Below are 71,699 nucleotides of genomic sequence, written 5' to 3'. Positions count from 1 at the left end.
CTGAGTACAAATATTAAGCTCTTTGGGTACCCATTTTTCACAGTTATTCTCTGAGTCACACAGATGCCGTCAGTGACACAAAAGCAGGGAGAACAAACAGCAAGGAAGCCTCTGCCTGCCCACAATGACAATTTAGAGTGGAAATTCAAGACAAAGAGCCCTGGAAATAACACTTGTATCAGCTGGCACATGGACTCTCTCTCTCACAGCAGCAACACTTCAGCTACCTGCCCCCAAATACCACATTTGGTTCAACAAGTGCTGTTCCAGTGAAAGGACTTGCACTGGCACCTCCCAAGAGTTGTCCTATTCACCCTCTGAAATGACAAAGTGCCACTGGAAACTCTCCCAGTGCACTCCAGACTCTCCCCAGTCACTGGGGAGGGAGAAGCCAAGTTCCTTCCCACACGGCAGAGCAGAGGCTGGATGCCCAGACACCCTCCCAGGGGTGGCACCAAGGCAGGCACCAAGCCCAGGGGAGCAGAGCTCTGTGCCTGCAGCTGCATTCAAGGGGAGGTAGGAATGTGTGAGCTGAAAGCAGAGCAAGAGAGATCAGAGAGAGGGGGGAAAAGTGTGAGCACAAACCCGAGGAAGCAAGATGCCAGGAAATATGTTCACCCTCACACAGAGCTAATTAGCACAGCGAGGCTCTGCTTGCCACTGCTTACTCACACCAAGACCAAATAGGGGGTTTTGGGTGGCTGTCACCTTTCCTGGTACAAAGATGTTGTCTGTGAACTGATATAAGGGCACCTACCATCAACCACGGCAGCTTTCCATGGAAGCAGAGAGAAAATAATTATTTTCTGAGCAACCACCACTCTACTTACCCAAAAATGGCAGCTAAAACCCCATTTTGTAACATTAAGGAGATAAAAGAGGAAAAAGAGAGGATAAGAAAACCAGCCTGAGAACAGGCAACAAATCAGGCAACCATCAGGATACTGCTGGCTCCTGGCACAAGCGATGATTAATTCCAACCTGGATATAAAATAAGCCTGCACTAGTCCTCTGCTGTCTGTTATTGTCCCAGGATTATGGTAATTAAGCAATTTGTATTACCTGATACTGATAAGAAAAATAAAGCCCCGTTTATGACACCGTATCCCCTGGATTTTACACAGTAGTTACTGAGGCATTCTTGTTACCTGGTGAACATAATATTCGAGATCATAAAGCGCCACGACTTTCTCATCCAGCGTGGAGGCAGAGCTGTTGAATTTGCTGATTAATTTAACCATAATTTCATAATCTGTTTCTATCTTCATGTTCAGCTTTTCAAACTCCTCCTTCAGCTGCTCTATGGGCTGGAACTTCTTCCTCACCTCTTCCTCTCAGGCCTTGGAAACAAAAGGAGGAAAAACCAGATGTGAAGATAGGAGATGAAGAGAGACAAGACAGACACAGAAAGGAATGCCAGCCCCAAATTCACAAAGGGAACCTGGCTGTCTGTGCCAATGGATTTATTGCTGTACATCAGAGGTGCAGGGGCAGGGTCCTTCTGAGAAGCCCAGGAACCCAGTTAGCTGTGATATACCCACAATATGAGTGAACAGTAGGGCTTTGTGCAGCACTTCTACATCTCTACAGCATTTGTGCACTATTTCTACATCCCATTTTCATCCAGCTCAACATCAAGCCCACAGGCAGCAGTACTGCTGTTCTCTGCTTGCTTGCAAGTGGATCTTCTCAAAACCTGGCTGCAAAAAGCCCTGAGGCATCTCCCTGATCTTACAGCTGAACCTCTCTGGAACTGGACATGGGGCTGGAGAGCTCCAGAGGTCCCATCCAGCCCAAAGTGCCCAGGGAATCCAAGGAGTTCTCAGACACAGACAAAGATGGTTTCGCCATTCCAAGCACTGAGCAAATTCCAGGAAGGGTCTATCTCCTAGGGAGAGGTGTGAGGACAGAAGCTGTCAGAAAGGGAGGCAGAAGGAGCAGTGATAAGCTGGGGGCAGCTGACATGCTGTGCCATGGCGCTTGGCCAGCACACAGCCTGTCCTGAGCTCATCTCCCTCGCAGTAACAGCACCCCAAGGGCTGACCTGAACAGAGAGCTGACACAAAACATGTGGTGAGGAGGAAAGGCTCTGTCAGAGATCTCAGAGAGCCCCAGAGGTGCAGGAACATCAGCACTGGTGGCACTGGGGACAGAGCCTGCTGCTGCAGGGGACAGAAGCAGCAGAGAAGCCATGCTGGAGCTGGGCTGCCCAAGGACAGGAGAAAGGCAGAAAGCCCCTTTTGGAAGGCATTTGTCACAAATGCCAAGATATGTTTGTATGCGGAGTGAGCCTCAGCTGGAGGGTTTGCACTGTCCTGCTCCCCATGAGGGATCAGAGAGGGCTGGAGGAAAACCAAGTGAGCAATGGAGGTGAAAGCTGTGTCAATGGAATGATAAATTACCAGAGGTACCACACCCAACCCATCCCTCCCCGAGCTGCCTCTGCCGGAGCACAGAGAGGCTCGGTGTAACTCAATTTCCTCTGACACTGAGCCTTCAGGGATGGATTTGCTCTCTGCAAGAGTGACTGCAAATGGAATACTTTAGGTCCATTAGATGTAGCTGCTTTTAGCCCAGTTGCTGGGACAAAAGCTACTCTAACAGGGGGTTTTAAAATATGGCTTATTTTCACCTAATAGAGTATCACTAATTTTTGCATTTCAATGATCCTCATTTCCAGCAGCCCTTTTCAGCAACCCTGCAATCAATCAGCAATGCTGCTATGGAAATAATCTCCAGCAAATGAAATCATGCCGTGCTGCCACATAAGGGAAGAAAAAGCCTTTCTGTGACATCAGAATTTTAGAGCCTTGACCCCTCTTTTAGTTTTTGTTTGAGTGAGCCAAGACCAAGGCAGCAGGAGGAGTGAGGGTTAAAGAAATACTGCTGAGGGGGAGAAGGGAAAGAGGCTCTGATGCACCTGATGAGTCACACCTCTTCCCACCTATTTCCTTCGGGTTGTGGGTTGTTTTGTAACTAAATGGACAACTTGGAGCTTGTGTAAGGAAACGTCAGCCCCTGCTTCACCATGGCCACTTGGGTTTTGCTATCCAGAGCACAAGGCTGGAAACCCAAAGCAAGGAGAGTAAAGGGAAATACCCTCTGTAAATACTGTCAGCTGCAATCCAGTTCTCTTTGGGGTCTGCAGACATTTTTGTGAATTGAGCTGCAGTGAAACAGATAAATTACATTGTTCAGAGCAGCTGTGGCTGCCCCTGGATCCCTGGAAGTGTCGAAGGCCAGCTTGAATGGGGCTTGGAGCAACCTGAGATAGTGGAAGGTGTCCCTGCCCATGGCAGGGGTGGGACTGGATCAGCTTTAAGGTCCTATCCAACCCAAACCACTCACAGAATCTTCAAGTCGTACAGAAAAGTCAGGGAACAATATCACTAACAGGTTAATAAAGGTATTTCAGGTCCATATTCACCACAAAATTAGTTTGCACAGTGTTTTCCAAGCAATCATTTTAACCATTGTGTTTCAGCAGAGTGTAACAGGGTGTTTTCAGATCCCTGAAATGTACATTGCTTTAGAAATGGGAAACTCACCTTCCTTTCTGCCTTCTCACTTTCCTTCATTTTAGCCAAGGCCTTTTTAAGCTCCTCAGATGTGAATGAATTTGCATCGAGATCAACCTTGCCCAGCCTTGCAGAAGAAACCAAACAAACAAGAACATGTAATGAGTGAAAAACGGCCGCAATTCTATTTTCACTGTGACATTCTAGCAATGGCTAAGGGCAGGAGGAAAGGAATGAGAAAACCTACAATACTCAAGAAAAGATTAGTCTGAGTGCTGGATTCTGTGTCAGGCTCACAGACACCTCCCCTTGACAATATAGGGCTCTGCTGACCCAAATTCTAAGATCCCACCACAATAAAAACAGCTGATGAATTGATACCTCAGAATTTCGTGTTGCAATTGAGGAACCACCCCAGCGCGACTACATAACTGCAGAGGGCCTACAACCTTCAACTTGCAGATTTCAGCTTATGAACATTGTACAGAGAGTCACAGGAGAGCTCAGAATCTTTCCAGTGAGGGAAGGGACTACAAAGAAGTGAGTGAGGACTCTTGGTCAGGAACTGTAGTGATGGGACAAGGAGGAATGGGATCAAACTGCAAGAGGTGGAAGAGATTTTAGGATGGGAAGAAGTTCTTTACTCTCAGGGGGCTTGTCCTTGACACAGGGACCAGTGCAGAGAGGCTCTGGATGCCCCATCCCCTGCAACATCCAAGGCCAGGTGGGACAGGGGCCGCAGCAATCTGCTCTGCTGGGAGCTTGCCCAGCTTGCAACCAGATCATCTTTGGGGTCCCTTCCAAGCCAAACCATTCAAGGATTTGATCATTCTGCCATCCCCATCTCCCACGGAACAGCAGCCCTGAAACTTCAGTGACATCACAGCTCCCAGAGGGTTCCAGGTGGAATGTCCAGGACCTGGAAACGAGCACAGCAGACACTTCACCGGCTGCCAAGGGTCAGTTGCCGCTCTCTCTGTGCTCTGAACCTCAGTGCTCAGCTGCTGCTGCTGCCTGGGCTTTTCCTTCTGCCGGCTCTGGAGCGCCAATCCCAGCAGGACGTGCTCTGCTGTGCCCATGGAGGTACAGTGCCATGCCAGGAAGGGGGCACCCGGCTTGGGCAGGCTGCAGCCATGTGGGAATCGATGCTGTGGGACAGGAAGCCCACTGGGAGATTGTGCTGCCCCTTACAGAATGACAGAGACAATGTGGAGGTGATGGAGGTGGACCAGGGAATGGATGAGGAAGAAATGATGGAGGTGGACTCCTCCTCTACTTCAATGTCCTCCCCAGTTCAGGACATGGAAGTAGACAAGGAGGAGACCATCGAGGAGATGGAGGTGGATGAGGAGGATAACACCGAGGACATGGAAGTAGATTACAAGGATGAGGAGGAGCCCATGGTCCTTGGATGAAGATGGAGCCCCACAGGTCAGACAGGCAGATGCTTCCCACGCCCTGCCCACACACACACTGGGTCCCCTGACGCCAGGCTGGGGCTGGGCTGGATGGCCCCGCTCAGGGACACGGTGCCCGCAGGGGGCCTGGATTGTGCTGCCACAAGCACCAGCCCCGGCCTGGCCTGCGCTTGCCTGGGGCCACGCCAGCCCTGCCAGCCCCGGCCCAGCCCCTGGGGCCCAGCTCCCAGCCCTGCTGGGCCCAGTGCTGCCAGCTGAGTCCAGCTCTGCTGCTTCCTTTCTTCCAGGACTCATGCACATGATGGCACAAACCGATGCCTTTGTAAATACGTTTGAAAGTTTTGAAGTTCCATGTAAATATGTTGACTACGTTAGAAGTTCTCTGTAAATACGTTTGGAAGATTGTTAGCCCATGGGATCCCATGTAAATATCTTCTGAACATTGTTCGCGTTATTGTTCTAACAGTTGTATAACGAAACATGTAGTGTAAATCCTAGATTTGCCGAACTTTGGCAAATAAATACTGTAATATTTTAAAACCTGACTTCTCTAGGCCATTCCTTTGGGCACAGGCAGCCTTTGCACAATTGTGGGTTCCACTTGTTCCACGTTCCCAGGGCTGGAGGTCCCTGGGGGTGCTGGCACGGCCACCCCAGGGCTGGGGGTCCCTGTGCACAGGAGCTCCCACTGACACCACTTCTGGCACTGGGCACTGCTGCTCTTCCTGGCCTGGGGCACAGCGCTGTCCCCAAGAGCTCAGCTCTCTCTCACCAGCTCTCACCCAGGGGCCTCTCACAGCACTGGCCCCTGCAGCCATGCCACCAAAGCAGGCAGCAAACCTTCAGCCACCCTTCCTGCTGCAGCCACAGGGACTCCTGGGCCCAGAGCCGCCAGCAGGCCACAGCCATGCAAAATCCACCTGCACACTCTCAAGGCCACCACAGCCTTGGCAACTGGGCCACCAGCATCTGGGCTACTGCAGGGGCTGATCTTTAAGCCTTGCAGCCTCCAAAGACCCTGGGCTCTGCTTCCCAGTCTGCTCTGCACTGCCCTGAGCCCGCATTGTTCCAGAGACAAAAGCCAAGCCAGGCCATCCTCACCCTGCCCGCATTTCTGCTGCTGCCAGCAGCCACTGGCCCCTGGGCCCCACTTGGGTGACAGCTGCAGGGACAGGTCAGCCTGTGCTGGGCAGGGGGCACGGGGCTTTGGGCCCTGGGGCTGCTGCTGCTGCTGCTGGGGGCCATGGGCCCAACAGGGCCCCGAGCTCAGCCCCTGCCCGGGCAGCTGCCCCCAAAGCCCCACACTCCCCGAGCATCCCCATCACAGCTGCCAGGGGGAAATCCTACAGGCTTCAGGAAAGAAATTCTCCATAGTGACTATATCAAGGGGTCCAATGGGAAAGTCAGCATCAGCTGATGTTTACAGCACCTTGTCAAAGGTGGCTGCAGGGCAGGTGAGATCTCCAGGGCCTCTGGCAGTGCCTGCTCTGCACCTGAGCCTGTGGGGCTGCTCCCAGTGGGACACAGCACCGGGCTCAGGCCAGCCCTCAGCCCCTCACAGCTGATCCTAAGGAGCAGGCTCAGAAAGCAGCTTCAGACCACTTCCTGTAGATATTTCAAAGGACTACATGTCATTCAAGGAAGTCACCTTGCACATTTAGTATTGGTGTCGTGGCATGAGAAGCCATGAATGTGCCTCTGAATGTGCACTCAGGGCACTTCCACTGCCATCCCAAAGGGATCACAAAGGACCGGCCTCTGCTTTCAGCACTGCTGAGCTACTCACTAACAATGATATCTCCGGAGCACGCAGGGTTTCGCAGGCCCACAGGCCTCTTACTGGAACTATAATACCTCATGACAAAAATGACAAATTAAAGTGAGGCAGCCCTCTAAATGCAATGTTTTATCAGGGCTTGCTGAATGCAGCGCTGGCACCCTGCAGCAGCATGAGGGATGAGGGCTGGCTCAGCTGGTGAAGCCCAGGGGACATTTTGAAACACCTGCATCCAGAGCCACCAGAGCAGTGAGTTGGGGGATGGCCGCCTGCTGTGCAAGATCCTTGGGAGATATTTTAGTCCTCTGGGTGGGCCACCCTTTACATCAGGGCTTGCTCTGGGTAACAAATTGTCCAAAGTTGAGAGGGACATATATGTTGCAGTTAGGGAGGTTCTCCTTTCATGGGGGAAGACTTTTATTAATGGAACTTGGAAGTCATTTATTCATTGGATTTTAAAGGAGTTCCCAGATGTTTCTGTTCATTCAATTTGTCATGTAGCATTTTGGGACTCAGTTAGGAAAGACTCTTTCTTTTGCAAACTCAGGGATGGATAGAGTCGCAAAATTTTACCTAATTTTTCACATGATTTATACAGTTTTCTCAAGGTTCAAAGTCCTAATACTCAAATCAATTTTGAGTTCTGCCCCGGCATTCCTGAACCCACTGATACCAAGATAAGGATGAGAGACAGGAACTGCTGTAAAGCACAGTCAAGCCACCTGCTGTCTGACATCTTCCCTCCTTCTCTACCCCCTACCCAGGTCACACAGGCCTGGATTCTATCCTAACCCATTCTCCAGTACCTCTCCTCCCTGGATCCCTTCAGATAGCCACAAAATGGAGTCCCTCCTCCGGAGGGGGTTGTCACATGTCAAACTCCCTCCACCCCAGCTCTCTCATCGGGTCTTCCCCTGTTTGGTCCTCCCCTGCATCAGGAACCACCTCTGCATTGGGATCCAGCGCTTCCTTGCCTACTCCCGCTGCCCTACCCCCTCCAACTCAGCCCCTTGTGGATCCCACACTCTCAGAGCCGGAAGTGTGAGGGGCGGTAACTGGAAGGCCGCCATCTTGGCTACCAAAGGCCCACAACACCGGGCCAGGCCAGGCCAGTCACCCCAAGGCCCCACTCCTCTGCCAAAGACCAAATTCCATTTTCTGGAGAGGAGAGGGAAGGTTCATCCGACCTTCAGCATGAGCCTGAGGATTCTTGGCAGAGCATGCAGAAGCTGGTATCTGAAGAGGGGGACTGGGAATTGGTAGCTGAAATACAAGCAGCACCGGTGCAGTACCAGAATGGGGCTATTCCCTGATGGGAAGCTGTCACACACAGGGAGATGAAAGACCTTTGTAAAGCAGCGAAAGACCATGGGAGGGGCTCACCGTATTTTAAAAATTTGTTAAATGCCACCTTCACTGCACATGTTATGGTGCCACACGATCTGCTGCATTTTATGCACATCCTACTTTCTCCCACTGAAATTATTCTGTGGGAAGGAATGGGGAAAAAACTAATAGAACAATTATTAAAGACTATTCTAGGGAAGACAGGTGGGCACACCTAACACTAGTCCATCTAGCAAGTGAGGAAGATTTCACTAAACATCATTCAATAGACCTTCCCAGAGCTCTGTTAGAAGAGATAAAAGTGCTGCAAAGACAGCTCTCATGCAGACACCCAATGGAAAAACACCTACTCTAGATTTCACAGACATTCTCCAGGGACTGGGAAATCCTTTCTAAAATTTATTGGGCACCTTACACAAGCAATAGAGAAACAAGGTGAACATCCAAAAGACAGGAAGGTACTCCTTGCTAAACTTGCTGAAACAAATGCTAACAAAAACCTGAAAAGACATTTTACCTTCTCTACCCCTCACCCCAAAGCCTACCATTGCACAAATGGTCGAGGCATGCACACTTAGGGCATCCTTACACTGTGATTCCAGCCTAGCTAAGGCTACCAGTCAGGATGTAGTAGAGGTGCTAGTAGCCTCCCAAGTTATTCCCTGACATACACATGAAAAAGGATTTGGCTTTAAGTGTAGAGAGATGGGGCATTTTCAACAGTATTTTAAAAATAAAGCCTATTACCAGGGACCTTCTAGCTGTCACAGCCACTGTCCTCACTGCCCCTCTCATCCACACACTTTCCAACACCAGCAAAACTGGTGGCCTGCAGGAAACCCCACACAGACGCAGAAAGGCCCCGCACGATGACACCAAATGCAAGGCCATTCCGCCCCACTCTCCCCAACATCGTAGAGAACCACCACAGCGACCTTCTCAGATGCATCAGGACAGCTCGATCGCTGCCGAAAACTCGACAGAACAAAGCTCTGCCCTGGAGCCCAAAGGCAGCTGATAGGGGCCTTTTCAATTCCAATCCACGATATTTATGTTCACCATTTTCCCACAGGCAAAGACAGGCCTGAAGGACGGCCCAAAGACATTTTGATTTAAACCAACACCGAGGAAGGGATGGGGACACTCACTCTACTACCTGAGGTACTCGCCTTGACATCTTTGCAGGAGATAACGGTCCAGGTTCTATGCTTAGACTCTTCCCTTTTCATTCAAAAAAAACCATTTATAGCCAGAGCCTACCTCCTACGGGACATGATCACCACACCAGCTGATCCAGTGTTGTTGTGGGCACAGACAACAGGCAGAAACAGACCCATTCTAAAGTGTGCTTTGTCATGTAAAGGGAGAAAGAGATGTCTTTCAGGAGTATTAGCTACAAGAACTGATGTCACCATAATTTCCTGCTCTGATAGGCAAAAAGAATGGCCCCTGGTTCCAGCTGCTGGGGTAATTATTAGCTCCCAGGGGAGCCACTACCAGCTTCTGGAGTCACAGTAACATCTGCATGGAAGGTCCTGAGGGCACAGTTGCTACAGTAAGATCATTCGTCGCCCGGGCACCAATAACAATTTGAGGAAAAGACCTCTTGTCCCAAAGGGGGACAAGGCTAGAGATCCTATCAACATCTCAGGATTTCTAGATGGGGCCACCGAGCAGCATGCCACCCTTCAGTTAACCTGGAAGACCAACGACCCCATATGGGTGGATCAGTGGGCCCTCCCAGGCAGAAAGTTAAAGGCCCTGCAGTCCCTCGTGCAGGAGCAGCTGTCTGTGGGCCACATTGTACCATCTACTAGTCCCTGCAATGTGCCTGTCATTATCATATGAAAGCCTGGCAAAGACAAGAGGTGGCTCCTGCAGGACCTCAGGAAAATCAACAAGGGCATCGAGGACATGGGTGCCCTCCAGTCCAGCCTGCCCTCAGCCTCCATGATACCTCGAGATTGCCGGTGGTGTGGCATGCCGTAGTTGTGGGTAGCAATTTTTGGAGTCTTCCTATTTTTTTCGATATCGTCTTTGCCATTTAGGCTGTGATTGATGGAGCCTGAGCATAGGAAGAGCATTGCTTTGAAGATTGCGTGGGTTGAGATGTGAAGGAAGGCTAGGGAGGTTTAGTCCAATTGTACCTATGATTACACTGTTATTGGCAGATGGTTGATATAGATCTTAATGACTACATTTTTGACACCCCCATGCAGCCCAAAGACACCCTCCTGGTTTGCCTTTTCCATCACTAAATCGACAAGCACCTTTACAGAGGTACCAGTGGACTGTATTCCCTCAACAAATGAAGAGTAGCTCTAATATTTGTCAATGGCTTGAAGTCCAAATTCTCTTGCCCTAATGCTAATCGCTTTTCATTCTATGGACCATATAATGAACATCCTAATGCTATCATTACTCACTACATGGACGACACAGTCGTTTGTGCAGAAGCTCAAATCATTTTGGATGTTGCCGTACAAGATGTCATCACTGCGATACAGGAGAAGGTTTTAAGATTGCAGCCGATAAAGTTCAAAGGACAGCCCCCTGAAAGTGTCTTGGCCTAAAAACTGCAGAGAGAACCATCACACCACAAACACTGCAAATCAAGGACAACCCAAAGACTCTGCAAGAACTGTACCAGCTCTGTGGAACCATCAGTTGGGTACATTCACTGCTGGGAATCACCACAGAAGATCTCATGCCACTGTTCCTGCTCCTTAAAGGCAGTGAAGGACTTGATTCCCACCATCACTGACACCGGAGGCCTAAGCAACTGTACAAAAGGGATCCTGGGTGATTCAAACTAAACAGGCACACAGATACCACCTTAATTTTCCTTTCTCCCTGGCAATCCTTGGTGTAAGTCCAAAATTCCATGCATTATTCTTTCAGTGGGACTCAACTATCTCAGATGCCCTGATAATAATGGATTGTGTTCTCAGATGACACCAACCTACTAAAATGATAACAACCCAACAGGAAGTTATTCCACAACTTATCAGGAAAGCTAGAAAGTGTCTGTGCTCCCTTGCAGGAACAGACCTTGTGAATATATACTTCTCACTCAAGAGCACCTCAACTGACTACTTCAAACATCTGAACCACTGCAATATGCCTTAGATAGATTTTGGAAAGGCAAGGATCAGCCACCAATTCTACCATCAAAACATTCCTGTGCTGCTCAGGATTTTCAAAATTTCCTGAGACCCGGCAAGATCCCTTGTAGCCACCTGCCCCAATTGTCAGGACCATGGCCTTGCTTCAGGCAGAGCTGGAGGCAATCCAAGAGGACTAGAGAGTCTCCACATCTGGCAATCAGACATCACACACTAAGCTCCTTTGGACAGACTAAAATACACCCACGTCTCAATCGACGCCTTTACCAGTGTGTTTTTTGGCTCTGCCCATGCTGGAGAAAAATCAGAAGATGCTATAAAACATTACTTTTTCATTTTTTCCACCTTAGCAATTCCACAGGAAATTAAAACTGATAATGCACTTGCTTATACCTTGCACTGATTCCAACAAGTTTCTGACCACTGCTGTATAAAACATGTCACAGGCATACCACACTCTGCCACAGGACAGTCCATAGCCGAGAGGGCCAACTGATCAATCAAAAGGATCCTTGATCAACTGAGAGGGGTAATCCAGATATTATCTTCCATTGAGAGACTGGCGAAGGCCTTTTACGTACTCAACTTTTTGAACAACCCATTTATGGAGCCAACTCCCCCAGTCATCAGGCATTTTACTAATTCAGCTGCAGCCCAATTAAAAGAAAAGCCACCTGTGTTGCTCAAAGACCCTGAATCTAAACAATTTATCGGCACCTTCCCATTGATTACTTGGGAAAGAGAAGATGCCCTTGTCTCTACAGAAACACTCCTAAGATGGATCCCAGCAAAATACATTAAAACTGTTTCTGGGAACCGCGAGGCAAACACCAGAGCCGCCATCAGAAGAACAGAATGAAAGGCTAAGAGAGAGAGTAGCAGCCTGGAAAAGAAGAAGGAGAAGGACAGAAGAAGATCTCCTAAGCAGCGCTTACCACACACACCAAGACCAAGATGGCTCAGACATCATTAACCAGGATATATGACTTAACATTTGTAAAAATTATATTTTAGCATTGATATATGGTGTCGGAGGAAGGAGACCAGGACACCAGTTGATTCATCGTGGCCCACTTTATTGAACAAATATCAAACACTTATACAGCAAATAATAAGCTTATGAATATTCTGTAAGCCAAGCAATCTATTGGTTAAACTATAGCATTAACTCATCCACATTCTTTTGAGACTACGTTCTCTATCTCTCCTGCCTCACTGTCCATTTCTTTATCATGTTTTGAGAGAATCAAGGACACATTATCTCACACCTGCAAGATTTGGAACTAACTATGGTCTTGTACTTTTCCATTCTCTATCCTGCTACAGAAACAAAAAAGGCCTCTGCCTGTCTCTGCCCTAGTTAGGACATCTTTCCCAAATTAATTCGGCTGTGTCCCCTCTCCTCAAGCTACTCTTTGACAAAACTCTCCGCAATATGGTTCTTCTAATAAGCTGTGTTCACACCCTTGGCTTACAGAAGAGAAAGTTTAGTGGGACCACAACTTAAGTTCCACCTTCTAATCTCTTCATCTGTTTACTTTTAGTACACCCAAGCCTTCAGATACTACATCAGCTAAAGGCAGAGGATGCTGCCATTGGTTGCTGCTGCAGCAGGAATCTGATGCTCCTCACTGAGTCACATGCCTTCAGCTGGGTGCTTCCATTAACAAGCCACAATTTCATGGCCATGTAGAAGCCTGTCAGGCATTTGAAGGCATGTGTTTTTTCTACCTGCTGTCACATAGGGAGTCAGATTACCAGGGCATCCAGCTGCTGAAAGATCAAGGAAACAAGATCCAGACAGAAGGCAACATCGACTGGTTCACTGGACTTTCCAAACACAGGGGTTTGCGAGGCTGGCTTTCATCTCTAGTTAAGACTGTTGTGTGGGCTTTGTTTTTTGTATTCATTGTGTTGGTTATTTTATCCTTTTTTGCTTAATGCCTGCAAAACTCAATAGCAGAAGCCGTTTTTATAGATAACAAAAAGGGGGAGATGTGAGGGCCCGGGGGCCTACCACTGGAACTGTAATACATCAGGGCGAAGTGACCAAGGTAAAAGAGAGACACCGCTCTGCAATGGTCTCGCCCATGGGCATTTTCAGACTCATGGCGTTTTATAGGTATCACCCAGTTCAACTGCTGTATTTTCCTTATATGTATTCCCCCTGGAATGTCCTCGCCTCTCCTGTACTGTTTTAGTCCTGGCTCTTTCCATTGCTCCCCGGCTTTTCCCCCCAGTTTTCCCTCTGTGTTCCAAGCCCCATTTTGTCTCCATTCCTGGACGCTTTTCAGTGCAATCCACTGAAGTGTTTGCAGTTCCACACAAAGATCCCTCACTCGCCTCGTTCACCAGCAGTTTAAGCAAGCATGCTCCCAGCTCTGCGTGTGCAGGTCACACAGAGAGGCTGGCTGTGGGCAGGCCGCAACAGGGAACCTGAGTGCACCAGGGAACCCGGTCTCTAATAAAACGCACAAATCACGCAACCCACCAAACAAAAGACATGCATGTCTCTACATTTTCCTTATCCTCTCAGTCCTCATGCCATATTCCCCATTTTTTCTGACTGGGAATTTGGCTTCTCTCTCTTGTCTGCAGGTCCAGACACATGTATGACCCTGCAGGAACAGCCTGACCCACAGGGAAGTGGAGGAGTCCACTTTGTCAGGAACTTTAGTGACAGGACAAGAAAAAATGGGATCAAACTGAGAGAGATGGAAGACATTTGGTAATGGGAAAAAGTTCTTTAGTCTGAGGGTGCTTGTCCCTGACACAGGGACCAGTGCAGAGAGGCTGTGGATGCCCCATCCCCAGCAACATCCAAGGCCAGGTGGGACAGGCGCCACAGCAACCTGCTGTGCTGGGAGCTTGCTCAGCTTGGAACCTGATCAACGTTAGGGTCCCTTCCAAGCCAAAGCATTCAAGGATTTGATCATTCTGTCATCCCCATCTCCCATGGAACAGCAGCCCTGAAACTTCAGTGACATCACAGCTCCCAGAGAGTTCCAGGTGGAATGTCCAGGACCTGGAAACGAGCAGAGCAGACACTTCACCGGCTGCCAAGGGTCAGTTGCCACTCGCTCTGCGCTCTGACCCTCAGCGCTGAGCTGCTTCTGCTGCCTGGGCTTTTCCTGCTGCCGGCTCTGGCGCGCCAATCCCAACAGGATGTGCTCTGCTGTGCCCATGGAGGTACAGTGCCATGCCAGGAAGGGGGCACCCGGCTTGGGCAGGCTGCAGCCATGTGGGAATCGATGCTGTGGGACAGGAAGCCCACTGGGAGATTGTGCTGCCCTTTGCAGACTGACAGAGACATTGTGGAGGCGATGGAAGATGACCAGGGGCTATATGATGAAGAAATGATGGAGGTGGACTCCTCCTCTACTTCCATGTCCTCCCCAGTTGAGGACATGGAAGAAGAGGTGGAGGAGATCATCGAGAAGATGGAGGTGGATGAGGAGGATAACATCGAGGACATGGAAGTAGATTACAAGGATGAGGAGGAGCCCATGGTCCGTGGATGAAGATGGAGCCCCACAGGTCAGACAGGCAGATGCTTCCCACGCCCTGCCCACACACACACTGGGTCCCCCTGACGCCAGGCTGGGCTGGGCTGGATGGCCCCGCTCAGGGACACGGTGCCCACAGGGGGCCTGGATTGTGCTGCCACAAGCACCGGCCCCGGCCTGGCCTGCGCTTGTCTGGGGCCACGCCAGCCCTGCCAGCCCCGGCCCAGACCCTGGGGCCCAGCTCCCAGCCGTGCTGGGCCCAGTGCTGCCAGCTGAGTCCAGCTCTGCTGCTTCCTTTCTTCCAGGACTCATGCACATGATGGCACAGACCAATGCCTTTGTAAATACGTTTGAAAGTTTTGAAGTTTCCTCTAAATATGTTGACTATGTTAGAATTTTCCTGTAAATACGTTTCGAAGATTGTTACCCCATCAGATCCCATGTAAATACGTTTTGTACATTGCTGTTGATGTTATTATAACGATTGTTGTAACAAAACATGTTGTGTAAATCCTAGATTTGCCGATCTTCGGCAACTAAATACTGTAATATTTTAAAACCTGACGCCTCTTGGCCATTCTTTTAGGGCACAGGCAGCCTTTGCACACTTGTGGGTTCCACTTGTTCCGCATTCCCGGTGCTGGGGGTCCCTGTGCACAAGAGCTCCCACTGACACCACTCCTGGCACTGGGCAGTGCTGCTCTTCCTGCCCTGGGGCACAGCGCTGTCCCCAAGAGCTCAGCTCTCTCTCACCAGCTCTCACCCAGGGGGCTCTCACAGCACTGGCCCCTGCAGCCATGCCACCAAATCAGGCAGCAAACCTTCAGCCACCCTTCCTGCTGCAGCCACAGGGACTCCTGGGCCCAGAGCCGCCAGCAGGCCACAGCCTTGCAAAATCCACCTGCACATTCTCAAGGCCACCACAGCCTTGGCAACTGGGCCACCAGCATCTGGGCTGCTGCAGGGGCTGATCTTTAAGCCTTGCAGCCTCCAAAGGCCCTGGGCTCTGCTTCCCAGCCTGCTCTGCACTGCCCTGAGCTCGCATTGTTGCAGAGACAAAAGCCAAGCCAGGGCATCCTCACCCTGCCTTCATTCCTTCTACTGGCAGTGGCCACTGGTCTCTGGGCCCCACTCGGGTGACAGCTGCAGGGACAGGGGCAGCCTGTGCTGGGCAGGGGGCACAGGGCTTGGGCCCTGGGGCTGCTGCTGCTGCTGCTGCTGCTGCTGGGGGCCATGGGCCCAACAGGGCCCCGAGCTCAGCCCCTGCCCGGGCAGCTGCCCCCAAAGCCCCACACTCCCCGAGCATCCCCATCACAGCTGCCAGGGGGAAATCCCACGGGCTTCAGGAAAGAAATTCCCCATGGTGACTAAACCAAGGGATCCAATTGGAATGTCAGCACCAGCTGGTGTTTACAGCACCTTGACAAAGGTGGCTGCAGGGCAGGTGAGATCTCCAGGGCCTCTGGCAGTGCCTGCTCTGCACGTGAGCCTGTGGGGCTGCTCCCAGTGGGACACAGCACCGGGCTCAGGCCTGCCCTCAGCCCCTCACAGCTGATCCCAAGGAGCAGGCTCACAAAGCATTTCCAGACCACTTCCTGTAGATATCTCAATGGACTACATGTCATTCAAGGAAGTCACCTTGTACATTTAGTTTTGGTGTCGTGGCATGAGAAGCCATGAAGGTGCATCTGAATGTGCACTCAGGGCACTTCCACTGCCATCCAAAAGGGAACACAAAGGACAGGCTTCTGCTTTCAGCACTTCTGAGTTCCTGACCCGGCAAAGAAATCTCAGGAAGATGCAGGAACAGTGTTCACCAGAGAATCTGCACTCTAATAAAAGGCATGAATCATGCTGCCCACTCAAACCAATGCCTTGCATTTTTATACATTTTCCATCATCTCACATCTCTCGTGTCACTTTCCCCATTTTCTCTGACTGGGAACTTGGCTTCCCTGTCCTGTCTGCAGGTTAGGCCACACGTGTGACCCTGCAGGAACAGCCTGACCCACAAGGAAGTGGGAGAGGAGCCTTGGTCAGGAACTGTAGTGACAGGGCAAGCAAAAATGGGATCAAACTGCAAGAGGTAGAGGAGATTTGATGATGGGAAGAAGTTCTTTACTCTCAGGGTGCTTGTCCCTGACACAGGGACCAGTGCAGAGAGGCTGTGGATGCCCCATCCCCTGCAACATCCAAGGCCAGGTGGGACGGGGGCCACAGCAACCTGGTGTGCTGGGAGCCTGCTCAGCTTGGAACCAGATCATCTTTAGGGTCCCTTCCAAGCCAAACCATTCAAGGATTTGATCATTCTGCCATCCCCATCTCCCACTGAGCAGGGGCCCTGAAACTTCAGTGACATCACAGCTCCCAGAGGGTTCCAGGTGGAATGTCCAGGACCTGGAAACGAGCACAGCAGACACTTCACCGGCTGCCAAGGGTCAGTTGCCACTCGCTCTGCGCTCTGACCCTCAGCGCTGAGCTGCTGCTGCTGCTGCCTGGGCTTTTCCTTCTGCCTGCTCTGGAGCGCCAATCCCAGCAGGATGTACTCTGCTGTGCACATGGAGGTACAGTGCCATGCCAGGCAGGGGGCACCCGGCTTGGGCAGGCTGCAGCCATGTGGGAATGGATGGTTTGGGACAGGACTGGGAGATTGTGCTGCCCCTTGCAGACTGACAGAGACATTGTGGAGGCGATGGAAGTGGACCTGGGGCTGGATGAGGAAGAAATTATGGAGGTGGACTCCCCCTCTACTTCCATGTCCTACCCTGTTGAGGACATGGAAGTAGAGGTGGAGGACAACACTGAAGAGATGGAAGTGGATGACGAGGATAACACCGAGGAGATGGAAGTTAACGAGGAGGATGAGGAGGAGCCCATGGTCCGTGGATGAAGATGGAGCCCCGCAGGTCAGACAGGCAGATGCTTCCCACACCCTGCCCACACACACACTGGGTCCCCTGACGCCAGGCTGGGGCTGGGCTGGATGGCCCCGCTCAGGGACACGGTGCCCGCAGGGGGCCTGGATTGTGCTGCCACAAGCACCAGCCCCACCCTGCCCTGCGCTTGCCTGGGGCCACGCCAGCCCTGCCAGCCCTGGCCCAGCCCCTGGGGCCCAGCTCCAAGCCCTGCTGGGCCCAGTGCTGGAGGCTGAGTCCAGCTCTGCTGCTTCCTTTCTTTCAGGACTCATGCACATCATGGCACAGATCTGATGCCTTTGTAAATACGTTTGAAGTTTAGAAATTCCTTGTAAATATGTTTTCTATGTTGGAAGTTTTTTGTAAATACGTTGTGAAGATTGTTAGCCCATCGGATCCCATGTAAATATGTTCTGAACATTGTTGTAGTTGTTGTTATATCGATTGTTATAATGACACATATTCGCTAAATCATAGATTTGCCGATCTTTGGCAAATAAATAGTTTCTTTTTAAAACCTGACTCCTCTCTGCCATTCCTTTGGGCACAGTCAGCCTTTGCACACTTGTGGGTTCCACGTGTTCCATGTTCCAAGGGCTGGAGGTCCCTGGGGGTGCTGGCACGGCTGCCCCAGGGCTGGGGGTCCCTGTGCACAGGGGCTCCCACTGACACCGCTCCTGGCACTGGGCACTGCTGCTCTTCCTGGCCTGGGGCACAGCGCTGTTCCCAAGAGCTCAGCTCTCTGTCACCAGCTCTCACCCAGGGGGCTCTCACAGCACTGGCCCCTGCAGCCATGCCACCAAATCAGGCAGCAAACCTTCAGCCACCCTTCCTGCTGCAGCCACAGGGACTCCTGGCCTCACAGCCGCCAGCAGGCCACAGCCATGCAAAATCCACCTGCACACTCTCAAGGCCACCACAGCCTTGGCAACTGGGCCAGCCATATCTGGGCAGCTGCAGGGGCTGATCTTTAATCCTTGTAGCCTCCAAAGACCCTGGGCTCTGCTTCCCAGCCTGCTCTGCACTGCCCTGAGCCCGCATTGTTGCAGAGACAAAAGCCAAGCCAGGGCATCCTCACCCTGCCCGCATTCCTGCTGCTGCCAGTGGCCACTGGTCCCTGGGCCCCACTCGGGTGACAGCTGCAGGGACAGGTCAGCCTCTGCTGGGCAGGGGGCACGGGGCTTTTGGCCCTGGTGCTGCTGCTGCTGCTGCTGCTGGAGGCCATGGGCCCAACAGGGCCCCGAGCTCAGCCCCTGCCTGGGCAGCTGCCCCCAAAACCCCACACTCCCCAAGAATCCCCATCAAAGCTGCCAGGGGCAAATCCCATGGTATTCTCCATAGGAACTAAACCAAGTAATTCTCCATGGGGAAAGTCAGCTGTAGTTTACAGCACCTTGACAAAGGTGGCTGCAGGGCAGGTGAGATCTCCAGGGCCTCTGGCAGTGCCTGCTCTGCACGTGAGCCTGTGGGGCTGCTCCCAGTGGGACACAGCACCGGGCTCAGGCCTGCCCTAAGCCCCTCACAGCTGATCCCAAGGAGCAGGCTCACAAAGCATTTCCAGACCACTTCCTGTAGATATTTCAGAGGACTAAATGTCATTCAAGGAAGGCACCATATGCATTTAGTTTTGGTGTCGTGGCATGAGAAGCCATGAATGTGCCTCTGAACGTGCACTCAGGGCACCTCCACTGCCATCTCAAAGGGATGACAAATGACAGGACTCAGCCTTCAGCACTGCTGAGCTCCTCTATGAAGTCAGCAATGAAGTCTCAGGAAGTAGTAGTTTTTTGGAGGTCCAGGGGCCTGCCACTGGAACTCTAATACCTCATTAGTACTTTGACGAACTCAAGTAAGTTGCGGCACACCTCTAAAGCAATGGTCTTGTCCATTGGCTTTTGTGGGGTCATGGTGATTCAGGTAATTTTCATGATATCATGAAGTTTTTTCTTTCCTTATATGTACTCCCGTAGGTGTTCTCCCCTTTCTTATCCTTTATTGGTCCTAAGTTACTGCATACAAGGTCCTTTTTTCCTACATATAAAACCTTGTGTGCCCAGCCTCATTTTGTCTCCGTCCCTGGACCCTCTCCAGCGCAAACCACACTGTTTGGAGTTCCACACAAATGCTCCTCTCTTGCCTCATCCATCATCCATTCAAGCAAGCCTGCTCCCAGCTATGGGAGTGCATGTCTCTCACAGAGGCTGGCTGTGGACACGCCACAACAAGGCGTGCCCAAACAGGGACCTTCTTTGAGAATTTCTGGGAGCAATTACAGTGACGATTCGATTGTTCCATCATCACCAGACAGAAGACACCTTGGGTCAGCGTCAGCCTCTGCCCTGGAGTGAGACCTGAGTTTTATCAGGGCTTGCTGAAGGCAGCGTTGGCACCCTCCAGCAGCAAGAGGGCCGACTCAATAGACAAAGACCGTGGGATATTTTGAAACACCTGCATACAGAGCCATCAGAGCAGGGGGCTGGGGGACAGCCACCAGCAGTGCAGGAACTTTGGGTGATATTTTAGTCCTGTTGGTGGGCCACATTTTACATCAGGGGCAGCTCTGGGTAACAAATTATCCAAAGATGAGAAGGACATATATCTTTGAGTCAGGGAGGTTCTCCTTTCAGAGTGCAAGACTTTTACTAAGGGAAGTTGGAAGTCGTTTGTTCATTGGCTGTTTACGGAGCTCCCAGATATTTCTGTTGATTCAGTTTGTCATGTAGCATTTTGGGACTGAGTTAGGGAAAGATTCTATCTTTTGCAAACTCAGGGAGTGAAAAGAGTTGCAACATTTTACCCAATTTTTCACATGTTTTATGGAGTTTTCTCAAGGGTTCAAAGTTCTAATATTCAACCCTGACTTTCTGTTCTGCCCTTGGCATTCCTGAACCCACTGACACCATTGGGATGAGAGACAGAAACTGCTGTAAAGCACAGACGAGCCACCTGCTGACATCTCCCCTTATTCTCTACCCCCTGCCCAGGTCTGTACTGATCACACAGGTTTGGATTTTACCCTAACCCATTCTCCAGTACCTCTCCTCACTGGATACCCCTCAGGTAGCTCACAAAATGGAGTCCCTCCTCCGGAGGGGGTCGTCAATGTCAAACTCCCTCCAACCCTCATCTCTCTAGTCAGGTCCTGCCCCTGTGCTGGATCCCACCCCTGCGTCAGGTACCACCCCTGCATTGGGATCCAGCGCTTCCTTGCCTACTCCCGCTGCCCTACCCCCTCCAACTCAGCCCCTTGCAGATCCCACACTCTCAGAGCTGGAAGTGTGAGGGGCGGTAACTGGAAGGCCGCCATCTTGGCTACCAAAGGCCCACAACACCGGGCCTGGCCAGGCCAGTCACCCCAAGGCCCTGCTCCTCTGCCAAAGACCAAGTTCCCTCTTCTGGAGAGGAGAGGGAAGGTTCATCCGACCTTCAGCATGAGCCTGAGGATTCTTGGATGAGGATGTGGAAGCTGGTGGCGGAAGAGGGGGACTGGGAATTGGTAGCTAATATACAAGAAGCACCGGTGCAGTACCAGAGGGGGGCTAAGCCCCAATTGGAAGCTCTCATACATGGAAGATGAAAGACCTTTTATAAAGTATTGAAAGAACATGGGAGTGGCTTGCTGGATATTAATCATTTGTTAAATACCATCTATCCAATACATGTGTTGGTGCCGCACAATTAGCGCCATTTTATGTGCATCCTACATTCTCCCACTGAAATTATTCTGTGGTAAGGAATGGGGAAAAAAACTACTACAACAACTGTAAAAGACTATGCTAGAGAAGACAGGCGGGCCCACCTAACACTAGTCCATCTAGCCAGGGAGGAAGATTTCACTAAACCTCCTTCAATAGGCCTTCCCTGAGCTCTGTTAGAAGAGACCTGCAGGGACCTGGGAAATCCCTTCTAAAATTTATTGACCACCTTACACAAGCAATAGAGAAGAAAGTTGAACATCCAAAAGCCAGGAAGGTACTGCTTACTAAACTTGCTGAAACAAATGCTAACAACACCTGTAAAGACATTTAACCTTCTCTACCCCTCAACAGAAAGCCTACCATTGCACAAATGGTCGTGGCATGTACCAGTAGGGCATCCTTATACTGTGATGCCAGCGTAGATAATGCTTCATGTCACGGTGTAGTAGAGGTGCTAGTAGCCTCCCAGGTTATTCCCTGACACACACAACAAAGAGGACCTTGCATTAAATGTGGGGAGATGAGGCATTCTCAATAGAATTGTAAAAATAATGGCTATTACCGGGGATCTTCTAGCTGTCACAGCCACTTTCCTAACTGCCCCCTCGTCCACATGCTTTCCAACATCACCAAAACCGGTGGCATGAAAGAAACCCCACACAGACACAGAAAGGCCCCGCGTGATGACACCAAATGGGAGGCCTTTCCACCCTACTCTCCACAACATTGTGGAGAACCAGCACAGCGACCTTCTCAGAGGCATCAGGACAGCTCGATAGCTGCAGAAAACTCGAGAGAAGACAGCTGTGCCCTGGAACCTAAAGGCAGCTAGTAAGCGCCTTTTCAATTCCAATCCACGATATTTATGTTCACCATATTCCCACAGGCATATACGGGCCTGAAGAATGGCCCAGAGACATTTTGATTTTAACCAACACCAGGAAAGGGACGGAGACACTCACTCTACTGCTTGAGGTAGTCACTTTGACGTCTTTGCAGGAGATAACTGTCCAGGCTCTATGCTTATTCACTCCCCTTTTCATTCCAAAAGGAACAGTTATAGCCAGAGCCTACCTCCTTCTGCCCATGATCACCACACCAGCTGATCCGATGCTGTTGAGGGCACAGATTACAGGTTGAAACAGACCTGTTCGAAAGTGTGCTTGGTCATGTAAAGGGAGAAAGACATGTCTCTTTGGAGAATTAGATACAGGAGATGACATCACCATAATTTCCCTCTCTGACTGGCTAAAAGAATGGCCCCTGGTTCCAGCTGCTGGGGTAATTATTAGCTACCAGGGGAGCCACTACCAGCTTCTGGAGTCACAGTAACATCTGCATGGAAGGTCCTGAGGGCACAGTTGCTACAGTAAGATCATTCGTCACCCAGGCACCAATAACAATTTGAGGAAAAGACCTCTTGTCCCAAAGGGGGACAGGGCTAGAGATCCCATCAACACCTCAGGATTTCTAGACAGGGCCACAGAGCAGCACGCCACCCTTCAGTTAACCTGGAAGACCAACGACCCCATATGGGTGGATCAGTGGCCCCTCCCAGGCAGAAAGTTAAAGGCCTGCAATCCACCGTGGAGGAGCAGCTGTCTGTGAGCCACATTGTTCCATCTACTAGCCCCTGCAATGTGCCTGTCACTATCATATGAAAGCCTGGCAAAGACAAGAGGTGGCTCCTGCAGGACCTCAGGAAAATCAATGAGGTCATTGATCACATGGATCCCCTCCAGTCCAGCCTGCCCTCAGCGTCCACGATACCTCGAGTTTGGCAGACGGTTGTTATACATCTAAATGACTGCTTTTTTGACACCCCCATGCACCCCAATGAAAGCCCCTTGTTTGCTTTTTCCGTCCCCAAATCAACAAGCACCTTTAGTGAGGTACCAGTGGACTGCATTGCCTCAAGGAATGGAGAAGAGCCCAACTACTTGTCAATGCCTTGCAGCCCAAATTCTCTTGCCCAGCTGGAAAAGACATCCAAATGCTATCATTTTTCATTACATGAACGACACAATAGTTTGTGCAGAAGCTCAAATCATTTTGGATGTTGCCGTACAAGATGTCATCACTGTGGCACAGGAGAAAGGTTTTAAGATTGCAGCAGATAAAGTCCAAAAGACAGCCCCCTGGAAGTAGCTCAGCCTAAAAAGCACAGAGAGAACCATCACACCCCAAACACTGCAAATCAAGGACAACCCAAAGACTCTGCAAGAACTCCAAACACTCTGTGGAAGCATCAGTTGGGTACATTCACTGCTGGGAATCACCACAGAAGATCTCATGCCACTGTTCCTGCTGCTCCTTAAAGGCAGTGAAGGACTCTTTTCCCTGCAATCACTGACACTGGAGGCCGAAGGAGCTGTACAAAAGGTATCCTGGGTGATTCAAACTAAACAGGCACAGAGATACCACACTGATTTTCCTTTCTCCCTGGCAATCCTCGGTGTAAGTCCAATATTCCATGCATTATTTTTTCAGTGGGACTCAGCTATCTCAGATCCCCTGATAATAATTGAATGTGTTTTCAGATCACACTGACCTATTAAAACAATAACAACTCAACAGAAAGTTATTGCACCACTAATCAGGAAAGCTAGAGAGCATCTGTGCTCCCTTGCAGGAACAGACTTAGTGAATACATACTTACTTCTCACTCAGGAGCACCTCAATTGCCTGCTTCAAACGTCTGAACCACTGCAATATGTCTTGGATAGTTTTTATACAGGCAAAGATCACCCACCAATCCTACCACCAAAACATTCCTGCGCTGCTCAGGATGTATAAAATTACCTGAGACCCAGCAAGATCCCTTGTAGCCACCTGCCCAAATTGTCAGGAACATGGCCTTGCTTCTGTCAGAGCTGGAGTCAATCCAAGAGGACTAGAGAGTCTCCACATCTGGCAATCAGACATCACACACTAACCCTCTTTCGGCAGACTAAAGTACATCCATGTCACAATCGATGCCTTTTCCAGTGTGATTTTTGCCTCCGTCCATGGTGGTGAAAAGTCCGAAGTGTGTGCAGCTACATGTCCTGCAGTACAATCAGAAATCAATAGCAAGATGCAGAAACCCTCAACCACTCAGTAAAATATGAAGAAAAATTGTAATATTGATTTTAAAAGCACCTCTGTAAAGACAGTTGAGAAGAAGCCAGAGAAACCAAAGTAAAATGCCTGAATTGAAACCTTTTTTTTTCCTCAGAAAGACATTAATAATGGATTTTCAATGCAAGAAGAAAAACTGAAACCCACACCAGATTCTCCTGGTAATAAAAGCTTTCTGCAAAGCCCAGCTATTAATGTAACAGGGACATCCATCAATCAAGCACACAGAAAGTACTTTGAGAACTAAAAAAAGAGCATGCAAACATCTGCATTTGGCAACTTAAATTTTGCCCTTAAGCATAAGGAACATAATAAATTATCAGGAGGTTGGGCTTGAACTTGTTTTCCTCCATCCTGGACCTAAATACTGAGGATAAGAATGAAGGTACACAAACATGCTGCTGCTGAGATTTGTCATGACAAAAAGTGGGTGAAAGGAGCACGATTTCATTTGCTTTTTCATTTGAAAACACTGGTGCAAGAGGACACCAAGCAGGGGTGTAGCATCTCCCTGTGTGCAGTTCAGGGAGCTTCTGTGAACCCTTTTCCACCTCCAGCATCCTCAGCACATCCAAGACTGCTGGGGTGGTCCCAGAGTGGAGTGACAAATGTGCCAGTGTGCTCCAAGGTGCCCATGGCCCCCTCCTCGCCCAGCTCCTTCCCTGCTCCCCGTGGAGCTGTGGTGATTTTGGCAGCTCCTCAGTCCCTCAGTGTTCTCTTCAACCATCACATCACACTTGGGGTCCATCCACGCAGCCAAGCATTGCCTGGGGTGTCCCAGCAACTCCAGAAAAGCTGGATTGGCACCAGGGGAACGGCTGCAGAAATCAGCTGGGGTGTCCCCACGCCTCCAGTGCCTCCCCCCTTGTAAAACACAGCAGGTCAGAGCAAGTGCGGGAGATAACGAACACAATTTACGGATTCCAGCACAGGAGGCTGCAGGCATGGCTGCAACTAAGTCTTAATAAACTCTGAAGAGTGACACCATAAAATGGCATTATGGAAGGCTGTATTTATTGTCTCCCCATGCTTCCATCTCCAAGGTGCCACGTTACACTTAATAACAGTTTTCTCCCCAGCTGCCAGTGTTGCAAACCCTGACAAGCTAATGGTCGGGCCAGCCCTCCCCAGACACACACATCTCACCCAGTACACAGCTTCCATGGCAGGAAAGGGAAAAAGGATAAAACCAGTGCTGCCCAGCTGCTGCCCAGCCTGTCCCCTCCATGCTGGCTCTGCAGGGCTCCCTGCCATGCAGCAGGACAGGAGTTTTGCCCCTGGAAGTGATGCAGAGGAGAAGCAGCTGCTGAAGGGTACTACCTGCATGCCCAGTGTCCTGCTGGGACAGGACAATCCCTGCCCTGCCCCGCTGGGAATACCAAGGCCCTGCCAGCAGAGCAGCCCCACCTGAAACTGCTGCCTGCTGTCACAGCAAGCTCTGGGCAAGGCACCAGCACAGCCCTGGGGGGAACCATGGGGAACCAGGGATCCTCATGGAGAACCAGAGATCCTCAAGGAGAACCACGGAGAAGAAGAGATCCTTATGGAGGACCATGGGGAACCAGAGATCCTCAAGGAGGACCATGGAGAACCAGAGGTCCTCATAGAGAACCATGGGGAACCAGAGGTCCTCATAGAGAACCATGGGGAACCAGAGGGCCTCATAGAGAGCCAGAGGTCCTCATGGAAGACCAGGGAGAACCAGAGGACCCCTGGTTCCTCATGCCAGAAGGACAGGAAACCTCACCATTCAGCATTCCCAGCTCCACTTCCACTGCAGTGTGCACTTCCATGGTTCCATATTTAGCTTTTGGACCATGAATACAATTTTTCTGGAGCATAATCTCCACTGAGCTTCTTGTTCTCCCTGCTGGTGTAGTGTTCAAAGCCTGCAAGAAAATCACTTTGAGCTTCAGACAGAGCCTTGGGTGCGGAAGGAGACTTGACAAGTATAAAGATGCTGCTGTTCCATCCCTGCCTGCATTGCCTGCACTGCAGAAGGCACCAAAAAATCATGTGAACCATCTTTAGTTCTCTTCAGATTACAAAAAGGTAACAAAAATGCCCAAACTCACATATATCAGTTTATCAAGTACAGCAAACAGTACAAACAGGAGTGCATGTGTGTTTGGCCTGAGAACACTCGCAGCGGATGGAGATGAGTGTGAACATCTCCTCACCCAGTGTCTCCCCCTCTGGCCTCCGTGTCCCTCCCCTCTTGCCAGCTGACAGCGACCAGCTCTCCTCAACAGCCTGGCTCTGCTCCTCCTCCAGGACAAGTCCTTTGCCCTTCAGAAAGCAAACCAAAGGTTTAGAGAGCATCTGGAGAGATCAGTGTGTGGAAGGATGATGAAACAGGAGTCAAGTGAAAGCCCCTTGTCTTCCCTTCCAGCAAAGGCTCTGCCCTCATGGACCCCCTTCCCTGCAGCCTCTGGCTCCTGGCTCCAGCCCTCTGGACCCACAGCTCCCCAGCAGCTCAGACATTTCCTGCTGCCTCTTTTCAGAGGAGCCCTTTCTGTGCTTGCTCCGCTCAGACTGCAGCTGATGTTAGTGGGGGAGCAGTCAGCACCACCACCAGGGCTTGCAGCTCTCTGTGAAGCCCCCGTGAGATTTTCTGTCTTCAAAAAGGCACTGCCAGAGAGTCCCTGATAGCTGAGCCTGGAAACACCTCTGGGATCAACCCCTGCTCAAGCAGTGTCCCCTCCAGCCCTAGGCCTGTGCTCAGGTGGGTCTGGGATGTCCCAGGACTCCATCACCTCTCTTGTGGAGTTGGCCTGCTCCAGTCACCCTGCAGTAACCAGATTTTTCTGTGTTTAAGCAGTGTTTTCTGTATGTTTTGCCGTGGAGGTGTCTTGGAATGGCAGCACAGCCAGTGGGACAGCAGCCACTCCTCCAGCATTCCCTCAGACAGCCCATAAATACCTGCACTCCACCTGCAAAACCCATCACCATGTGCAACCCCCTTACAGCTCCAGCTAGTCCAGATACAGCCAGGGGTAACAATTTTTTGTGTATTATCTGGTGCAGAACAGACAGATAACTGTAATTAATAGCACCCTGGTTAGGTGAAATGATAGTGTAATTAATGAGGATCAGGTGGGCTTTGTTTCAGATAAGGAAAGTAGCAGATTCTATCAAAATGTAAATGCAGCTCAAAATCCTGCCTCGGTGATCACTTAGAGGTGCTTTTAGAAACACCATCAGCCTGAGATGCAAAGGTTTTGCTTGGACTGAATGACACATCCTAAAAAAAAACCCTGGTCCAAGGCTAACATATAAATTGTTGATTAAATCTATTTATTCACACCCTGCAGTGATGGGGGAGACTTGCAGCTCCCTGTTCCTCTTCTGGCTTTGCAGGGTCACTGGCACATTTCTGTTATTGCTGCTTGCAAGGACTCTGCAACCCCGGGAGCTCTCCAGCAGCAGAACAGCAGCAATTCCAAGTGACAGGCTGCACACATTAATTCTGTATTCACATAACATCCTGTTGCAAGTGAATGACCCAAGCAAAACTTCCTGCAGTCTGAAGGATCAGGCAGAAAAATCAGGAGAGAGGAGCCTGAGTCTTTTGAATCAGAAATGTTGTCCCTCATTAGAATTTCCAACACCACCACCCTTACTGTTTCCAAAATGTAAACACATAATAAAAAATTAAACATTAATCTGGCGTGGAAGAGTTCTTCCAATCAATGGGAATTAGTTCTACAAAACATCAGGACAGACACAAGGAGATTACATTTCCTTCCCCAGCTTTTGCTGGTACAGCAGGGCTGGAAAAACAGAGCCATATTTATTTTTAACTAGGAAGCTTCCTCAGGATGCCAAAGGAAGCAGCTTCAGTAAAGCAGAGCCATTTGTCTCAGTGTGCATTCAAGTAAGAACAAATGCAAAACCAGCTTCTAGACCTCAAGGAGCATCAAATAGCTTTTTAATTTATGTCCCAAATTCCCTGCAGATTCTGAAATGAGCAGAAGGCAGGGTTCTGAGAAAATACCTCGCTCAGTCAAGACAGCTGGATGGATATTCTGAGTTTTCCTTACAGGAGAAGGTGCTTTTGCACCAGAATGGAGCAGGCACAGCACGTGGCTCTGGAAGGATCTGTGGAAAAAGCAAACCGGTTGCTTGCATGACCCTATAAATAAATGTATGGAAAACGGAATAACTTGGGAAAGAAAAAGGAGAAAAAAAAAGAAAGTGGAGCCCCATCTGAGCAAGAGGACAATTTGCAGGCAAGAGCTGTGAAGGAGCAAGTGAAATATTCCTCACAGGAGCCATCTGACTGTGCTGACTGCCTGGAAACCCTCTGACCTTGTCCTTGCCCACCCAGAATCAGTTCTGTGGAAGTTTCAGTAAGTCAGGCCTTAACCCACAGGGGAAACTGCAGGGAGGAAGGGTCTGAGCAAGACCATGGAAAATGCTCCCTAATTATGGAAAAAGATAAAGCTGCAAAACTATAGTTAATGGATGTACATGATCCAGACTGAACGACAAGGACAAACCAGGGATCAGCCCCTAGAGTCAAGTTCTTTAGTAATAACTGCCACACACATCCCAGGGCCCAAATCCAGCATCTCCTGGAGCATATGGCCACAAGTATCCTGGGAAAAGGGCTCAGAAATGGTCATCCTGGCCACTGGCTCAGGCACTTGTGCTCCAGCAAACCTTCAGTCAGGGCAGGGTCTGGGTACAGCGCCAGCAATGCCAAAGGGACAGATGTGGAAGGAGTTGGAAAGATGGTGCATCCCCTCAGGGCTGGAGCTGCCTCCTTCACCACCAGCAAATGACAGCAAACAGAGAAGAATGGGCTGAAAACACGATGTCTGCAAGATATCTATAGGTCAGTGTTTAATTTATGAAATTATGAAATAAAGTTGACAAATTTAGGAAAAAAAAAATCTCTGCAGAAATGCCTGACCCCCAGAGCTGCCAGCCTCTCCCAGAGTGTGGGTCAGTCACATCCTGCAGCAAACACTTCAGTGCCTGCAGTGCCTGTCCCACACAAGATCACACATTTGAAGCCTGAGGGAGTTGCTGTGATTATGTTTGATCAAACCTTCAGAACTGGTTCAGTGACCCTGGGACCCAAGTCCCATGTTTTGAAAGCATATTCCCCCAGAAATTTTCCCATTTCCAAAGGAAAATGTTGGACCTGTGGGCCTGCTGTGGTTTGCTGGCTTTGGAAGGAGGAGGGATGCTAGTCAAACTGGAAATTCAAGATAACCAAGGCTGGAGGTACTGCCAACACATTTCAGAGGAAGGAAAACGTTTTTCTTCCAAAGCACTGTTACAAGCTTGAAATAAATGTGCAGACTGTTAGATAAAGACAGAGATAAAAATAGGCCTGTTATTAAATACCTCTTCTTTAATGAGGTTCATCCTTCTAAACAGCCACTCGAAGGTTATTGGAACTATTGCAGAAAATCCAGCCTGCTTGCACATAAAAACCAGAGCAAGATATTCTTCATCACCCAGCACACATTTAAGCACCTCTCAGCAGCTCACAGGCTCACAGCATCCCCAGCTTGGCAGGGAGGAGATTAAAGCAAGGAATGAGAGATGTCTTCCCTGGGAAACAGTCTCTCTTCTTTCAAAGCACTTTTCTCCCACCAAACAATGTACATTAAACCACGGGAATGGCTCCCACTGCTGATGTCTGCTGCTATTACACCACCAGCAGCTTGAGCATCATTAAAGTGAAGTTTGAAATTATTCTGAAAGCTGCAGCTTAACCTCTCCCTGTTGCACTAAAACCACTGCTTGACTCTCAGCACCTCATTCCCTGGTTTATGGCCACTCCTGACCACCTGGAATACCCTGCACGGCTCAAAACTCCACAAACCACTAGCAGGAGTCATGGCTTGGCTCATGAAAATGCAGCACTGCACCCTTGTTTTGGCAGTGCCCACAGCCTAGTCCATGGCTGCGTGTTAGAGAAACTCAGATTTTATTCTGGCTGCTCAGAAGCACAGTTAGTTTTTGGCAGAAGGAGCATCACTGCAAAAGTCTTTTGTAACCAGTTTGAAACCAGTAACATCATGGCCAGTAAGGGACAGGACTGACCTGACACACCAAAAACCCACCCCAAGCCCACTCTGCTCCTAAACCTGAGCAAGCATTGCAGGGCTCTTTCTCACACATCAGTACTGCCAGGACACTGCCACTTCTGGAAATGACAGAAGAGAAGTTTTACCTGCATTTGGGGGGCAAAAGATGGCTCCCAGATCATGGAATTGGGGGTACCAATTCTGTACAGAAATGCTGAAACCAAGCTGCAGGACAGGACACACTCATTCTGTCTCCCTGACCAGAGCTGTCATCCTTCAAACACATCCTCCTGCTAGAGCAGGGGGCTGGGAACCCCTGTCTGATCACTGTCCTGGCATCTCCTGAGCCCCAATCCTGTCCTTTCACCAACAGCTGGCGGGAAACACCACTGTCCCTCTTACTCAGACCAGGACCAGGGCACGGAGGGTGTGCTTGGTGAGTCCCATCTGCCTGGCACTGCCACACATGCCAGGCAGGAGCAGCACCTGGAGCTTAGCCCTGGCACTTCTGCCAAGGACCTGGAATTAGGCACAAGTGTTAGGGACACTGTGCCTCCTGTGATGTGAAGATGAGGGGCAAAGGGAAGCTCACAATGGTAGAAAGCTGAGAGAGGAGCCCATGAAGATAGCTGACACTAAAAAGGATAGCCATGAGATACATTTAGGAGATGAAAAGCCTCAGCTCTGCAGAGGGATCTGGCTAGGCTGAAGCCATCCATGGGCCCAGGACAATGGGATGAGGTTCACCAAGGCCAAGAGCCACGTCCTGCCCTGGGCTCACAACCACCCCAAATTCCTGGCTGTGCCCTGCCCCTGATCCCCACAGCCTGTCCTGTTTCCTTCATCCCTGCATTGCCAGGGACTCTCCGGCACAAGGGAGCTCTGCTCTGGGGATGGAGGGAGGTGCAGGTGCCACCACTGGAGTGGGAACCAGAAATCACCAGGTTTGTGTCATTTGGGGGTCTGGAACTCAGAGGCACAGAAAGTTTCTCTTCATGGCCAACGGTCCATGGTTGAACAGGATACAATTCAATAACAATCACGCTCTTCCCTGAGCTATGTGCAATGTCCCAGCAGTGTCTGACATGTCCACCATCCACAATGATTTCCATAATAAAATTAATTTTAGAAAAATATGGTTCTGTGATAGATATAAACACAGTGAAGTTCTTGTCTCGGGGTGCCCATCCTGGACTGGGGGCCAAACAGCCTGAACAATTCCTGATTTGCAAAGCTTTCAGTGGTGGATGGAGAATGGGGTCAGGCTGCTTTTGGTGTTGAGGAAATGCTGAAACCAGCCTGACTCATTTCATCTCCTCATGCCCTGGCTGATCTCCCCTCTTTCCCCTTCCACCCATTGGCTTTTGTCTCCCACCAGGCCCCCCGGTGAAGAGTCTGGCCCTGTGTTCTCCATCCCCTCCTTGCTGGCACTGCCAGGCTGGGATGAGGAGCCCCTCAGCCTTCCCTGCTCCAGACTGGACCAGCCCAGCTCCCTCAGCCTCTGCTCACAGCCCAAGGGCTCCAGCCCCACCTTGGAGGTCCTTCCCAGACCCTGCTCCAGCTGCCAGACATCTTTCCTGCCTTGGGGAACCCAAATCCGGCCACAGTGACCTGGAAAATCCATGTCCTTGATGTCCTGGTCACACAGCCCAGCCCCTTGTCCCTGTGTCAGGTTTTGGGGTTGATCTTGTGGAACATCCTTGGGGGAGGCTGCAGCTCCAGGTGGGCTGGGGGGATCCCGGGGGACAGGGACCCAACTGGGCATGAACAGCATTGGACTTGTTGGGAGAAACTGTGAGGGGGAACTGGGGCAGAGTGACCAACCCAGTGATGTGACATAGCCCACATGTGATGTCAGACAGCCCCGCTCTGACATCACAGCCTTCTCTGTGATGTCACAGCCCGTTCTCTACTGTCACACAGCTGGTCTCTGATGTCACAGCGAACTCTCTGATGTCATAGTGTGCTCTGTGATGTCAGTCCTCTGCCCTGTGATATCACTGCTTGTTCTGTGATGTCACAGAGACAGTCAGTGGTGCCAGAGTTGCTCAATGACCACACATAATCCACTCTGTGATGTCATAGCCCACTCTGTGACCTCATGTTATCAGATGATAAATTGTCTACACCAGGTGAGCACACACGATGCCTGTTCTCCAAAACCCCAGGCCTATGGAAACCACACAATGCCCATTGTGTGAGAAGGGGAACTGGAAGTTCAGCAGCCTCAGTGTCCTGCCAGCTCAGCCAGGTCCACGGGAACATTGGGGTCCCTGAGCACCAGGGACCACCAGAGATACCTCAAGGACAGGAGAATGCATGGGTAAAGGGGAGGGGAAATATGTTAATGATTCTGGGGAAATGATTATCATATGTGTGTTTAGTCCAGGACAATCAATGAATATGTATGCAAAATACAGAATATAAACAGAAACCTTCTGGCACTCAGCATGCACAGGTTTGGGAGGAGCTGTCCCCCGTGCATCCAGCCAAAAAAAGAATGCTGCTTCTTAATGCTACATTTGGTTTATGCAGTTTTATTATTTTGCCAAATTTTTGGTAACAATCCCACTGCCAAGGAAAGCTCTGTCTGATGCTGTTCACAAACAGAGAAGGGCATGGGGCAGATGTGGTGGTCGAAGGCTGCCTGCGGCACAGTGACCATAAAATACTGGAGTTTCCAATATTCTGTGAAAGAAGGAGGGGCAGCAACAAAACTTCATCACTGGAATTATTCAGGGTAGACCTTGGCCTGTTTGGGATGCAGATTTGGAGAGTACTGAATCAGGTACTGATTTTTTAAGGGAAACAGTCCTTAAAAACAAAGATGTCCTGGAAGGGTGGACACACCTCAAGAAAGTAATCTTAAGGGGGAAGGAGCAGCCTGTCCCTCTGTGCCAAAGTTGAACCAGAGAGGAAAATGACTGTCCTGGCTGATCATGAGCATTTTTTGGGAACTCAGAAAAAACAGGTCAGGCAACTCAGGAAGTGTTTAAGGAGGTTGTTGGGTCATGCGGAAAGAAAAGTAGAAAGATTAAAGCTCAGTTAGAGCTTCACCTGGCCACTTCTGCAAAAAGTAGTAAAGGAAAGCTTTTATAAATAAACTAATAGCAAAAGGAGGAATAAGGAGAACCCCTACTCGATACTGGATGCAGAGGGGAATACAGTAACTAAAGAGAAGGAAAAGGCTGAGCTGCTTAACACCTTCTGTATCTCAATTTTCGACAATAGGTGAAGTTTTCCTCAGGACAAGTGTTCTCCTGAGCTGGTGGATGGGCACAGGGAGCAGAACAGCCCCCTGGAATCCAGGAGGAAGCAGTTGGTGACCTGCTGAGCCACTCAGATGCTCACAGGTGTCTCTGGGAGCAGATGGGATCCATCCCAGGGGGATGAGGGAGCTGTGGATGAGCTCCCCAAGCTGCTCTCCATCATTTACCATCAGTGCTGGCTGAGCAGGGAATGCCCAGAGGACTGGAGGTGCCAGTGTGAGCCCATCCCCAAGCAGGGCTGGAAGGAGGAGCTGGGCAACTCCAGGCCTGTCAGCCTGACCTGGGTGCCCGGCAAGGTTATGGAACAGATCACCTTGAGTGCCATCCCAGGGACCCACAGGATGGCCAAGGGATCAGAGCCAGCCAGCGTGGATTTCAATACCTGCATTGATGATCTGCATGAGAGGACTGAGTCCAGCATCAGCAAATTTGCAGATGACACCAAGCTGGGTGTGAGTGTGGATCTGCTGCAGGGTAGGAGGGCTCTGCAGAGGGCCCTGGACAGGCTGGATCAAGGGCCCAAATCCAACAAGGTGAGGTTTAACAACACCAAGTGCTGGGTCCTGCACTTTGGCCACAACAACCCCTGCAGTGCTGCAGGCTGGGGACAGAGTGGCTGGACAGCAGCCAGGCAGAAAGGGACCTGCAGGGACTGATTGATGGACAGCAGGCAGGACATGAGCCAGCAGTGTGCCCAGGTGGGCAAGAAGGCCAATGGCCCCTGGCCTGGATCAGGAATGGTGTGGCCAGCAGGAGCAGGGCAGTGATTCTTCCCCTTCACTCAGCACTGGTGAGGCCACACCTCGAGTGCTGTGTCCAGTTCTGGGCCCCCAATTCAGGCAGGTCATGGAGGGGCTGGAGCATGTCCAGAGAAGAGCAACAAGGCTGGGGAGGGGTCTGGAACACAACTCCTGTGAGGAACAGCTGAGGGAGCCGGGGTTTTTTATCCTGGAGGAGAAGAGGTTCAGGAGAGCCAAGGCGGTGTCAGGGCACAGGGTGGACTTGATGATCTCCGTGGCCTGTTCCACCTGTGCTGATTCTGGGATTCTCTGAAGCCACCCTTGCAGCAGTTGCAGGATGAGCCCTGGGCCTCCTCTTCAGAAGCTCCAGCAGCCCAGGCCCCTCAGCTTCTCCTGCCAGCCCCAAAGCCCATCCTGTCAGTCCTGCAGAGCCTCTGCAGTTCCTCCTCACTGCCCAGAACAGGGAGCCCCAGAGCCAGACACAGCAGCCCAGATGTGCCCCCCTGGCCTGGGGTGCCTCTGGCAAGGGAGCAGCAGGAGCCACTGCAGGAGGCTGCAGACAATTCCTGCAGCACTTGTAGGATGATCCTGCTGCCCAAGGGATGTTCCCATGGGGCCAAGTCAGGAACTGCAATGGGGAGTGCGGCCAGAGAGGAAAGAGCAAACAGAGATGGGCTGTTTGCAGGGCAGTGAACAGAGGTGGGCAGTGGGAAGAAATTTGCAACAGGAAGTGTAAAGAAAGCAAAGGTGAAGCCAAGGATCTCCTTAGGGCAGTCTGGGGGTGGCTGCCAGGCAGCCCTGGCTCTGAGCAACAGCGTCTGCAGTGGCACAGGAAACTCCCAGCTGATGGGAACAAACTTTCTGGCTGAGTGCAGAGGCCAGGACAAAGCTGAGTGGTTTCCCTGGTGTCCCCCAGCCCTTGCTGGCCCCAGGGGCTGATGGCATTTGTGCTCCCTCAGGTTCATGTCCCCACACCAACAGCATGGGGGTGGCTCCTGTCTGCTCTGTGCAATGCAAACAGGGGCTGCTGAGCCAGTGCTGCCGTGTCTGTGCCTGCAAGGATGGGGCACCTGTGTGAGCTGGGGGAGAGGCCAGGGCTGCAGAGAGGGGATGCTGTTGGCAGCTCCATGAAGACGCTCTGGGATGCTGCCCTGGGCTGTGCAGTGCACTGGGGATGGATCAGTCCCTGCTCTGCTGCTCCTTCCCTTCTCCCCTGTTGTGGTGTGTTGCAATATCCTGTTTTACCTTCTCCCTTCCCCCTCGCCCCTCGCTGAGTGTGCCCTGTCAATCAGGCTAACATACCAGCAAGGCGTCGTGTGATAGGTGACCCTAGTACCTGGAGACCCTGCCCCTTCACCTGGTTGGTGACTCACCTGTCCCCTCCCCTTCCCCTGTCCTGAGCTTAAAATGTGAATGAGACCATGCGGCCCCCATTCTGTTATCAGCAGTAGCCCAGTGCAGACATATCTGTGCTCATGGAATAAACATCTGGCTACCTTCTAGCAGAATCCGCTCCCTTCTTCTCTTCACCATCGCCAGAAGCTGTCCCCTGAGGTAAACGGAGTCCTGTCTTGTGCCCCGCTGCACTCTGCCGCCAGCCAAGGTATCTCTGGGGTGAACACCGCAGTGCTGCCTCTGGCCCAGCAGCGAAGGTCAGAATTGGCCTAGGCACCATCTAACTGGTTATATTGGGATACATATTCCAATATATTGGCGTCCCTGTGGGTGGCTCGACTCTGCAGCCCGAAAACGGACTCGCAGTTCCTCAGAGAAGCTTCTGCCAGCCGTGCATCCAGCTGAAAGGAGCCTGGCTTCAAGACTCCCAGCTAGAGACTTTGGGAATACTCCCAGAAAAAGTTTCGTGGACTGTTCGGCGCCTTTGGAAAGCCCAGCTTCATTGTGGTGAACAGGTTTTCCAGAGGAAGAAAAGGGGAGACTCTCTTGCACCCAGAGAGAGGTCCTTTTCCGGTGGAGACCTGCCTGCCTAGACCCAGCCTTACAGCTTCCATTTCACGTGAGTATCTCTGCTTTCGGTAGAGCAGAAGCTCAAAAACAGACTCTGCCGCGAGTTCTGTTCCTTTTTTGCCTTTGCATTTTGGCTGCGCAGCCCCACAGACGAGAATTCATAGCGTTCTAGTTTAGCTTTCCTGCTGCGTGTTTCACTGTTTTTTAGAATTTGCGCCGGAGCGGGATCGCTCTCTGCCCTTCCCCCCCCGGCTCAGCAGCGTGTTCAGACACGTGTTAGGAGATTTTCTTTCTCTTTCTCTGTGCGGGGGAGGGGGGAGGCTCTCTTTCCACGTGGCCGGGGGATCTGCGGGGTCGGGAGTGTTCTCTGCACACGCGGCGGGGGGGGGGCGTCCCGGTTTCGGCTGCCACGTGGAGTGGCTGCTGTCTCTGCTCCGTGGGGGGGCTGCATTCCACTGCGGGGGAGGCTTTGTTTCTGCCTCGGCTCGGCAGGGTGTGCCGGCTCGGCAGGGCGTGCCCTGCCGCTGCTGCCCGGGAATTTTAAAAGCAGTATATACAGCTGCATTGTGAAGCTTTTGTCTGCTCGTTATCGCTTTCTATCTGTGGTTTTTTTTAGAAATTAGTAGCTGATTTTAGCTTTGTTTTTGGTCAGGCGGGATTAAGTACTTTGCTTTTTAACATGGGTTCCAAACTTAGCATTGTACAAAGGGGAGTGTATTATCATATTGTTAGCATTTTAGTCAAGAGTAATGTGAAATTCTCTAAAGGAAAATTGAAACAGTTTATAAGATGGCTTTTTCTGCAGTTCCCAAACATTTCCCCTGAAGAAATCCACAATATTCAATTCTGGGATAAAGTTGGGAATGAATTGATAACCTTAGGACAATCTGGCAAATTACCCTCAGCTAAATTTGTGTTCTGGAGTTTGCAAATTCGAACAGCATTGCTCAAACAAAAGGAAATGGAGAAAAAGCCAAATGTAAAGCCATGTGCCTCTGCTCTCCCTGTTCCTCCCTCTCCCTCTAAAACCCCTAAACCTCTTTCCCCAAAAAAATCCCGAGCACGTGTTTTGCTTTTCGGAGAGCAGTGATGTCCAAAATGGCCCCCAGTCCCTAGGGGTGCACAGATGGTGGGTGCCACGTGGCATCTTCCCAAACCGGGTCTTCTTCTTCCCAAATCCTCTTAAGCATTCCAAAATTCCATCCCCATCCCCCTCTCCTCCTGTTCCTCATGACACCTTCCCCCTCCCCCGCCTTTTCCTGCAGTACCCTCAGCTCCGCCCCTCTACTCCTCCAGGGGGCGTCTGCTGACGTGATGTCACCAGGTGACCCCCGCCCTCTGTTCCCACGGTAATCCCGCCCCTGCCAGCCCCTTGACCCGCCCCCTGTTCCCACGGTTTCCCCGCCCCCTGCCAGCCCCTTACTTCCGCCCCTTTTCCCACGGTTTCCCCGCCCCTTGCCGCTCCCTGTCCCCGCCCCTCCCCGGGTTCCCACGGTGGGGACACACCCACTGCCTTCCCCCAAACCTGTAGCTGTGATCCCAATGCTTCTGATTCAAGGGATACAGAGCAGGGAAGCAGACCCAAAGCATGGTGCCATGTTGTCACTGGCCCCGTTAGTTTCAGCCTGCAGCTAAGCTGGAGCGCCCAACGCCAATTGGATTCTTTAGACGACAATTGATTAAAGAATTAAATCTCATAAAGAATATGGTCCACACAGTCTATATTTCCGTGGCCTTTTAAATTCAATAAGTAGCTATGTGGTTCCAAATGATTAAAACAACTGTTTTCATGTCTCATGACATCCACGGGAAATTTTAATTAGGAATCAGCATTGAAACAACTGCTAAAAGAGGCTCTCCCAGGCTTACAGCTGATCCAAACCCGCAAAGACAACAGTGGTAACCCTATCACCATGGAAGCACCTCTGTGGTGAGGGTCAATGGTCTCTCCCTCAGTCCAACGCGCAAAAATTTTGCAGAAACACTCGAGAAGGAAAAAGACAAATGAAAAGCATTCTTTCACTCCAACCTGAGGCCTTTTGAGCCCTATAGTAAAATCAAACAACTACCATCAGAGCCTTTTTTTTAAATTTGTAGAAAGGCAACTAGAGCCATTGAAATACAGGTTAAAAGGAAAAAAGCTAGGGGAAACAATTTTAGAAGAAAAGCGTTTTTCAATGCAAATGAACGTGTCGGCGGGGAATCCCGGGCCCTTTCCCAAGGAACCTTTCCCCACATTAAAAAATATGCTTTTAGTCTGTAACAGGAAAGTGCCTTGAGGGTGTGGCTAAGCTCCCCCAAAGGGTGCTGCCAAGACCTTCAGCGTGTCGCTGTTGCCAGCCCTGCCCTTTCCCCAGCACCGCAGTACCCGGGCAGCACGGAGACCAGCAATGGTTGAGACCCACAAAACCAGCCTGCTTTTTAATAAGCTAGGACATGGAGTAACCAGTGCCCCCGAAAAAGGGGGTTTATGAATTTAGAATGGCAGGGGGGAGAACTACAAGCCCCCCCTGGGGGCAACAACAAAAAAACTAGAAAAAAGCGCCGCCTGCCAGGCGTGCAGAAAAAAAAAGGAGCAGGCCAAAGAATAAGGGGAGCAAAACAAAACAAGCGCGCGATAATATAACATTTGTGTAAGTGAAGAGGGGCTTCAAGACCCAAATCTGCTAGTCCACTGTTGAAGGGAAAAAAAAACCTTTTTTTATGATTTAAGTGTCTTATTAACCGCATCTTTTGTCAATGAGCCTTACGGTTGCAGCGAAAGTCACTCCACCCGAAGGCATGACTGGCATTTTGTCTCTGTAAAACCTGAACAGAAGGGTACTTGGGGAAACCCAAAAACGTTGTAAGTACATCGTCATTGGGGACAAAAAAACACCACAAGACAAAATTGCTCCGGGAAAAACAACATCAGATCCCCAAACAATTTGTTTTCGCCGCCCCTGTTTCCACCCACCCCTGTTTCTTCCCAAGGGGCTCAGTTTTCTCAAACTATCCCCGTGCCATCTTTTCCAAAAAAATTTGAAAACAAGGGCCCCCATCCCGGGTCCAAGTTTGGGGCAGATAAACCCAAAATTTTGGTGCAAAGTCAGTGGGGGGGGAGTCTAAAAGCATTGAGATTTTGTTTAAAACAGGTGCAGACTGCACAGTGATCCCGTACAAGAGGGCCCCACACTGCCTTTACAAAATGTGTGGTCACCTTTTGAGGTGTAGGGGGTCGCAATTGGGAAAAAAACCAAAAACATTTTTCAATTCGAGGGTCCCAAAAGGACAAATTGGGAAATACCTCCATTGTTTAGATTATTCAGAACCTTTTTTAGGGAAGATTTAATGGCCCAGTGGGGTGTCCATTGTATTCCAGACTCCCAAGCTTTTTGTGAGCAGTCATTGAACAACAGCGCCCCACCCAAAAACTGAAGTGGAAAACAGACGAACCAGTTGATGTGAAACAGTGGCCACTCAGTAAACAAAAAATAAAGGTGCTTGAGGAACTAGTACAAGAGCAACTAAGAAAGGGCCACATTGTGGAGACCATGTCCCCATGGAACTCTCCAGTGTTTGTCAGCCAAAAAGCTGACAAAAAGAGGTGGCGACTCCTCTGTGACCTCTGACAAATTAATAATGTAATTGAAGATATGAGTTCTCCCCAACCTGGTATGCCATCCCCAACAATGCTTCCCCAAGATTGGAAATTAGCTGTTATTGATATTAAAGATTGTTTTTTCCAAATCCCATTGCACCCTGACGATGCACCGCGTTTGGCATTCTGTCCTGGTTTAGGACAAATTAGGGGAAATCTCCAAGAGGGAGCCCCCCAGAACAAAACAAACCTCCAACCACCCCTCCCCCAACACCGGGTTCGGGAAGGAATTTCTCGGAGGAGCAAAGTGGAAAACAAAACCTATTTATTTACAAGTAACAAAAGAACACTCCCCAACACAAGAAAAGAAAAGGGACCAGACTGTGTTGTGGAGGGCGCCGAATCTTCTCTAGCAGGCTTCGGGTGTCCTGGAGCTCGCAGGTCAGAATCCGCAGAATCCGGAGCCGGTCCAGTATCTTCAGGGGAGGGTAAGAAAGAGAGAGAGAGAACAAAAGAAAAAGGAAAAAAAAAAAAAACAGTGCAAAAGCAAAAAGCAAGCAAGCAAGCAAGCAAGCAAGCAGCAAGCAAGCCGCTAGCAAAGCCAAGCAGCAAAAGCCAAAAGCCAAAAGTGCCTGGTCACACCCCCCCCCCCCCCTCCTCTCTTCCCCATCCCGCCACAGCCAGACTGCCGGGGGGGGGGGGGGTGGGAGAAAAGGCACAGCTGCCAGACATAACACACGATATTGGGATAAAGGCTGTCACCCCACGACACTCCACCCCTTATCCCATATCGTGAACATACAATAAAAAACATTCATTTCACTTACTCACACCTTTTGACACTTACGCATTCCTCTCATCTTACTTGCTCAAACCTTTGACACTTACAGTTTCCTTCTGTCTCACATTCAACAAACAATGACAGTCATATATGAGTCTCATCCCACAATCAGGTCTCCCTGAGGTACACACCGTGTTGTTCCATCTTTCTGCATTATCCACCATGTATTACCTGGTCCTTGAGCAAAGACAATCCCACGGATGGGTTTGTCTGTACTCGAGGCAGGGTTGATCCATACTGTCTTTCCCAACAAACCTCTGACATGGGCCACTGGGGCTTTATCCCCATCTACTATATTAAGGAGCTCAGACTGAGCAGGACCCGCTCGGTTGGTGGAACCTCGAGTGTTAACTAACCAGGTAGCCTTTGCCAAATGCTGCTCCCAGTTTTTTAAAGACCCCCTCCCAATGCCTTTAAGGTGGTTTTTAACAATCCATTGTACCTTTCCACCTTCCCTGCAGCTGGTGCATGATAGGGGATATGGTATACCCACTCGATGCCATGTTCCCTAGCCCAAGTATTAATAAGATTGTTTTTAAAATGAGTTCCATTATCCGACTCAATTCTTTCGGGAGTACCGTGCCTCCAAAGGACCTGCTTCTCAAGGCCCAAGATAGTGTTACGGGCTGTAGCATGGGACACAGGGTAGGTTTCCAACCATCCTGTGGTGGCTTCTACCATGGTTAGTACATAGCGCTTGCCCTGGCGTGTCTGGGGCAGTGTGATGTAATCAATCTGCCAGGCCTCCCCGTATTTGTACTTAGACCACCGCCCCCCATACCAGAGGGGCTTCAGTCGCTTGGCCTGCTTAATGGCAGCGCACGTCTCACAGTCACGAATAACCTGAGAGATACTGTCCATGGTTAGATCCACCCCTCGGTCTCGTGCCCACTTATAGGTGGCATCTCTACCCTGGTGGCCTGAGGCATCGTGGGCCCATCGTGCTAAGAATAACTCTCCCTTATGCTCCCAGTCGAGATCTATCTTCAACTCCCCTATCTTTGCGGCCTGATGTACTTGCTGGTTGTTTTGCTGCTCTTCATTAGCTCTACTTCTGGGGACATGGGCATCTACATGGCGAACCTTCACAGGTAACTTCTCTAACCGAGTAGCGATATCCTTCCACTCTTCCGCAGCCCAAATTGGTTTTCCTCTGCGCTGCCAGTTGGCCTCTTTCCATCTCTTCAGCCATCCCCATAGAGCGTTGGCTGCCATCCAAGAATCGGTATACAAATAGAGCCTTGGCCACCTCTCTCTCTCTGCAATACCTAGGGCCAGTTGAATAGCTTTGATTTCAGCAAATTGACTGGATTCACCCTCTCCTTCAGTAGCCTCTGCAACCCGTCGAGTGGGACTCCATACAGCTGCTTTCCACCTCCGTTTCATCCCTATGACACGACAAGAACCATCAGTGAATAGGGCTAACGTGTTTCTTCTACTGGCAACTGATTGTATGGCGGAGCTTCCTCAACCCGGGTCACTGGCTCTTGCTCCTCATCTGCGACACTAAAGCTTTCACCTTCGGGCCAATTTGTAATTATTTCTAGAATCCCAGGGCGATTTAACTTCCCAATCCTCATTGCGCTGCGTAATGAGGGCAATCCACTTACTCCAAGTAGCACTGGTGGCATGGTGGGTAGAGGGAACCTTTCCTCTGAACATCCATCCCAGCACCGGTAGTCGGGGTGCGAGAAGGAGTTGTGCCTCTGTACCAATCACCTCTGAGGCGGCTTGGACTCCTTCATAGGCGGCCAAGATTTCCTTTTCTGTTGGAGTATAGTTATCTTCAGACCCCCTGTAGCTCCGACTCCAAAATCCCAATGGTCGGCCTCGGGTCTCGCCAGGTAGCTTTTGCCAAAGGCTCCAGGACAGACCATGGCTCCCGGCTGCAGAGTAGAGCACATTCTTACATCTGGTCCTGTCCTGACTGGACCAAGGGCTACAGCATGAGCGATCTCCTGCTTGATCTGGACAAAAGCTTGCTGCTGCTCAGGGCCCCAATGGAAGTCGTTCTTCTTGCGGGTAACCAGATAAAGGGGTCTCACAATCTGACTATACTCAGGGATGTGCATCCTCCAGAAACCTATAGCACCTAAGAAAGCCTGTGTCTCCTTCTTATCAGTTGGTGGGGACATAGCAGTGATTTTGTTAATAACATCCGCAGGAATCTGACGCCGTCCATCTTGCCACTTCACCCCCAAGAACTGAATTTCTCGGGCAGGTCCCTTGACTTTGCTCTTCTTAATGGCAAATCCGGCGTCCAGGAGAATATGAATTATCTTCTCTCCTTTCTCAAACACTTCTATTGCCTGTTCCCCCAAACAATGATATCGTCAATATATTGTAAATGTTCTGGAGCCTCACCCTCTTCTAGTGCAGCCTGGATCAGTCCATGACAGATGGTAGGACTGTGTTTCCACCCCTGGGGCAATCGGTTCCAGGTGTACTGCACTCCCCTCCATGTAAAAGCAAACTGAGGCCTGCATTCTACTGCCAGAGGGAGGAGAAAAACGCGTTAGCTATATCAATGGTCGCGTACCACTTTGCTGCCTTGGACTCCAGCTCGTACTGCAGTTCCAGTATGTCCGGTACAGCTGCACTCAGTGGTGGAGTCACTTCATTCAAGGCACGATAGTCCACAGTCAATCTCCACTCCCGTCAGATTTTCGCACGGGCCAGATAGGGCTGTTAAAGGGTGAGTGGGTTTTACTGACCACCCCTTGGCTCTCCAGCTCTCGAATCATCTTGTGGATGGGGATCACAGCATCTCGATTCGTCCGGTACTGCCTGCGGTGCACTGTTGAGGTGGCAACTGGCACTCGCTGCTCCTCTACCTTCAAAAGTCCTACTGCAGATGGGTCCTCTGATAGTCCAGGCAAGGTATTCAATTGTTTAATACCCTCTATCTCAACCTCAGCTATTCCAAAAGCCCACCTGAATCCCTTAGGATCTTTGTAATAGCCATTCCGGAGAAAGTCTATGCCCAAAATACACGGAGCCTCTGGACCAGTCACAATTGGATGTTCCTGCCACTCCTTCCCAGTCAAGCTCACCTCAGCTTCCAACAACGTCAACTGTTGTGATCCCCCCGTCACTCCAGCAATGGAAACAGGTTCTGTCCCCACGTGTTCCGATGGCATTAAGGTACATTGTGATCCAGTGTCAACCAATGCTTCATAGTCTGTGGCTCTGATGTGCCAGGCCATCTGATCCACACCTTCCAAAAAACCCGGTTCTCCCTGCCTCTTCCTGGCTGGAGGCAGGGCCCCTCTAAGCCAGATTGTCCTTCTTTCCTTGGGCATATGCCTTGGAAGTTCCTTCAAGGGGATCGGACATGTCATCGTCATCGTCATACTTAACATCTCGGCTACGAGCGACCGGAGCTGCTATCTTTTTGGTTATACTTTCTCTTCTCTTCAAATCACGCACCCGTTGTGCCAAAGCAGCGGTGGGTTTTCCATCCCATCTTCTCATGTCTTCTCCAGACTCACGCAGGAAAAACCATAACTCAGCCCGTGGGATGTACCTTCTCTCCCCATCAAAGGAGCGACCGGCGTTGGACACCAGGGCTTCTAATTTGTACGGCTGAGATTTCAATAAGGTCCTCCTTAATCTCTTCCCGGAGTTTCTTATGATTCTCCTCTATTTTGTCTTCTAGTTTCTGCAGTCGGGTTTCCACTGCTGCAATTCTGGCATGAGTTGGGCCATGCACAGCATCTGCGTATGCTCGAAGCTTCTTTGCCATATCGAGCACAGTCTCATATGTATCATCTCGCTTCATTATTGCTAGGGCGGAAGCGTATTCAGGTGGCCCAAGTCGCACAAGTTTCCTCCACATTATCGGAGTGCATGGTACCAGGTCCGGATTCCTAGTTGTTGTGTCATCTGAGAAAACGAGCTCTGTCGACCGCCATCTCTCTCAGGCGTTGGATCCCCTGTTCTATGGTCTTCCACCGTGTCTGCTGCATATAGAGATCATCCGTACACAGGTACCGTTCTGCTACGCTTCTTAGGACCCGTTCCCAGAGGCTGTGAGGGTTAGCCCCCCTCATCACACCTTGATCGATGGCAGGATCATGTGACAGGGATCCCAAATGCCTCACTTCAGTACCATCCAAAATCGTAACCTCCCCTGCAGCATCCCAAAGGCGGACTAACCAACTAATAATAGATTCGTCAGGTTGTGGCTGTAATCCTTTCTTAGGCCTCTGAGGTCCTTCAGAGAAAAGGAGTCAATATTGGCTCCAGATTCTGTGCCCCTTGATGTGGCCTCTGATTTTGGTGAGGGTCCTTCTTCTGCATCATCGTCATCATCCTCCACCTTCCGATCGGTCTTGCCTTTACACTTTCCACCTCTTGTATTAGCTGCAACAGCCATGGTTTGGGGCCTATTGTCTGATTCAGCTGCTAGCCTGGAGCCTGGGATGTTAGCTGCAGCCTGGGTCACTGGGATAGTAACTAACTTATCTCCTGTTCCCTTTCTGCTATCTGCTGCTCCACAGTATCTAGCAGAGTATGGTAAACAAACGCCAAGGCCCAGCTCACTGCAGTAATCCTTTCTTCCTTAGTATTACCATGGCACTTCTCCCTCAAATACTTTGCCACCTCGACTGGATTCTGAATTTGATCAGATGGAAAGTCCCAGTCTATAGGATCAGAAAATTCCTTTAAAGTCTGGCCCATATCCTCCCATTTCCCACTCCAGTCAAGATTTTTCCTGCTTTGTTTTACTCCTGAATCAGGAGTCTCTCTAACCCCTCTAGAAATCTCAGCTTTCATTTTATATACACTCCAGACAGTATAGACAAGGCTTAATAAATTAAATGCCAGAAAGATGGTTTCTTTCAAACTCAGGGGAAAGTCAGTATTTTCTAATAGAGATGTCAACAATTTGTAGGAGAAGAAGGAAGACAAAGGCTGAAAAGCCCCTTCCTCTTCTTCTCCCCAAACAAACTGAGTACACAGCCATGACAACAATCCATACATTCCTGAAATAAAGTCCAGCACTGTTATCCGACACATCATCACACATAAGGCCAGCACAATGATTATTCTGGTTAGTGCCCCCCGCTTACAAAAGCTACTTATTAGGGACAACATCAGAGCTATTTTGGGGTAAGGAAATAACCCTAGGGACCACAAAGGTATTAAAACTTCAAAAGCCCCTAGGGACCAGAAAAACCGGCAAGCTTCCACTCCAAATGACATTATGAATCACCAATATGCCCACAAAACAACCAAAACCAAAATATTATTGTTATAGGTTTTTTTTTCCACTGTTTTTGGCCTCCGGTTTCCCGGCCAATGCACCAAAAATTTATTGTCCTGGTTTAGGACAAATTAGGGGAAATCTCCAAGAGGGAGCCCCCCAGAACAAAACAAACCTCCAACCACCCCTCCCCCAACACCGGGTTCGGGAAGGAATTTCTCGGAGGAGCAAAGTGGAAAACAAAACCTATTTATTTACAAGTAACAAAAGAACACTCCCCAACACAAGAAAAGAAAAGGGACCAGACTGTGTTGTGGAGGGCGCCGAATCTTCTCTAGCAGGCTTCGGGTGTCCTGGAGCTCGCAGGTCAGATCCGGAGCCGGTCCAGTATCTTCAGGGGAGGGTAAGAAAGAGAGAGAGAGAACAAAAGAAAAAGGAAAAAAAACAGCGCAAAAGCAGAAAGCAAGCAAGCAAGCAAGCAAGCAAGCAGCTAGCAAAGCCAAGCAGCAAAAGCCAAAAGCCAAAAGTGCCTGGTCACACCCCCTCCCCCCCCCCTCCTCTCTTCCCCATCCCGCCACAGCCAGACTGCCGGGGGGGGGGGGTGGGGGAAAAGGCACAGCTGCCAGACATAACACACGATATTGGGATAAAGGCTGTCACCCCACGACAGTGGCCAACTCCAGAGTGACCCAATGTGATTTGGGATGGGGCTGTAGAGCAAGGTACAGCCGGAGATGGAGCCTGGCATAGCATTGAGAGCAGCAGGGGGATGCTGCTTGGGCTGGACCAGACTGATTTTGACACCTGGGGTACAGGTGAGTCCCTGGGTATAGAATGGGAAATAACTTATCAAGTGAAGAACAGACTGTTTTGTCTACATGGAAAGCTTTGTTGTAAAGAAAAGGCATTAAGACTACTGACTACGCCCTTTGTAGTGTTTTACTATGGGCAAAGTCACAAGATTTTGAGATGATGCAAGTACAGCTTTTAGTGTTAGAGCATAGAAAGAAGTTGGGGAAAGCCTATGGGACATGGTATCAAAAGGGGCAAGGCAGCTACAGATTTGGCTCCCACTTGGAGATTGCTCTAGGAGACTTGAAAAGAATGGAAAATGGGAGGACAAGAGAGGCTTGCAGTAACCAATTAATATAACAAAAACTGTAAAAGGAAGAAGAGAATTTATGAAAGCAGCAGTGGGAGCTGGGGACAGAGTAGCTCTATTGTTCAACATAGTGTATTTGTTGATAGAATGTGTATTTTGTTTGTGAATTGCAGCTACTAATCTTTGATTAGGTGTAAATGTAAAAGTTTATATTCCATATGCATAAGTACACTTGACAGATACTGGAGTTCAGTGGGTGCCCGCTCGTGTCCTTCGGCTTCTGTTGGATGACACCCCTCAAAGCAATGAACCTGGCTATGGCTCACTTGACTCCCTGGAATAAGCAAAAATGTGTGGGTGATAGGAACATATAGACTCTATCTTATCCTAGTATGTTACTTTAGAAAATTGTATAGTTATTGATGTTGAATAAGTTATATGCCTATTGATAAAATTAAGTAGCTGTTGATTTTGTTACTATCCTAATATTTGGCCTTTTAGCTCATTCTTGTGTATTGCCTTATAAAGTTATACAACTATTGGTATTGTCAATAGTCTAGATGTGGAAGTATGAGGATTTTTGATGATAGATAAGTTTGAGGAACAAATCAAGGTCAGCAGAGGGATGCATTCCAGAGTTAGTGGAATCTACACAAGTGTCATGGTTTGACACTGGCACAATGCCAGTGCCCCCATGAGAATACCCTCTACCTGGTCTCTGCTGTGAGATGTGACCAGGGATAAGCAAAGCAGGCTCCTACGTAGAAATAAAGAAAACTTTATTAACTAAACTACAAGAAAATAACTAAACTACAAAGAAAGGAAAAAAAAAAACACACAAGGAAAATGAAAACCTTACAAAAGCATTTTCCTCCTCCCCCCACCAAATTTCCAATACAATACATCTCCCAAATCACCATCTCTTGGTTTGGCACCACTCTTTAGAATACTCAATCTTCAGTTCATCAAGAGGAGAAGGAGTCCTTCTTGTGCCATGGGCTTCTTGTCACATGTGGTACCGCCCGGAGATCATTTGCCATTGTGACATCTTCCTTCCATGCCCAGTGCTCTCACCACTGTGTATGGGCCAGGGCTGGTTCTAGGGTTCCGTTTTAGGATGCCTTGTCTCCTTCCAAAAAGGCACAGTCTCAACTTTGGGACATCTGTCCCCCCCATATTTTTTGCAGCCCCTGGGGCCGAGGGGTACCCACACTGAACGGTTGTGGTTCTAAGGCATTGCCCCCCCTGGAAGCAGTCTCTGTATCACAAGGAAACAGTCCATGGCTATACAAAAAAAAAGAGTCCAGCAAGAAATGTCACTCCATCTTCTCCATTCTTCCAAAATCTCTCTCTCTGCCCAGACCTTCATCACTCTTCTAGGAAGGGTTAATGTTCTGTAAAGTTTTCATTGTCCACAAAGGGGTTAAAAGCTCCCACAAGTGACTGGACACATTGCTGCCTCTTCTGCCTCCTTCTCCCCCCTTTCCTCCTTCTCAGCCATGCTGCCTGCTGCCGCACATGTTTAGCAAGTTTCAAAGTAACTCCCAGGCACAGCTCTGTCTCCCACAAGGGGGGTGGGGGAGCAATACCTCTCAGTAGTTCTTCATTGCTTCCACCCTTGGGCCCCTCAGGGTCAGGCCCACCTCTCCCAGGCTGCATGGCTGTCCCCTCCCCCTGCCCAGCCAGCAGCTGGGCCGGGGGAAAGATCCGAATCCTTCTCTCTGGAAATCCAAAGAGAACCTTCCAGGGGGAGCCCTGCTTTTAGCCCTGTGTTCTCAGAGGCATATCCAAATGTCCCAATGGCCACATCAGGTGCCAATATTAAAATCTGAGGACCCATTGGTTTGACTACAGCATCCCAGAAATCCCATTTCCGGTCAAACCACCAAAACAAGGGATACTTGCACCATGTTTGCTACGTCTTCTGCAAGGGCCCTGTAGAGGGATGGTAGATGTGGCATTTATTAAAAAAAAAGAAAAGGGGAATTGTAGGCACACAGTTTGTGGTAATTGGGAGTGGGGCTGTAGTTGAGCCTCATCTCTAAGGGGCTACAACCATGCAGTGCAGGTGAACAATATGAAAGGCAATGAGACATGGAGTGCTGAGGTATACTGACCAACCCAAAAGGGTACCGAGGGCACACACATGCAATGCATGTAGGATGAAGGGTATAAAAGGTTGTACTGAAGAACAATAAAGGGCTGATGCTTGATGCCTTCTTTGGTGTCAGTTGTACCCCTAACAGCAACAAGTGATGTCACAAAGCCTTCTGTGATGTCACAGCCCTTTTTCTAATGTCACACAGCTGCTCTCTATTGTCACAGCCAACTCTGTGATGTCATCATCTGCTCTGTGATGTCTGACTTCTGCGCTGTGATGTCACAGCTGGCTATGTGATGAGACAGTCTATGATGCTGTAGCTGCTCAGTGACCTCACATAACCCACTCTGTTATGTTGTAGCCGACTCTGTGACCTCAAATTACCAGATGATAAATTGTCTACACCAGGTGAGCATACACAATGGTGGTTCTCCAAAACCCCAGGCCTATGGAAACCACACAATGCCCATTGTGGGAGAAGGGGAACTGAAATTCACCAGCCTCAGGGTCTTGCAAGCTCAGCCAGGCCCACTGGAACATTGGGGTCCATGAGCACAAGGGACCACCAGAGACCCCCAGGACAGGAGAATGCATGGATAAAGGGGAGGGGAAATGTGCTATTTATTTTGGGGAAATGATTATCCTATGTGTGTTTAGTCCAGGACAATCAATGAATATCCAAAATACAGAATATAAACAGAAACTTTCCTGTACTCAGCATGCATGGCTTTGGGAGGAGCCATCCCCCATGCATCCAGCTAAATAAAGAATGCTGCTTCCTAATGCCACATTGGTATTAATGATTTTCAATTTTACTGAATTTTTGGTATTACTCCCACTGCCAAGCAAAGCTCTGTCTCTTGCTGTTCACAAACAGAGAAGGGCTGGTGGGAGATGAGGTGATTGGAGGCTGCCTTGGGCACAGTGACCATGAAATTATTGAGTTTTCAATATTCTGTGAAAGAAAGAGGGGCATCAACAAAACTACACTGGACTTACAGAGAGTAGAGTTTGGCTATCTATGATGCAGATTTGAGCAATACTATATCAGGTACTGATTTTTTATAAGGGAAACAGCCCTCAAAAACAAGGGGATCCAGGAAGGATAGACATACCTCAAGAAAGTAATCCTAAGGGGAAGGAGCAGCCTGTTCCTCTGTGACAAAAGATGAGGGCACGAAAATGACTGGCCTGGCTAGGCATGGAGCTTTTGTGAGAACTTGGGGAAAAAAGAGAGTGCATCACCTTTGCACAGAAGGTCGGGCAACTCAGGAAGTGTTTAAGGATGTTGTTAAGTCATGGAGAAAGAAAAGTAGAGTGGTGAAAGCTCAAGTAAGACTTAACCTGGCCACTTCAGTGAAAAAGAATAAAATTTTTTCAGAAATAAATTAAGAGCGAAAGGAGGGATAAGGAGAATCTCTGCTCTCTATCGGATGCATTGGGGAACAGAGTAACTAAATATAAGGAAAAGGCTGAGGTGCTTAACACCTTGTTTGTCTCAGTTTTCAAGAATAAGACAGGTTGTCCTCAGGACAAGTGTTCTCCTGAGCTGGTGGATGGGCACAGGGAGCAGAACAGCCCCCTGTAATCCAGGAGGTAGCTGCTGGGGACCTGCTGAGCCACTCAGATGCTCACAGGTGTCTCTGGAAGCAGATGGGATCCATCCCAGGGGGATGAGGGAGCTGTGGATGAGCTCCCCAAGCTGCTCTCCACCATTTACCATCAGTGCTGGCTCAGCAGGGAGGTCCCAGAGGACTGGAGGTGCCAATGTTATGGCAAGGTAATGGAACAGATCACCTTGAGTGCCATCACACAGTGCTCACAGGATGGCCAAGGGATCCTGACCAAGCTGATGTCCTTGTATCACTAGGTGATCCACCTGGTGGAAGAAGAAAAGGCTGTGGATGTTGCATACCAGGAATTCAGCACCGTGAGCCACAGAATTCCCTGGAAAAGCTGCAGCCCACAGCTTGGACAGAGTCACCGTTCCCAGGATTAAGAGCTTGCTGGAGGCCAGGCCCAGAGAGTGGTGGGAATGGTGCTGCATCCAGTCACCAAGGGTGTCCCCCAGGAATCAGAGTTTGGTCCAGACCTCTTTAACACCATTGCTAATGGTCTGGATAAGGGGATTGAGTCCAGCATCAGCAAATCTGCAGATGACACCAAGGTGGGTGTGAGTATGGATCTGCTGGAGGGTAGGAGGGCTCAGCAGAGGGCCCTGGACAGGCTGGATCCAGAGCCCAAATCCAACAAGGTGAGGTTGAACAAGACCAAGTGCTGGGTCCTGCACTTTGGCCACAACAACCCCTGCAGCGCTACAGGCTGGGGACAGAGTGGCTGGACAGCAGCCAGGCAGAAAGGGACCTGCAGGGACTGATGGACAGCAGGCTGAGCATGAGCCAGCAGTGTGCCCAGGTGGCCAAGAAGGCCAATGGCTGCTGGCCTGGATCAGGAAGGGTGTGGCCAGCAGGAACGGGGCTTCTGCACCAGCACTGATCTGCCCCCAGCTCTGCACACAGACATTGCTGCTGCAGCTTCAGAGAAGGGAACAAAAGAAGGGTCTCTTGTGAAAACTTTGCTGGGACATCCTTTAGTTCCTTTAAAGCCACCGGAGCACAGTTCCTCATTGACACAGTTTGGGGCCACAGCAAAGGTGAAGAGAAACAAAATGAGAAATGACACAAGGAATGAACTTTCTTTGTGGACAATATTGAAAACCTAAAACACAGGGGAAAAAAACCTCACAAACAAATCAACAGGGACAATCAAAGATTACTTTTATTACAAATGATTTGCACAAACTAGCCAGCATTTTAACGTTTCCGAAAGCATCCAGTCATCAGTGTCCACACTGCAGCCTTGAGCTCCTGGTTCCTCAGGCTGTAGATGAGGGGGTTCAGGGCTGGAGGCACCACCGAGTACAGAACCGACACTGACAGATCCAGGGATGGGGAAGAAATGGAGGGGGGCTTCAGGTAGGCAAAAAATGAGGTGCTGACAAACAGGGAGAGCACGGCCAGGTGAGGGAGGCAGGTGGAATAAGCTTTGTGCCGTCCCTGCTCAGAGGGGATCCGCTGCACAGCCCTGAAGATCTGCACATAGGAGAAAATCATGAATACAAAACAGCCAAATACTAAACAGGCACCAACTACAATGACCCCAAGTTCCCTGAGGTTGGAGTGTGAGCAGGACAGCTTGAGGATCTGTGGGATTTCACAGAAGAACTGGCCCAGGGCATTGCCGTGGCATAGGGGCAGGGAAAATGTATTGGCTGTGTTCAGCAGAGCATAGATAAAGCCACTGGCCCAGGCAGCTGCTGCCATGTGGGCACAAGCTCTGCTGCCCAGGAGGGTCCCGTAGTGCAGGGGTTTGCAGATGGACACATAGCGGTCGTAGCACATGACAGTCAGGAGGGAAAATTCTGCAGAAATAAAAAATACAAACAGAAATAGCTGTGCAGCACATTCTGAGTAGGAGATGTTCCTGGTGTCCCAGAGGGAATTGTGCATTGCTTTGGGGACAGTGGTGCAGATGGAGCCCAGGTCGCTGAGGGCCAGGTTGAGCAGGAAGAAGAACATGGGTGTGTGCAGGTGGTGGCCGCAGGCTACGGCGCTGATGATGAGGCCATTGCCCAGGAGGGCAGCCAGGGAGATGCCCAGCAAGAGGCAGAAGTGCAGGAGCTGCAGCTGCCGCGTGTCTGCCAATGCCAGCAGGAGGAAGTGGCTGATGAAGCTGCTGTTGGACATTTCTTCATTCTGGACATTGTGAGCTGTTCAAAGACAACATTGACAATTTGGACAAAGTACCTTGAGTCAATCCTATGCTATTTTCTTACACAAGCACTCAAAATTGCTTCTCTTTACTTTTTTTTTTTTTTTTTTTTTTTTTATTAGTGTAGGTTAGGGCCACTAAGTAACTGTGTTTTTAGAAGAGACAGAAGTCCTGTTCTTAGCATTGCTCTCAGTCTAAACACAGGGGAGCACAGAGGGAAAACAGGGCTCCCTGTGCCCCAGTTCACTCAGACCTGATGGAACCACACAGGCACCCTATGCTCCTTTCATCTCCCTCTAGTACAGGATGTAAAATTTTAAAATGATATTTAAAAGAAACATGGCCTTTTTGAAGACTCCAGTTTCAAAATCAATCTCTCCAACTCTTCTCTATTTCCCTGTGCAGCTAGACAGGGAGGGACACCAAGGGTTGCTCTGGCTCTCTGCTGTCTGGAGTTGTGCCTACTGGGAACTGTTTCTCTCTATCCAAGCCTTGTTCCTGGAAGTGCTGCCAGAGCCCAGCCCAGCCCTGGGGGCTCAGCTCTGCCCTCCAGACCCCTCCCAGCACTGGGCACTGCCCAGGGGCATCTCCCTGGCACCAGGGCCTTAAGGGCAGGCCAGACAAACAGAGATGCTGCAAGCCAAGGTGCTGCTGCTGCTGTCTGTAGGGAGAGGAGGCTGAGGAGGCGCTTTCTGAGGGAGATCTGAGGCACATCTGCTGATGCCCAGGCTGACAGTGCAGGAGTCTCAGTGACAAGGGTAAAGCTGACAGCCCCTTTCCCTTCCCTTTAGGAGAAAGCTGAGAGCAGCCGTGACCATGCAGCACCATCTACACAACAGGAGGAATCTGCCCTGATGGGGGTGGCTCCTTCCACCTCCAACTTCTCCCCTGCAGCATCCAGAGGGAGCTGCCAGGCAGGCTGAGAGCTGCCCCTGGCAGGTGGCACATGCCCTGGGCTGGCCAAGAGCCCTGGGCAGCCCTGGCTGCAGCAGCAGCTTCACCCCCTGCAGCCATCCCTGGCAGCAGGAGCCGTCCTGCCCTGTCCCTCTGATGGTGCCCAGGGCATCCCCGCTCTGCAGCACATCCTCCTCCTCCTCCTGTGCCACAGAGAAACTGGGAGAGTCCTCCTGACACACCCCCCAGGCTGTTGGGTGTGCTGGCTTCAGGAGATCCCTCCAGGAGCACAGGGGATATTGCCCTGCATCCACACACTCACCATGCACAGGGCTGTGAAGATCTTTCCCCAGGTGAAGTCTCAGCTCAATGTCTTCCCAATCCTGATTGCCTTCAGCCTGTCTCTGCCTGGCTCCTGTCCCCTCAGTGCCTGCAGGCAGAGTCCTCAGCCCTGCTGGGCTGGGAGAGGAGCTGGCCCTGGGAAGAGCTCTTCCTTTAAAGCTCAGCAGCACAAACACAGCACAAGGACTTTAATGAGCCCCTCAGGGGTTTGGTATTGTTTACATCAGACTCAGTCCCTGAGAGAGCGTTTTAAATAACTTTTCAAGAACTCAAAGTTAAATTGAAATTCGAAAGTTTCTAAAAGTTTAATAAGCACTCTCTGTGAAAGTGTCCCCAGGTTCCAGTTAGAGCAGAACACTGGAAGCAGTGATGACAGTTGGGGACAAACAGGGCAAAGGTGTCTCTGGTGCTGACCAAACCTGGATGTGTTTGAGGAATGCAAAGGGCCAAGGCCTGAGCCCCAGCCCCTGGCCAGGCAGATCCTGTCCCTCCCTCCTTGCTCAGGGCTCTTTTTGGGATGGGCACTGGCATGTGGGGATGGGCAATGCCAAGGTCAGGAGCATGGGGCAGCCCCTGCCAGGCTGCTGAGCAGGGACAAGGAGGCAATGAGGCCCCAGCCCTGCAAGGGTCACTTGTCTCCTGCTCCTGCTTCGGTGCTTTCCTTTTTATGGAAAAGAATCCTCCCTCCTTCCCAGGCACCCATTGTGGGAAAACAGGACTCCCATACTACTAACCAGTATGGTTAAGCAGAAGCCATTTATTGTTTACATAATGCACTTATTCATTCATTCTAACCCTACTGCATACACTGATCATGCTCTTCTTCATTGGTGCCTCTCTCTTGTCCTTGTGTTCTGCACACACTTCTCAGAGTATGTGACTGGTTACAGTTCAGGTGGTTCACAGCCCTCTGTTATTAAGTTCTTGCGGTCCTGGTATTTTGTTTCTCAGCCTTTCCTTTCTTCATTTAGCCCACTTTATGTCTTAGTAACCTTGATGAATTCCAGAGGGCTCTGATAAGAAAGACTACAAGCAATATGGCTGGTGCACAGTGTGGCCCAATTTATTCAGATACATTGCTACAATTCCCCCTTCTTCTTCTTGCACCAGCCAAACCCTTTTCACTGTATTTTCTACCAAGCGGGTCACCAATCTCACTATGCGTGGAATAGCGCAAAGCAATATAAAAATAAATACTAGTAATAACAAAGCTCCCTTTAAGATATCTTTCAATCATCCAGTTATTCCCCATTTCTCAAACCATTCATCCAAGTCCCAATCATTCATAGTCAATTTCTTCATGTTGTCTTCTAGTTGTTTGAGTTTCCTGTGAATGGAAGAGAGGTTCATAAAACACATTCCTTCATAATTCTCACACCTGTGCCCATGTGCTAACAGCAAAAAATCTATAGCAGCTCTATTTTGCAGTGTGCCATGTCTAATATTATCTAAATCAGTGAGCATTTGATTTAAAATAGCTGAACTTGTTTCCACTGCAGGAATCCACAAAATCAGAGGGTTTTGGGAAAGCTGCAAAAGGCGGGCCTCAGAGACAGCAGAACTGTGATTAGAGCTAAGCAGTAGCCATGAGATAGATCAGCAGAAAATTTTTTTAAAAAGTAGAAAAGCAAGGACAAATAGAACAATTGTCTGCTGTCAAAGGAAGGGGACCAGGACACCAGTTGGTTCATCACAGGCCCTTCAGGTCCGGTCCGGTCCCAGTCCCTCAGGTCCTTCAGGTCCAGTTTATTGAAGAAAGTATCAAACACTTATACAGCAAATAATAAGCTTATGAATATTCTGTAAGCCAAGCAATCTATTGGTTAAACTATACCATCAACTCTTCCTCATTTCTTAGCGGTTACATCTCTCTTTTCTCATGTCTCTTTCACTGTTTGTTATCTTACCACAGCTAGGCCCCAAGGACACGCTATCTTGCAGGTGCAGGACTTGGAATTAGCCACGGTTTTGTACTTTTCCAGTCCTTAGCCAGCCAAACTCCCAACAGATTTCCTTCTCCAGATGCTCTCTGGTCATTCAAGTGCTTCTCAACTAACTGGTTTCATGCTTTGAACTTCAGGGGGTTGTCTAGTCCGTTCAAAGTTCAAATAAATAACACGTTAATCAACATCTTAATTGTGTTTATATCTATAAGAGAATAACATTTTCTTTTATCTTTGTCTAAATCTGTTCCTGTACAGAAATTCCTTGGGGATGGGGGACATGTCAGATGCTGCTGGGACATCCCAGAGAGTTGACGGAAGAGCTGTGATGGTTATTAAACTGTTTAAATGTTCCACCTCTGTTTTTTGGCAAGAAACCTTTCTGTGCCCCTGAGTGTCATCAGGTCCTGAGCCCAAAGGACACAAACCTGATGAGTTGTGGTTCCCACTGTAGGGGCTGCACTTGGACCTTGGCTCTGCACAGGAGAGCTCTTCATCCCCTTTCTCTCTTTTCTCCGTCTGAGCATGGAGGGAGCTCCTGCCTTCAGCGTGTGACTCGTGTGTGCAAAGTGCAAATCTGGGCAGAATCGAGGCAGGGAGGGTTTGAGGGGTCCTTGGGATCTGTGCTGGGCACAGAAGGTGTTTTCCATTGCTCTGAGACTGTCTGCTCTGGAAAGTGGATTTAATATCCAGCAGAGGAATGACTTTTGCATTTGATGGAGCTGTGCTTCCCTTGCCTTTGTTGGCTGACAAGAAATGAACATCCCTCTGTGTCTCGGGCAGCTCCTTCTCCAAGGAAAGCAGGTGGGAGCAAGAGCCAAGGAGCTGAAAGCTGCAGGTGCAGCCTGGGCTGGAGGGAGCTCAAATTTGCACAAGACTGCTCTGAGTGCCAGGGCTTGGGTGGGGGAAATGGTGGGGTGAGGGTAGGGACAGAATCTGATTGATTGTCAGCCATGAAGGGTCTTGATTTTCATATCTATTCAAACTGCATGAGGAGGTACTTGGATTCAGGGTCAATTGGAGACTACACATTTTGATTTATGAAGAGGAAAAAAACCTAAACAGGGCCTAAAAAATATTTGCTCACTGTCTTTTTAAATATAATGCATTCAATCTGAACACACTATTGAAATCTGTCAAATTAACCGCAAAAGATTTGAACACTTAAATCAAATTATTCTCAGAGGCTTGACTTGTTAATGTGTTCTGAATGTTAATGAGCCCTGGGACACTGAATTCCTGCACTGAAGAGCTGAAGGATGAACAAGCCTCTGGAGCAGGAAAATTCAGCAGCAGCCTCCGAGGTGCTGAGGATGTCAGCAGCCCCCACTGAGGCCATCCCTGCCCAGAGACCGTGGGGGAATGGGCAGACAAGGAGAGCGTCCCTGGGGCTGGGGCAGCACAACTCAGAGGCACCAGCGGCTCCAGCTGGGAAATGGAGTGTGGAATGGGCTGGGAAAGCCCTGCCTGGGCTGTGCCAAGCAGGACAAACAAGCCCTGACTCCCATCCCCCAAACAATTCTTTAAAGGTGGCATTTAAAGGAATTACAATTGTGTCCTCTGAGTTGGACTCCCTGTGTTGGGAATTTAGCTGCTAGAAAATGGAAAAGTACAAAACCATGGCTAATTCCAAGTCCTGCACCTGCACAGATAGCAGTGTCCTTGGGCCTAGCTGTAGTAGGATAACAAACAGTGAAAGAGACATGAGAAAAGAGATGTAACCCCTAAGGAATGAGGAAGAGTTCATGGTATAGTTTAACCAATAGATTGCTTGGCTTACAGAATATTCATAAGCTTATTATTTGCTGTATAAGTGTCTGATGCTCTCTTCAATAAATGGAATTTGCTTATCACTCATATTGAGTGTCTGAGTCTCCCCTCACCGACAAATGGCTCGACCCCGGCAAAGGCCTCATTCTTTGCGACATCCCTGGAAAATACCAACAAGAGGTTCTCAGGTGCTCAAAACAACCAAACAGCCTTTACTGGGAACTTTAGAAAATCAGAGAAACTTGGGCAAAATGTTTATTATGACATTGTAGTGGTTTTGGTTTTTTAATGTAAGATTTTTCTAATTGTGAGATTTCCTAATTAATGTATTGATGAGTGTGGTGGGTTTTATAGTCAGGTAATTATTTATGTATTAATTTTATTGTGAGATTAGATTACGAGAAAGGTGAAGTATGCTGAAAAATTTAAAAGGGTATAAAAGAAATATTTATTAAAAATAAATTTAAAAGAGAAAGGTAGTAAGAAATAAAATAAACTCTTTAGAACACTTTTTTTTCTCTACAACTTTTTCTTTTTGCTGACAATGTAAAGAAAGTAAACTTAAAATTTCTACTTAGTTTACTGTTTGTAGAATACTCTTGTTTTAAAATTTAATTCTGAAATGTTTTAAAGATGAGTTGTTTAAAGGTGACAATTTTTATTATTTACTTTTAAAATTATTTTTACCTCTGGGAATAGAGATCTTCTCTTGGGGATAGTGGATTTTTTTTTCTCCTGCTTAATCTCTTGATGAAATTACAGTTATTTTATCATTTGTTTACTTTAGTATGGAAGTTTTTGTTTGATATTAATTTGAATTTTCGTTTTTAGTTTTTTGTGTAATAAAGGAAAATAGTTTTTTCTTTATAGTTTATAAGCGGATTTTAGTTTTAATATTAAAGTATTTTTTTCTTTTTTTGGGGGGATTTGATTTCTTCTTTACTGACTTTGATGGTTTTATATTGTTTTTTATATGCTTGTATTTTGGGTTTTTTTTATACTCAAGGGAGGATTGAAGTATTGAAAGGACTAATACCTCACCTGCCAGTACATTGTGGTGGAAGTTGTGGGTGGGTTGTGTTAGGATTGGTTTTATGGTTTGTTTTTGGGTTTTTTGTGTTTAATTTTAGTTGTAGGGGTATTTTGTATGGGTTGCAGGTTGTATAGGTTTATGGTTTGAATGGTGTTGGGGGAAGGGGACTTGATGGTAAGTTTTAATAGGTGTGGCTAACTTTAGAAGGGTGTCCTTTCCAGGAGGTTGAAAATTATGGCCGGGAAGAGACAGTCAGTTGTGTTGTAGTTTTCCCTTTATTTTATCCCTTCTGTTACCAGTATTATTTCTGTTCTTGTTGGTTCCTTATCTTGCTGCTGTTCCCAATAAATTGTTCTTATACCAGCCTGGGATCTTTGCTTTTGTGCTTTACACAAGAGGTGGGAGGGCAGTGAGGGCAGTGTGGTTTTAGCAGGAGCAGGAAATTGGGGAATCCCATTCCTGAACCCTGGCCCGTGGAAACCGAGCATCCCAGCTGGTCCCAGCCCTGGTGGCCATGGCAACAGCCTTGGGAGCGGGTCCCTGGCTGGGGCTGTGGGAACCTCTTCCCTCTGGTTTCCAGGAACAGGAGTGGAGGGAACGGCCGCAGCTGAGTCGAGGCAGGCTCAAGTTGGATGTCAGGAAAAGGTTTTTGCCCAGAGGCTGCTGGGGCCCTGCCCAGGCTCCCCAGGGAAGGGTCCCAGCTCCAGGGCTCTCTGAGCTCCAGCAGCGTTTGGCCAGCACTGCCAGGCCCAGGCTGGCATTGTTGGGGTGTCCTGTGCAGGGCCAGCAGTTGGACTGGAGGATCCTGATGGGTCGCTCCCAGCTCAGCCAATTCTGTGGTTCTGGGGTCCCATGAGCCTGGGGATGGGACTGCCAATGGTTGCCATGGCAACGGGCTCTGGCTGCAGGCCTGAGCTGGTGTCCATGGCAACCACCCCTGGCATGGGGTCTCCATGGAGCTGCCAAGGGACTGAGCATAGCAACAGGGGGCTGGTCATGGTTGCCATGGTTACTGACCATAGCAACAGGGGCTAGTGATGGTTGCCTGCTAAGGATCAAATTTGTCACAGGCCCTCAGAGGGGTTCCATGGGGACTATCCAAGAGTCTCCAGGCTGTTCCAGAGCTGGAATGTCACAGGCACAGACAGGGGCTCAATGGACACCTCCCAGGGCTCTCTGGGGATGGTAAAGAGCCCTGTGGTCAGAGGCAGTCACAGCCATTCCATGGTGACATCCCAGGGGACTTTGGGCTGCCATGGCACCGATCTGTCACAGGCACTCACGGGGGCTCCACAGTGACATCCCAGGAGTCCCCAGGCTGCCAAAGAGCTGGGATGTCCCAGACACTCACAGGGGTTCCTGTTATGAGGAAAGTTGGAGCTTCAGGCAACGTTTATTGGAGAAGCTCCTGTTGGGTCACGAGGTGCAGAAAGGATCCCCAATAGCCCCCATAGATCCCCAAATGTCACCGTTGAGTCAGAGATGACACAGACTCAGATCAGAAGGCTATGCACTAAATGCCACCTATTTTTTCTATCCTCTTCTTTTATGTCGTGGTTTGCTACAGTTGGACCTCTCTGGTCATTTAATCAACACATTTCACATGATTGGCCAATTAAGACAACACCCTTTAGTAAACAACTTCATGGAAAAAAACCCCAACTTATTACAAACATCATCAGGCTACCAGTTATTAATGTTTGTTTTATTTTGGGCCCTTCTGGGAGCTCCCCGGATGGGGAAAACACTCCTGTAGCAGTTCTGTGCCAAGTAAAAGGAGATGCACAGGACTTCTTTGGTCTTCACCTTCTTGCTTATTGTTATCATATCTAAAGTTTTGCATGCTGTCTACACCAGGCTCATCTTGCTGGAAAAGCAAACCAAAATGGCTCTAAAATGTACGGTTTCAAGGTCTTTTAAAGTTGTCTCATCCAATTAACTCTTAAAATGTACATTATTTCTACTTATCTACACATAACTCATCCCTTGACTGTCCACATAACCTCTACACTGTGCTTTCCTTGACCAATCACCCTCTGCCACCAACACTGAAGAAAATGGAATAGATGAAGAAGAAGAAAAAGAAGAGAGGGACTACACACAAATTCCTCCATCTTGCTTCCTATCTACACCATACTAAAAATCCCAAAACCTAAATTTCTCACCCAAGTGACATAGTATACTACCCCCTAATTTATTTCACACTTTGGTAAATTCTAATCTATCTCAATGTCCTGGAAGTCCTCTCCATGGGCAAAGGTTAAAGGCAGTGTTTCTCTGGGGGTCAGGATCCCTCAGAGCAGGCAGAGAAATATTCCCTGTGCCCTGGATTACCACACATTTAACCTAAAATCCCTTATCCCTTAACATGTGAAGTTACCCAAAAAGGTTCCAGGTAAGATTAGATGGAGAAGAAATAAAGAATGACAGAAAGACAGAAGATCCATAGAAAGACACACACATAGGTACCAGCTGCTGGGGTTCCAGCATTGCTAACAGAGGAACCCCAGGAGAAGGCAGGATCCAGACCACAGGCTGGCCTCGTACTCTGGCTTTTAACCCTTGGGCCTCCATGGGCCCACCCCTGGGGTGGGACTGCCAGTTGCTTGTCCAATCAGAGTCAGGGTAGCACCAGATGCTGGTATGTGATTGATTGATTGATTGATTGATTGACAGCTGGGCTAATCAGAGCTGGGTTAACATCTCCCCTGCTGTGTGATTGACAGCTCTCCCAGGCCATGTCTGGGGGGGGGGGGGCTCTGTCCAATCACAAACCAAGGCCTGACCCGGCCCTGGCCCCACACGGGCATTCTGAGCATCCCAAGGTGTCTCGGGACATCGATCTCATCCAGCCTCTGACAGCGACCACGGTGACACTGCGGAACCTCATGGAACCATGGGTCAGTTGTGACAATGGAGATCCAAGGAAACTATGGTGAGACTGTGGAATCCAGGAATCATGGAATCAAGGAGACCATTATGCAAATCATGGGCCCTATGGAAGCAAGGATCTATGATCAAAGTGTGGTTTGATTGGGATTGATTTAAAACAGAAACAAGAAGCCATTTTTTCACAGTGGGGCTGCGAGGGGCCAATGGACCCTTGTGACTCTGTTGGGTCTCATGAAACCAAGAAGCCATTGTGACATTCCCAGACCTCATGGAATCAAGGAGAATATTGTTGTCATGGTTTGAGCCTGGCACAGAGCCAGTGCCCCCCATGAAAATGCCTCACCCTGGTGTCTGCTGTGAGATGTGACCAGGAATAAGCAAAACAGGCTCTAACTTAAACATAAAGAACACTTTATTACCTAAACTACAGGAAAATAGGGAAAGAAAAGAGAAAAAAAAAAAAAATTGAAAACCTTACAAAAAAAACTTTCCTCCTCCCCACTCCCTGACTTTCCCAATCCGATACATTCTCCCAAAAAAAACACCAACTGCCCAGCCCTGGCACGACACTTTAGTATACTCAAACTTCAGTTCATGAAGAGGAAAGGAGTCTTTCTCGTTCCATAGGCTTCTCGTGGAAACACACTGAAAACCTCGTGTGCTTCCCTGTCACTTCGGCACCGCCCGGAAAGTCCATTTGCCGCTTGTGACATCTTCCTTCCATGCTCAGTGCTCTCACCACCGAGACATGGCCAGAGCTGCTTTTAGGGTTGTCTTTCAAGGATGCCTTGTCTCACTCCAAAAAGGCACAGTCTCTGCTTTTGGGACATCTGTCCCCCCCATAGTTTTCCAACCCCCTGGGGCCGGGGGGTCCTCACAAATGAACCCTCCTGGTTTTGAGGCACTGCCTCCCCCTAAATGCAGTCTGTGTCACAGGGACAACTGAGTCCATGGCTACAAGAAAAAGTCCAGCCAAAAGGCCACTCCAAATCATCTCTCCCCATCCAATCATCTCCACATTCTTCGGGCCAAAGTCCTTGTCTCATCTCATCTCTCATCTCCCTTCTTATTCAGCTTCAAGGAGGATTAGCATTTTTGCAAGGCCCCAATCATGCAAGAAAGGGTTAAAAGTTTTCAGTCTCTGCTGTCGGTCCCGGAGCGACTCCCACGCACGCTGCCCACACGCTGCCGCTCCGGCCGGGCAGTCTTCCTCCCCCTTCTCCTTCTGGCTGGCTGCTCTCCTGGGGATGGGGGGGGGGGGGGGCTGCCCGAGGGCTGACTCTCTGGGACCTTCCACCCTTCCATCCTCAAAGCCCCCTCAACCCCCACCTCTGTCCAGGCCCCAGGCCTACCGCATGGCGGCCCCTCCCCCGCCCAGCAGCAACAGGCTGGGCGGGAGAGAGAGATCTGAACTCTTCGCCGCGATGTCCAAAAGAGGAAGTGCCAAGGGCAGTGCCTTGCTTTTAACCCCTGTGTATTCTCGGAGGTGTGTCCAAACCCCACTGGCCACACCGGACGCCAGTCTCAAACCCAAAACCTTCATTGGTTTGACCACAGCTTCCCAGAATTCCCACTCCTTCCTGGTCAAACCACGACACTCCACCCTTCACCTTCCGAGAATACACTTTCTAAAATTATCAACAAAATTACAAAACACTTCTACACAACAATACCCTAGATTCACTATCTATCTACCTTAACTTAGTACATGCTTTTCTTATTCCTCTCGGTCCCATCTCACAGCTTTATCTCATCATTCTCCCGTGATTCGATTTCCCGGTCAGGGAACCAAAAAATGTCATGGTTTGAGCCTGGCACAGAGCCAGTGCCCCCCATGAAAATGCCTCACCCTGGTGTCTGCTGTGAGATGTGACCAGGAATAAGCAAAACAGGCTCTAACTTAAACATAAAGAACACTTTATTACCTAAACTACAGGAAAATAGGGAAAGAAAAGAGAAAAAAAAAAAAAATTGAAAACCTTACAAAAAAAACTTTCCTCCTCCCCACTCCCTGACTTTCCCAATCCGATACATTCTCCCAAAAAAACACCAACTGCCCAGCCCTGGCACGACACTTTAGTATACTCAAACTTCAGTTCATGAAGAGGAAAGGAGTCTTTCTCGTTCCATAGGCTTCTCGTGGAAACACACTGAAAACCTCGTGTGCTTCCCTGTCACTTCGGCACCGCCCGGAAAGTCCATTTGCCGCTTGTGACATCTTCCTTCCATGCTCAGTGCTCTCACCACCGAGACATGGCCAGAGCTGCTTTTAGGGTTGTCTTTCAAGGATGCCTTGTCTCACTCCAAAAAGGCACAGTCTCTGCTTTTGGGACATCTGTCCCCCCCATATTTTTCCAACCCCCTGGGGCCGGGGGGTCCTCACAAATGAACCCTCCTGGTTTTGAGGCACTGCCTCCCCCTAAATGCAGTCTGTGTCACAGGGACAACTGAGTCCATGGCTACAAGAAAAAGTCCAGCCAAAAGGCCACTCCAAATCATCTCTCCCCATCCAATCATCTCCACATTCTTCGGGCCAAAGTCCTTGTCTCATCTCATCTCTCATCTCCCTTCTTATTCAGCTTCGAGGAGGATTAGCATTTTTGCAAGGCCCCAATCATGCAAGAAAGGGTTAAAAGTTTTCAGTCTCTGCTGTCGGTCCCGGAGCGACTCCCACGCACGCTGCCCACACGCTGCCGCTCCGGCCGGGCAGTCTTCCTCCCCCTTCTCCTTCTGGCTGGCTGCTCTCCTGGGGGATGGGGGGGGGGCTGCCCAAGGGCTGACTCTCTGGGACCTTCCACCCTTCCATCCTCGAAGCCCCCTCAACCCCCACCTCTGTCCAGGCCCCAGGCCTACCGCATGGCGGCTCCTCCCCCGCCCAGCAGCAACAGGCTGGGCGGGAGAGAGAGATCTGAACTCTTCGCCGCGATGTCCAAAAGAGGAAGTGCCAAGGGCAGTGCCTTGCTTTTAACCCCTGTGTATTCTCGGAGGTGTGTCCAAACCCCACTGGCCACACCGGACGCCAGTCTCAAACCCAAAACCTTCATTGGTTTGACCACAGCTTCCCAGAATTCCCACTCCTTCCTGGTCAAACCACGACAATTGTGACAGTGTGGGGACCCAGGAAATCAAGGGAACATGGAAAGGGTGTGCTTGGTTTGGACTTCTGCGGACTCTCTCACAGGTTCCACTGAATTTGACATGTCGAGGGCCACTTCCCATCTGACTGTGAAGCACTGGGGCTCTGTGCTTTCCTGCCTATGGAAAAGAACTGTCTTTCTTGTCTAGGCTCCCATGGCTGAAATTAGGATTCCACGTCTAAAATTCTCTATATCCAAGGGTATTGAAGTGAAGGGAGACGACCCATCTTCATTGATCAGCATCGAGCTCCAGTTTATTGATTCAACAGTCACTTTTTATAACAGTGTTAATTAAGCTCATACATATTGCAAAATCCAAGCTCATCATAGGTCAGAGATTACACACCAACCCCTCCTTTTGTTCTCAATACCAAGATTTGTGTTCTCAAAACTTACTTTTACTTTCCCAAAACAGCCAAAGATAGAATGTTTACCTGTTATGAGAACCCTGCCTAAGAACCCTGGTATGAAAGGTTCTCAAGGCCTTCATGTTTGTCACTTTTGCTTTCCCATACCTTATCCAAGGACAAGATATTTACTTGTTATTAAAAACAACCTGAGAACTTCTGCTGTTTACATAATCGTGCCTGAGAATCTTGTTGTTTACAGAAACAGGCTTTGAGAATTTGCTCCTCACAGCTACCTTTTACTTTTCCATCAGCTGTATTTTTTCATGGCCTTTTTTCCTTCAAGCCATGTCTGAGCAAAATTCTACAACACAAGGGTTTCTCCCAAAGAAAATCTGCCAATACAGTCAAGTTTGGCTAGCCTCAGCCTCTGGTGACTGGCTCTCATCTGCCCACGGCTTGATTGTTTTCCTCCTATGGAGACCACTTTGACACTGCGGGGTGTTTTGGAGCCAAAGGGCATGGTTACACTGTAGGAACTTGTGGAACCAAGGAGATCATTGTGACACTGTGGGTACCATGGGTCAAAGGGGCCATTGTGACACTGTGGAGTCCTGAGGAACCATGGAGATCATTGTGAGAGTTTGGGGCCTTGTGAAATGCAGGACATCATAGTGACATTGCAGGGTACGATGGATCCAAGGGACCAGTGTGACACTGTGGGGCCTCATGGAACCAAGGACATAATTGTGGCTCTGTTGGGCTGCATGGTCCCAAGGGGCCAGTGTGAAGCAGTGGGGATTTATGGAATCAAGAGGCCATTGCTGCATTTTATGGCCTCGTGGAGCCAAAAAGTCATTGTGATCCTGGAGGGGATTGTGAATCCATGGAGAGCATTGTGGCATTGCAAGGCCCCATGGAATCATGGAGACCATTGTGACACTGTGGGCCCACACAGAACCAAAGGGCCACTGTGACCCTGCAGTGTCTCATGGAAGGAAGGGGCCATTGTGACACTGTGGGAACTTATGGAGCCAAGGGGATCATTGTGGCACCACTGGAGCCCATGGAACCAAGGGGCCATGGTGACACAGAGGAGCTTCATGAAACCAATAGACCATTATGGCACCATGGGGCCTTGTGGAACCCTGGAGACCATTAAGATCTTTAAGGACTTGTCTAACCAAGGGGCCGTTATGACACCTGAGGGCATCATGGAAGCAAGAAAACCACTGTGGCACTGCAAGCCCTCATGGAAGCAAGGAGCCATTGTGATGCTGCAGGGCCCTGTGGAAGCAACGAAACATGAAATAGGTGTGGCTGCCTTGGTCTCCCAGGAGTCACCTGACAGGTCTGCCTGACCTTGGAATGTGGAAGGCCACTCTCATCTGCCCCTGAAACACTGGGGCTCTGGGCTTTTCTTTTTATGGAAAAGAGCTGTCTATTTTCTCCAGCCATCTATGGCCAAAACTTGGATTCCACCTCCAAATTTCTTTGTATCCAAGGATTGCTGCCAGAGAAAAGTTGCCAGGATGGACTTGTGCCAGACAGGCTGGTCTTTGATTCCTGAGTACCAGCACTTACCTGTTTTCCAAACACTAGAAAGTGCTCTGTGCTTTTCTTTTTATGGAAGAAAAACATCCCTCTTCTCCAGGCACAAATGTTGAAAATTAGGATGTCATATTCATAATTTCAAATATCCAAGGATTGCTCCAAGCAAACCTGCCAGGACAGACAGGTCAGGCTTCCCTTGGCCTCTGGTGGCTGCCGTTAATCAGCTCCTGAAACATGGGGCTCTGTGGTTTCCTTCCTATGGAGACCAATGTTACACTGGGAGCCTTGTGAAATGAAGGGGCCATTGTGACACTGCAGAGCACCATGGATCCAAGGGACCATTGTGACACTGTGGGGCCTCATGGAACCAAGGACATCATTGTGGCTCCGTTGAGCTGCATGATCCCAAGGGGCCAGTGCAAATCAGCAATGTGAGAGTTAGCCCAGCTGTAACTCAGAGTCAGCCAGATTTTACCCCGGAAGAACTGGGCGTGAGTTTGAAGTCCTAGGAGTTGTTCTTTTAACTTAGGGTGAGCTTGACAAATCCCCCATAAGCCTTTAGTGTTGTTATGCTAAGTTGTCCAAATTCTATTCCCCTATTGGTTTATTGGTTACTTGTTTATTCTATATGGTTATTGTTCTGGTTTTCTAGCCCCAAGTGTCTATGTTGTTGCTTCCCCTTTGTCTCAGGTTTTAGGATCCTGCCCCTTGTACTGTGCTGGACTTCTCCATGTTTATTGTTTTTCACTCTGTTATTAAAGTTCATTTTAAACAACTCCATTGATCCTGCTCCTTTTCATTTTTGCCTCCCTCGCCCTGAAGTCAGGGAACCAGAGAGGTTCGTTGCAGCCACCTTCATTGTGACATTTGGAACCCGACCAGAGACCATGATATTCAGGGCTCCCTGTGCCAGTCATGTCAGCTGGGGTTAGCTGATGGATAGGCCAGTGCTCCCTGGGATTTTGGATTGTGCCGGGCCCGGCAGATTCATCGTTGCTTCAAGAGACCTTGCCCAGGATCAGCATGAATGATGATGGTTTCACCTGCGCAGGAATGCAGGTGGGTTTGGGGAAATGCAAGACATTTATTGCTCATTTTGCCACTGTGTTTTTACAATATACACCCACATCCCATAACTGATTTTATGTGTCCCAGTGGCTCTTCCCCATAAGGCAGAGAAAGAGAAAAATGGGCAGCCAGATGTCCAAAGCAGAAAGGACCATATATGGATGCTTTAATTCTCACTGATCATGACAAAATATTTTCAAAGAACAAATTAAAATCACTCATGAGGTGGATCATTAGAAATTTTCCAGATGCCTCTGCTGATGAAATCCATACCACTGAATTTTGGGACTCAGTGGGAGTTAAACTGTACAATTTTTGATCAAAAGGGACCCCATTGTATCCCACATGCTCCCCATCTTCCACAGCACCCTTGACCAGAAAGCAGCGTGTTGAAAACTCAATCCGTTGGTCACTCCAAACTCAGGACCTCCCCTCAAACCAGCCTTTCTCAGACCTTCCATGATGGTCCAAGATTGCAATGGCTGTGCGGTCTTGGAGCATCGTGCCCTGGAGACTCAAGATGGAAGGAGCCTGAATGTGGCGTGGAAGCCCGACCATCCTCCCTCCATCTTGGCTCCTCCACTTCCTGCTACCACAACCTTCTCTCCTGCCATGGACGAACCTCCAGACTCCACCCCCAAAACTGTGGTCACACCCCCACTGTCAATAATTCCACCTTCACCCTGGACCATGCCTCCAGAATTCCACCCCAGAAGTCTGCCATCCTAAATCAAGGCCCTTACTCCCCAACACCTGACAAAATGGCAGTGCCCTTTGCCTCACCCTCCGGCAAAAATGTAACCTCCATGGTCAAAGATACTAAGCCAAATGGTCACTCTATTTCTAATCCAAATGTGCCTCCCCCAAATTATTCTTCCTCCCCAGAAGACAGTTTGGATTCCCCAGAGCCACCTCACCACTCAACCCCAGAAGATCCCTAGGAAAGGATCTGGAAACAAGCAGTTAAGGAAGGAGACTAGCAAATATTCTCAAAACTTCTCATTGCCCTGGTATGTTATGAAACCAGGGGGCAGAATCCCAGGTATCAGCCATTGGTTTACGGGGATATCAGGAATCTGTGTAGGGCAGCTGAAGACCAGGGGAAGGACTTAATCTTGGTTTAACGGCGTAATGAGGGCCATGTTTACAGCATGTATCTTAACTCCCTATGATTTAAAATATATTATGACCATGTTGTTGTCACCTACAGGATACACCCTGTGGGAAAGGGGATGGAAGTGTTTACTAAATCAATTAATAGAAGACTATGCTAATAATGAGGCAAGGGCAGAATTGACAATCAACCAGCTAGATGGAGAAGGACACAGAGCCTACCAGACGATCAAGTAGCAGGTATCCCCAGAGGAGTATTGGATGATATCAAAGAGATGGCTTTGCAAGCTTTAATCCAGGTATTGGATGGTAGTACCCCCAATTTGGACTACTTTGTGTGACTGCAGCTAAAACTTTAGGACAATTAGACCATCTTGGGTGCCTGTTAGGTAAGCAAACCAATGCTACCTCCCTCGCATTGAGTAACCATAACTCAGACATAGAGACCATCAGACAGGCCACCTTGCAGAACAGCGATAGAGGTTTTACTCTGGGCAGATGAGCATGGCTGTATAGACTCTGAGGCCATGTGTTGCGTGAAACTCTCCAGCCACAGAGAGTCAATCCACAAGAGCATTCAGGCACTGAAGGAAGGGTTCAAGAAGCTTCAAGTGGAAAACAAAGGGTGGTTGAATAAACTCTTCCAGTCCAAGGGACAAAAGGGTTTGATGAGGTCTGGCTAAAAGAGGACTATTAATTCTCTTAGTGGCTGTTGTTGTATTGTTAATTTTCCCATGTTTGTTTGGATGCTTTAAGAAAGCCTTATAAAATTCTTCCCGTTCCATCTTTGCTGTAAAACAGAAAGGGGGAAGATACCCAACACAGGCTCCTAATGGACTCCTTGGAGGAGAGAATTGGAGGCCAGGATGGAACAAAAACCACTCAGAGACTCAGGTTGGGAAGGAAAATCCTTAAAAGTACCTAAAAATATTCTTAAATCCATAAAGTACCTTAAAAACCTTGAGTATCTCAAAGTATTAATGAGCCCTACTGAGTGTCACTACAAAGCTCTCCAGGGACTTGTTAAAACAGATACTTGGAGGCCATCATTGCACAAACCTCTCAGTGACTCCAAGCCAAAAGCCAAACCCAAAGTCCTTTGAAAAATCTGCAATCCCTGCAGGGAGCATTCAGGAGCCCCCAGGGCAATTCCTGAGCAAGGCTCCCCAGGGACTCCTTCCAGCAGATCCTTGAGGCAACTGGGATGTGGGCTAGGAGGGGATGCTGAGGGCAGGACAAGGGGCTGACAGTGACCAGCCTGGCTGGGGCTGTGCCAGGAGGCCCCAGGGCCTCAGGACAAGGTGTCTCCTCACAGCCCTTGGTGGCACAGACCCTGCTGTGCCCCAGGGCACCAAGACTTGGCTTCTCTATGTCCCCACCTGTCATCACTGCCTCCAGTTCTCTGCTCTGCCTGGGGCCTGGGGACACTTTGTCAGTCGTGTCCCTCAGTGGGACCCATTAAAAGTCCAAGAAAATTTGGAGTTGGATTCAGACTTGGAATTCTGGAGAGGTTTCTTCAGCTCCCTCTCAGGGACTGATGTTCAGGGCCTGAGCACAAAGCCCCAGAGGCTCATTAAAGTCCTTGTGCTGTGTCTGTGCTGCTGAGCTGGGCTGGGCTCCTGGCACAGAGGCAGTTCCTGGTAAGCAAGAAGAGCTTCAAAAGCACATTTCTCTGGATGAGCAGCTCTTCTGCCAGCCCAGCAGGGCTGGGGCACTGCCTGCAGCCACCCTGGGCACAGCACAGAGGCACAGAGAGCTTCAATCATTCAGGGCTGGGAAGGTGCTGAGAAGTGCCTGGGGCACAATCACTGCCAGCCCTTGGCACAGGAACCTCTGGCTGCAGGACAATGCAGCTGCAGCTCCTGGAGTGATCTCCTAAAGCTGGAACATCCCAATGCCTACAGACTCTCTGAGTACATTCTCTGATTGTCTCTTGTGCAGAGCAGCCAGGGGTGCCCAGGGCTGTCCTGCAGAGCAGGGTCCTGCAGCCCAGGGCGCTGTGCTGGGGCAGGGACTCTGCTGCCTGCCAGGGACAGCTCTTAGCCAGCCCTGGCACCTGCTCCCAGCACTGGGGGACAAGATCTGGGTGGCAGGAGACAGTTGGTAAGGTTTGGAAGTGTTCTTCTTTTGTGGTGAGGATGCTACATTGTTCAGGACTGCTCCCAGCATGGCATTTAACTGTAGAACATTTCAAAGTAGATTATACAGGGAGCACAGCAAGGCAGGCGCTGCATAAAAGGGAAAATCCTCCTTCTTTAACCTACTGCCCTACCTAACTCTACTTGTCTAAATGGAAAATTTCCCATAGAGATTCATCTTTTGGTTCATGTTTAGAAAACTAAAAAAAAAATTTCTCACAGATCTGAATAAATCAGGCAGTGACAGAAATCAGCACAGGGACCCTTAGAGGCAGCAACATTGTTACTTTTCCAGCCTCCTCAGGGTTGCTCTGACATTGCCATCAGAGCCTGCAGAGACAGAGCTGCCCCTGGACAGTGCCAGGGCTGGGAGGGGTCTGCAGGGCAGAGCTGAGGCCCCAGGGCTGGGCTGGGCTCTG

General features: G+C 49.5%; 1 protein-coding gene across 1 annotated transcript; it reads right to left on the bottom strand.

Annotated features, from left to right (window-relative positions):
* Positions 1–52,091: 52,091 nt before the first annotated feature.
* LOC135460895 (olfactory receptor 14A16-like) lies at positions 52,092–54,342 on the bottom strand. The gene is made up of 2 exons (XM_064737868.1): positions 54,266–54,342; positions 52,092–53,047 (listed from the first exon to the last, which is right to left on the bottom strand). The coding sequence occupies exon 2, from the start codon at positions 53,022–53,024 to the stop codon at positions 52,092–52,094; it is 933 nt and encodes a 310-aa protein (XP_064593938.1). The 5' UTR covers positions 53,025–53,047; positions 54,266–54,342.
* Positions 54,343–71,699: the final 17,357 nt, after the last annotated feature.

Source organism: Zonotrichia leucophrys, unplaced genomic scaffold (assembly GCF_028769735.1).
Source record: "Zonotrichia leucophrys gambelii isolate GWCS_2022_RI unplaced genomic scaffold, RI_Zleu_2.0 Scaffold_119_139060, whole genome shotgun sequence".
In the NCBI taxonomy this organism is placed as follows: Eukaryota; Metazoa; Chordata; class Aves; order Passeriformes; family Passerellidae; genus Zonotrichia; species Zonotrichia leucophrys.
This window is presented reverse-complemented; position numbering and strand designations above follow the sequence as displayed.

Coding starts and splice junctions, on each gene's coding strand:
- LOC135460895 (XM_064737868.1), bottom strand. CDS start 53,024: ATGTCCAACAGCAGCTTCATCAGCCACTTCCTCCTGCTGGCATTGGCA.